This window comes from Neopelma chrysocephalum, unplaced genomic scaffold (assembly GCF_003984885.1).
Source record: "Neopelma chrysocephalum unplaced genomic scaffold, ASM398488v2 Primary Assembly neopelma1_24, whole genome shotgun sequence".
Classification (NCBI taxonomy): domain Eukaryota; kingdom Metazoa; phylum Chordata; class Aves; order Passeriformes; family Pipridae; genus Neopelma; species Neopelma chrysocephalum.
In genome coordinates this window covers 43,693,870-43,765,958 of record NW_020897693.1, presented here as the reverse complement: position 1 = coordinate 43,765,958, position 72,089 = coordinate 43,693,870, and the positions used below count along the sequence as shown (strand labels likewise).

The 72,089-nt window shown below is 37.6% G+C and overlaps 1 long non-coding RNA gene across 1 annotated transcript; it reads right to left on the bottom strand.

Moving 5' to 3' along the window:
- Positions 1-36,154: 36,154 nt before the first annotated feature.
- On the bottom strand, positions 36,155-41,400 carry LOC113963306. The gene is made up of 3 exons (XR_003532732.1): positions 41,285-41,400; positions 37,099-37,169; positions 36,155-36,626 (listed from the first exon to the last, which is right to left on the bottom strand). It is a non-coding gene; the product is annotated as an uncharacterized LOC113963306 (long non-coding RNA).
- Positions 41,401-72,089: the final 30,689 nt, after the last annotated feature.

The following is a 72,089-nucleotide window of genomic DNA, read 5'->3' as shown; positions in this document are numbered from 1 at the left end:
GATCCATACAAGTGTCTGCTTTCGCACAGATCCAGCTGCATACCTGTAAATACATGGATATCCGGAACTTGAACTTCTAGCCCTCACAGGTAAGTGACAAGAGAGGCCCAAGGCTACTATATGAAATTTCAGGCCAGTATCCTCAAACAACAACAACAGAATCAAAAGACACATCCCATTATCTCTGTAATATTTGGGCTACTTGTACTTTTTTTTTTAGCAAAGAAATAGCTAATAAAATCAGTGTTTTATGTACCTCTTCTTTTTGTGTTTACACTTCTGGTGTGCAGCACTGAATGCATTTGGAAAGGCACAATGCTCAGAAACACCTGGTCCTTTTGCAGAACTTACCCTCCATGGACACCATTTTGTCTTTCCAGTGAATTAACTTTTCAAAAACAAGTTCTCCTTCAGTTTCTCCTTTGTTTCTCTGTCTTCAATTCTATCTCTTAAAAATTGTCAAACTTTATAGTGAATTGATATCTTTTTGCCCCATGCCTTTTTGCAGGTGAAAAACATATCCAATTAACTGGTCCTCTCTTCAAACAGAACTTCTTTCCCTGCCTACTGAAACAGAAAATAATGAACCCCTCCAGAATAATATTTTTATACAGTAAATGCCAGCTTCACTCCCTGCCAATTTCTTTTTACAGGAAAAAGTAACCATCTTTCTTTCCATTCCTACAGAAGCATCAGCTCATCCTGAGGAACCTCATCCATGGGTTCTGGTATGAAAGGGAGCACTGCAGGAAGCACCCAAGCAAGTCTGACAGAGTGGAGGAAGAAGCTAATTTTTCAATTACAGAATTTGCTCTGTACAAAGATCAAGTGTAAAAGAAAAATATTAATATCTGTTATTATGCAGTGCATTTTCTAATTTACCACTTTAGTTTGCATGAGTTGCTGAGGAGTTTCACAAAGAGCACTGAGAAAGTTTATAAATATGTAAGTAAATATTTAATTCCCTTGAGAAACACTTTTTGTCACTAACTACTTCAAAGGGACTTTATTATTGATGAAATCAACTGTCCTGAATGTTTTAATTTAATAGGCACATACGAAAAAAAGTCCTATTTTCAGTTTATATGTAAAAGAAATTATCAGTCTTTTAAAATTTCACAGATTTCTTTCATCGAGGGAGAAATCAGGCAGAAGTAAACATTGGTTAAAAAAATATAATCTTTAAATAATTTGATTTGATCTTTGGTGCTATACCAAGAATTTTTTTTTTTGCTTGTTTGTTAGCAGTAAAACTGCACTGTGAAGCAGATCACTGATTGCAGAATTAGCTGATGATACTGCAACAAATAAAAACTGTAGAAGAAAATAATTTGCAAAGAAATGTGGCTTTAAAAATTCAGGATCCCTTCTTAACTAAATACCTTCTAGAGAACATATCATCCAGAGTTGTCTTTAGACAGTAAAAATTAAATGAGAGCAGTGGTGAAGGAGCAGTGTAATCAGAAAAGACTACTTACCATGATAGTTTAGGGTATTTTTTTCTATATGGCACATTGGAATGCTGTGTAGAGAGATCTGAGACAGTTGGTCACTAGCAGCAATACTGTCATGTTGCACTAGGTTACCCTACGGAGACTAAGCTACCCAATTTTTTGACAGGACTTAACCAGCCCACGTAAAGCACCATGCTGTCCCAGATCACACATGCCTAGCCCCCGTGTGGGCGTCACCTTCAAATACTGACTGTCCAGATTCACGATTGCTTCTACAAGTTATTACAGATTCCTAAAACCGAAACATACTTTATATGCACAATTTTTAGCTCTATCTCACCTAAATAGAGTATTTGACCCTTAATTTACTGGCTGTCCACACTTTGTGGCCTCCTCTCTGGGCAGATCAAATAGGCACATAATAGCAATGACCAGAAGGCTTGCTGTGCAGTGAGGAGAACCTGCAAAGAGTCAGCACAAAAGATAACAGGAATATTATATACAGCAGAGAACAGCATGTTGCCAGACTGGGTCTTAGAACATCTACCCACTTTGCAGATCATAATTTGTTGATTAGAAGTCCTTCAACAAATAATATATAGTTTAAATATCTTTAAGACTATCTGCAGAATACCCCAAGTCTATAAGAAAACTATGCAGAGAAACATTCTAGCACATCTTGTGCTTTCTTGGCCAAAGAATGGGGAAAGTCCTGTCAGCAGCCTGGGCTATGCAATGTGGAAAAGCTAAGTAGACACGCTGAGAGTATAGTAGTAGTTTAGGTTAAAATACATATTACTGCCTTGGATTACACATTTGTCTGTGTTTATTTTATGTTTCCATTTGCCAACGTATCTATAGCGAATTCTTGGTGACTTTGGCACATTGCAAGGGAGCAGTTCTTCCTCCCATTAAGCTACAGAAATGCTACAGTTCTTTGACAATGAAATTACAGAGCCTTTTACTCAAGTAAACCAGGCACTACAGGATTCATATAGATTTAATGCTTCTCAGAGAAGCTGTACTGCATAGGCTTTCTTGCTCTAGGATTTTAAAGGCCTTGAAAAAGCCTCACTTGGATAATATGCTAAATAGTCTTCCTTTCTGTTTGTCCCTGAAACTTCCAGTTTTCCACTTGACTCACTAAGTTCAGAGTAAGACACAAGGTTATAACCTTGTTTGTTACCTTTTCTCCTGATTTGTTGATGGCTGGGGGGCTCCTTTTTCTTCTTGATCTGTTGTTCAGCATGGTTGTAGAGGAAGGATACTTTAGCAACCTGCCCCTTTCCCCATAGTAGGGAATTTACCTGCAAATGTAGATCCTGACCTTGCCAGATATTCCAGCTTCCACAAACAGCATAGTCTACTGACGGTGCTCCTGCCATGAGAGGTGAGGGCTTTTGGCTTCTGAGTCTATGAAGCCTGAACATCAGCTCTGGAGGCCTTGGGTGCCCTGAGCTCCACCCACTTTGTCTTTTTTTTTTTTTCTTCTGTAACTCTGAAGTCTTGTAAATAACAACACTAAGGCTGATTTTTACCTAAATCTCCTTTGTGCCTTTTTTAGGATTCCTTTTTTTAAAAGTCCCTCCACCCACATCTCTTGTAATCAATAGAATGGGATCAATATTTAAGGGTCAAGACCTTTTCTTTTTCCTGTGGCTAAGCTTTTTCCAGCCTTGCATTTTAAATAAAACCTGTATTCCCAGTCATCTGTAAAAAAGATAGGAGGAAAAAAGCCAGCTGATTAGTGTCTCTCTTTTAGGTCTTAGGGTAATGGCTGCTTTTACCTTTCTAGTTTAATTCAGCACATTTACAAAGCATTAAATCTGTCAGTGTGGCATTAACTTCTATCATGTGCATATTAATAGGAATAGTAATCAAAACATCGAGTGAGTTTGGGTGTTAAAACTGGTAATATTTTCTTTAAGTGCTAGTACACATTTGGCTTGGAAGGTGCTCAATATTGCAAAGGATTTTTAAACTAAGATTTATCTCCTATCTATATAGAAGTGTTTTGCGGTAAACCTGCTCATTTGTACCCCAAAGGGCATGACTTTGTCACCATCCTGATGTTTCCATGGAACACATTTGTAAAACACAATTCCTAACTTTTCTTGCCTCCATTAAGAAGAATGTTGATTAAGTGGAATCAGCATGTAAGAAAATATTTAGCAGCTGTTCTCCTATTGCAAAATCATAAATATATGGGAAAAAAATCACACATATATTTTATGCCAATTAGCAAATACTGCTTTTAATTAAAGCAAGTTGAACTTTAAGGTATAGTTTTAATATTACTGAAATTCATATAAAATGTAGGGATAGTGGAAGGAGAGAGAGAAAATATCTTCATCAGTATATTAGAAAGGTTTTGCTAGTCAGCAAGCTGAATGGGTTCAGAGGGATTTCTGTTTTGTATGATTTTTAAAATTTTCCCTCTATACATTTTACATCATTGCAGTGCTCTCATTAAAAAAAAAAAAAAAAAAAAAAAGAAAAAAGAGAGAAAGAAAGAAAGAAAGAAAAGAAACAAGCTGCTTTCACTTTAAACAGCACAAAGGATGGGAAAAACTACTGCGTTACTACAAATTATTTGCAGCTTCAGTGTTGCCAACATATAACAGTTGTAAATCAAGGATACATGTTGAAATATTCTAAATCAGCTTTTTACAAATCAGTGCTCTTACTAACAGATTTCAAAGAATAAAAGAATATAGGAATTTCTATTTATGGCTGAGGGTAAATAGGAATTAAATGTATCTATTTCACTTATGTTGCAAAGTACTATTATTTAATTGTTGAAAATATTATCAATTTATCTGTATTCACTTTTTATTACGAAAGAGGTGCAAAGCCATGCAGGTTTAAATGATGTAGATAATAATAACTGGGAAAAGAAATACTCCCTGGTGAGCATGAAAGGAATGCATGCTACCATCTCAGAAGCTCAGTACTGTATCTTTAGGAAAAGAAGTATACATGCAAGAACATTGTCCTAGAACACACTAAAAGAGTTGACTGGCTTTGTCAACTGCAAACTAAAAGCCTTTCCTCTACCCTATGCTCGTATCTAATAATTTTTGCCTTGCACACACCACCTACACACCTAACACTTCACTGACAACGCTTTGCCTTTCCCCACTACCCTGCAAACACAATGGAAAGTTAATTGAATGTTTTATGCTTTAGCAATATCAAAGAAATGAAAAGAATGTAGGTTTCAACTGTATTTCAATAATAAGTGCATTAATTTTTACCTTTTAACTGACACTTGTACTAATTTCCTTAAATGCTCTTTTTTACTCTTTTTTGATCTGTCTGGCATTGTCGGGTCTGATGATGAGGGCTTACTTCAAATGCAAAAAGATTAGCTCTCTTTCCTTTAATAGCACAATTATAGCTTGTGTGATGTCTAAATCATGAAAGATATCAAGGACAGACTTCTAAAGTCGCATCAATTTATTACAAAAATGGTAGTAATCATTTTAATATCAAAATTACTTTCATTTCCTAGTGGCATTTAGGAATTGTTGGGCACGCATACATATACACACAAAGATTAGTAGCCATCTACTTCTAATTTGACTTAGATAATTGTTATAAATAACACAAGGAATTTAAAAAACTCTGTGTTACATATTCAACTCTACCCAAGATGTTTCTTAGGCACTAAAAGAATATTGCCACATCAAAGCAAGAACCAAGAGATCCAGTTCGACATTTTAAGATATGCCAGAATCTACATCTCATTTTTGGATTTAGTTCAACATGGGACTTAGCACTAAACACTAAAGAATAAATGTGCCTTCCTTAAAGATATGTAATTCGTTTAATCCCATCAATGCTTAGTCTACTTTTTAAATCCTGGATTTAGTATACTTTACCAAGAGAGGGCAAGATTAAGATACCCTTTCTCATACTGGATCGCACCTACCTCCTCAAGTATTACCATTAGTTATATTAGAACTGCAAGAAAAGTCCCTATTCAAGATGTGGGTCTCCAAATGATGAAGTAGAATACAAACCTAAAGGGAGAAAGAAGATTTAGCTTACACTCCAAACTGCCTTTGATTCACACACAATAGTGGAATGGTCATTGCTGGCCAAAATAAAGAGGGATATCAAGTCAGGGACAAGGTAGCAGCAATCTTCTTCAAGAATATTGCCTAAAAATACTACACTTCTGCATTAGAGATAAAGATTTATAAACAATATTAATGCCTTGAAACATCTACATAACATGTTGTGTGCAGCAGGTGAAAGTGGAAGACTGTTGCAGCAATCTTTTTCAAATATTTTAGGATGGCTCTTCAATAGTAGTTGCTGAGGAGAATTTGAGTTAAATCCAGGAGTGAAAATACAAATTGCTCTGGGAAGAGCAAGAACTAGCTTTGATAAATTTTAAGTTCATAACAGATAAAGTGGAACAGTTTGACCCATTGTCAGTCTATTTTAAGATGAACATTTGTTAAATTCTAATGAAAAAAATGTAGCACTTAAACTTTGGCAGAAGGACAATTAGTTTTTTTCCCTGAATTGAATAAAATCACATGGCACTGATTTTTACTTTAACTACAAGCAATAAGTATGAGCTGCAACAGACTCTAACAGCTACTGGCCATATCTACGTGGACATGTCATACAAGCAAAGTTCACTTCAATTTCAAGCACACAAAATTTATGTCTACACGACACAGCTTATCATACATTAAGCCTGTACATGCAAGAGCCGATTTTCAAGTGTTAAGAGCAACTTGCACCTTTGTGACGTGCGGGGATATAATCAGTGCAGCCAATCAACGCTGTCTGCACCAAAAAGAAAGAAAAAGGCTGAGCAGTTATTATACACCATCAGCTAACTCCTAAACAATTCAGGCAGTTGAGCCTGAGAACTTTTAGCTCAATTTACATTAAAACGTATCCTTCCTGCCACTTATGTGCTACATGCATTAGGATTATTTGTTTGTTTTGCATTTTCAGAGATTGCTAGTGATGCACAGTGTTTGGGGAGATACTGTGCCTCCAGCAGGCACCTGAGAAAGTTTGTAGGGCAAACAAGCTCCCAGTTTCCTTAGTCACAGTCAGTAGATTTACACGTTAATGTAATGAAAATGAACAATAAGCTGTCATTCATCAGAAGATGCTATATGAGTCTGTCCATGGAGAGAAGATTTTGGAAGTGGATAATCTTTGCATTCTTCAGCTCTGCTTTGAATATGTCGATTAGAGAAAAAATAAAAAAGACAGGCATACTAAAATGTAACAGCAGAGGTCTGGAAAACCTCTGGAAGCAAAGTTGATAATGTCATTTATAAGATTGAGCAAAGTGAGGAGGGGGTTGTCTGCACAAGATTCACTTCTGTGACTGACTTTTCCACAAACCCAAGATAATTAGGGAATGCACCAGCTCAGGACTCTTAGGACTGACACTGCACATTGTGGAATGCATAATGTGAATTCTTATCTTGAATGCTTGCTAACTATCTAATAAATACAAGACATAAGCTCCCAGATTCAAGTTTTAAGCCAGCTGGACACAGAAAACATAATATGCCACTTTGTCAGGCTTGAAAGGGGGCACACTGTCGAGGTGGAGCTAGCTCCAGTGTTGCTGGCTAAAAGTATATTTTTCCTCCCCAGTAAGATTCTCAAAATCATCCAGTGATAACCATCATATATATTCCTATTCCAGCACATCAGGGCAAGGTTAAGCAATGCATGGTTAGAAGAACATTAATAGAAATGGTCTCTTTTTAATAACTGAGATGTTTATAAACTTGAGAATAACAAGATGAATATTTTATGCTGTTGTTTATTTGAATTTCATTTTATCTTTTAAATACATTAAATTGCATGTTACTTACCACTTAAAAATTATGAATAGGAGGAAACTGTTGCCTCTACAGGCTTAGCAAAAAATAATGAAAATTTACAAAGTATTTTCCCTTCATTTTAAGAATTCATTACTATAGATGGAAAAAAAATATTTTATTCAGTAATAAGATCAAACTTTTTAATTGTCTTAATTAAGAAACTTAGGAGAAAATTAAGATAAATTTTTTGCAGAATTTCCAGAAGACAAATTTTAAGGGAGAGGCCAGGGCATGAACGAGTCCCACGATGCTAACTTTTTACAGGAACATAATCACTCTTGCTAGAATCTATTGCACTGTTTTATGGTAATTGTGTTGAAATATATGGGCAGAAGTCTCTTTTACCCTTAGTATGTCCATGCTTTTTCCTATATACTTCTGCCATTAGGATCCAGCCAGCTTTTCCCTCTCTTTCTGAGCTTATTGAATTTCTATCTGTCTACATCATCTGCAATTTCCTGCTGAATTAATTTCTTGTAGCCTACTTCTTGAACCTATTCTATCAGATTTTCAGTTTTGACTCCACTGAAACTTAACTGAAACCTCTCTTAAAGTTTGTTCTATTCTTCTTCTAGTCAAATTCTGGGGTCTGAATCTTCTTACATTTCCCTGTGACGTCTCAACAGCTTTTCACAAAACCTTCCTTTCTCTATGAAATCTTGTGCTCGTAAGTTTTTTTCACTCCAGATTGTCCTTCTGGTTTTCTATCTCTCTTGAAACAATGGTTTCAATGTCTGCCTTAGTGCACACTCCTCACCTCTGTCTTTATCCACTACCGTCTGGGGTGAGCTCCCACCCCTATTTAATACAGAAGCTAACATACAGCCTTTTGTAGGCAATATCTTTTCCACAATGTAATCTATGTGAATAAACAAATATTTACAGTGTATTAAGTATGAAGATAAGAAGAAATCAAAGCTATGGTAGATAAGAAGTTACAGCTACTTTAAAAAAAAAAAAAAGTGACAACTATTTGAATGACCAAGTGGAAAAAGGTGAACATAAGGCTAAATTATCCCCCTTCTAAGATCCAGGGAGGGAAATAATGCAAGTCTAATTGTGTTTGGTTGAACTTGGCCATTTGGATGGCTAACCCTTTTCTAACATGGCCTTTTTTTGTATTAATAACTGTTCCAAATGATATCTTTTCCTATTACAGTGACATTCTGTCAGCAGTTTGGGTCTGGTGAAAAAAGTGAGGCACTGAAGCAAAACAGTCTTGGCAAAATGGAGAATGCGATATTTGGCATCATCCATTGTTAATGTCTTATAAACATCTTCAAAGAGAGTTTTTAAATTTTTTTAAAGTCAATGTTTTCTTTCAGGCCCTGTTTGGCAAAGTGACAGAAGAGTCATCTACTCTAAAATGGTATTGCTTTTCCAAATAGAAGTGTGAGAATATTTGGTGTATGTTGTCTGACTTCCTAGATATTCCTGTGTGGACGGTTGACATTGGATGGATGCCAGTTGCCCACTGAGCTGCTCTATCGTCCCTTCCTTGGTGGGGGGAAAGGGGAGAAAATAAGAATGAAAAAAAACACCTTGTGGGTCAAGATGAAGGCAGTTTAATAAAGCAAGAGGAGAGGTTGTGCATGCAGAAGCAAAGAAAACAAAAAAATTTTATTCTTTACTTCCTGACAGCAAGGTATGTCCAAAAACCTCCTGGGAAGTAGGACTTCAGTATCTGTAGTGCTTGCTCCAGAAGACAAATGTCATAAATAACAAAGGCCCCCCTCTTCTCCTTCTTCTTAGCTTTTATTACTAAGCAGACGTCATATGGTATGGAGCACCCCTTTAGTCAGTTTGGTTCAGCTGTCCTGGCTGTGTCACCTCCCAAGATCTTTCCCGCTCCCAGACTATTAGTGGGACTATTAGAGGGATGGGGGTGGAATGTTGGAGAGGCAGCATTGATGCTGTTGGAGCACTCATCAGCAGTAGCCAAAACACTGGTGTGTTATCACTTTTCTAGCTACCAGTGAAAAGCACAGCACTGTGAGGCTGCTACAGGGAGAAAAGTATTTAGCAATTTTAAGAAGAGAAGGTGATATACAAAGCTAAGTAAAAAAAAAATTTAAAATCTCATAGGCCAAAATTGGAGTCTGCCTTTTATCATTGCTTCACTTACACATTGTGATGACTTTACCTCTCCGTTTTGGCCTACTTACAGCTTTTCTTTTTATCTGAATTACCATAATGTAGTATATACACAGACATACTTACACATATATAGGTATATTTGCTCCCTACTCTTTATAATTTTCTTGGGCTTCAGGGTGGATTCATGCCAATTTGAAACAAACCATGACAACAGGAAAGAGAGAGAACTCAAAGGTTCAGTAGACGAACTTCATAATGAGATTCTTCATCATATCGTCATAACAACAAATATAAGCACAATCCTCAATTTTTTTTTTTTTTTTTTTTTTTTTTGCTTAGCACATCACAAACATTTTTATCGCTTGCCACATGCCTGGAAGCCACAATATGTAAGTCTTAGCAGTTCCATTTAATAGCCAAGAAACTAAGATACATTGAAGACTAAGACTTTATAAACAAAGGTACCAAGTTTGAGGCACCTGGGAACTGGCAGATGAAGGTTTGAGTACTACAATATTATAATAAATGGAACTGCAGGTTTTTGGCTTCTGCAGACCTAGCAAACAAGCTCTCCTCAAATTTACCAAGCCAGACCAGTGATCTTTTTTAGAAAATGGCTTCCTAAATGACATACTGGACATCAGAGTTGCATCTTGCTGATCTCTAAACCTTGTTTCCGTTCCGTGTATAGGTTTTTTAGGGAGAACTGGATCCTGAGGGTAAGTGTAGACCAGATGGAAAAGATGGTCCCTGCTTCTCTTCTCTGAACAGCACAGGTATGGAAGATGCTGCTATGGCAGACAAGCCTAGGATGGCCCCCAAACCACACAGACTGTGTCCAGTGTAGGATTTACTCCAACCTGGGCATTGGCAAATGCTAATCCCTGGCACCCCAGCAGTGCAAGCTGTGGATCTGTCGTCTAGCTTCCTGCAGAACTACTGCTTCATCTGTCGTGCAGCACCTGGGACCAAGGCTCGGGCTGATCTAAGGGGAAGAGTGCCACCTACTGAACCACCAGCACGAGCTCTCGGCTCCTGCAGCTCAAGAGAATACTGTTCCATGGAGAGAGCCTGGATAAGGGCTAAACCAAATTGTTTGCCACAAATCTGAGCTAGAAAACAAACATACACAATCACGCTGGAATGAACTGAAAAGATAGGGCTGGATCACAGAGCAGATGTTGCTAAGTGTTACCAGGCAGTGCTGGTACACGCCTGTGACTGTCACGCATATGCCAGTGCACAAGAAAATGTGTATATTAAAGATACTGATTTTGATATTCACTCCACTAGAGAAAGGCTAGAGTGAGCTTTTCCCTCAACCATTTACCAGTAGGGTTGCTGAAGCCCACCAGAGAAGAGGACACAATGGTGAACCATGTGAAAGAAAAATGCAGAGCTTAAGCACCTCCTATTTAAAAATACTTTTCTTTCCAGTGTTTTTATGTATGCTTTTGTTTTAATCTTGGGATCCATCAGTCTGTCTACACGATTTCATAACCATTATGCAGCTGCTTAGCTTGCACTGCTGAAATACTTCCACAGTTCACTCAATATGTCCTGTTTTATTTACAACCACAATCAAAATCACCTGAAACTGACATTTTTCATGTAGAATCCATTATGTGGCAGAGTGCCATATTTACATCAACATCTAAAAATATGTACAAGACTTGGTTGGAAATCCAGATAGCTTACTTTTCAGACCTGCTCATTTTCTGAAGTAATATGGAATTTAGAGCTTTAGTAATATTTCAATCTCAAACATTTTCAAAAGACACAATTAAAAAAAAAAATCCAAAACAAAATAAAAAAAAACACCAAAACAGAATTGAAATGGTTAAACATTTTATTATTCACATCGCATTCATAGTAAATTGTGTAATAGTTTTCATGTCTTAATTACTTAAATTTTATATTGAGCTATAGTGATATTATCTCTCTTTTTGTCTCCACACAATTGTATTTTATAATAGCTTTTATTAGGGCCTACATGAATGGAATTTAAAATGAACACATCATTTCTGTTACTTCTGCAGTTGAGAAAAGAGAGCATTTTTCTGATATTTAGAGTGAAAAGTGCTTTCCTTTGTGTTTTATGACATATAGCAAATTGTATTAGTTAGGGACATATTTCGAGCAGCTAAGTAACTAAGAGGAGTACAGAGCAATTCTGTCACTTTTAGTGACTCCACCTCAGTTTGAAAGTGAGTGTGGTGCACAGCATGAAATGGGGGAATATTCCCCCTTGAAAAGCTTGATCTTGTTCTCTTTGAAATAAAAGGCAAAACTTCCACTGGCTTCCAGAAGAGAAATATCAGCGTAGTAGATATATAAACTAATGGTGTGTTTGTACAATCTGCCTATCTACCTCTGAAAGCAGGTCAGCTCCCCTAGCTCACAAGCTCTACCTTCTCTGCCAGCAGTGCATACCTTGATACCATCATGAGTACCTCCACGGTCTCAGTTTGCTCCTTGCCTTTGAGGTGCCTCCTTGAAACCTGGCTGTTAAGCCATTTCCTTCACCTTTATGAAATCCTTCCTAAAGTCTCCCTTCTGCCAGTACACCTACACTCAATCTGTGTGTGGGATGTGCAAATAAATTTAAATAAATATTTGTTTTCAATTGTTAGCAAAAATAACAAGGTATGCACACCCGGGGCTTAGACACACAAACAAGATACCACAAGGTAACAAGTTTATGCTGAGCTGCAAAAACTGCCTAGATGCACACTATTCCCCCCACAGGAGTTTCAAGGTGAGTCAAGTCAGCCTCATACACCTGCACAGCAGGCTAAGCCCACTCCAATTACCATGCATGTGTTGGAGGCTAAGAGGACACACATGGGCAGCTACCACACATCAGTTGGTACTTGGTAAGTCTTTTGGTACAACTTGTTCATCCAAACTTATTATTACTACTCTGCCATTTCTCACATGTAGTTTTGGAATTTTAATATAGTAATTTAAAATGTGTGTATAAAAACGTGCTATGAAATCAAGAAAGTGGAAAGGGTGAGGGAATCTATTAGTTCTATTAAAAAAAAGGTAGACAGACTAGTGCTTATTCTTTCATTATAAGTCAATTAATTATATTTTAAAAAACTGTTTACAAAAGTTATAGTGACACCTGAGCATCATGACAAGCATTGTTTATAGTTCTTAGGCCAGTAGGAGACATCAGCAACAAAAGAGAGTAGGCAAAGAGTACCATTCCAAAACACTGCTGAAAAAATTTAGACAACATCTGAATTTCACTCAGCTCTCTGCAAATGTAAGCTTGTGAGTCTTGGTCTCTCTATTCAACAGGTGGGCTAGATTCTGCCTGCAATTATCATATCAGTCTTTTATCATTCTTTTCCCCCCCAATGCCAAAAGCTGTGAAATGTCACCACAGCTCTTTGTATGACTGGCAGAATTTGCCTAGCACTTCCATTCTGTCTTTCTCTTGCTAAACAAAGTGCCTTCAATGCTGATCTCCAAGAATAGTTGCTCATTCTGAACATTTTTTATTCTGAAAATGGGTTCCTTTTTTTCACTCTCTTTTTTTTTTTATTAACATGTCCACACTGTTACTAAACATAAAGGGTTTCTCAAGGAACCAATTTTACCACGTTTGTTTGGGTGTTATGTGGATGTTCAGAATAGAAATCAAGAGTACAAAAATAGATTTGCTTGATTTATGAGACATTCCTGTTTTCAATTCACCATCAGTATGTGCAGACACGATGCAGTCAAGAAATGAAGCATCTGGTTCTCCCACGTTTCATTTATGAACTTTAGCACCAGATGTAAATCATTCATAAAATCCCAAAGTGTTGGAAGAGTCTCTTCCTTCATTTTAACAAACATATATTCCAAGTACTGTACCTAACACTTCACATCATTTGTTACAAATGATGGGATCTGAATTTTAATGACTTGCAGTAACAAATTTCACGAAAGAAAGAAAGAGGAAGAAGAAAAACAGGTGAGTGTGGTATTCCTTGCTTCTGACCGTGAATTCACTTTGAAACAAAAAAATGTCACTTTACGTTATTATAAACAAACTCTACATGTTATTACTTGCATACAGAATGTTTTGAAGAGAACAAATCTATTACCTTATAACTATTCTTCTCCCAAATCCTTTCCATTAGTGTCACATTCATGTCAGCAAATGCTGATTCAACTTCAAATCTGAATTGCTTTCCTTTTCTCATCCGCCAATCGCCCTTCGTCTCCTCCTTCAATCCCACTTTCAGTCCCATTTGTACAGAGAGCCCCTCTTGCCTTTCTCTCAACATATGTAATCCCTTCCTCCTCCCTTCCCACTCCTTTGTTTCACTATGTGCAGTGAATTTCATAGGATAACTCACACTTTGGGAATTAAGCACCTGCCAAAATAATTACAGGATCAAGGCCTATTCTTTATGTCAAGGAAACCTGTCTTCTTTGCGTTCAAGAATCCTTTCAATGATATGCATTAGACAATGCTTTCAACAACAAATCAGTCTTTTCTGGCCCTTTTTTAATACTACATTTCTTACATATTAATTTAGCTGCAGAATTATCAGACTTGTTTCATGCACTGAGGTTTCCTTACAACAGGGAGCTGAGGAAGTGTAAAGAAAGTGCACCAGCAGATACAGCAAGAAGGCTCCTCTGTGAAGGACCTCTTGCTGGACAAACCTCTACATCAGGGAACAGAGAAGGTAAGAGGATTCACAGGATCACAGATCCTCCTCAGTTCTGCATTCCTCCCTGCATCCTCTCCACTCAGCTGCTTTGCTGCCATTCAGGGCAGCTCTCTTTGCTGTCCTCTGTCTCTTTGTGCAGTTGATACACTGCTAAACTTCTACATGAGAGAGGGCAATTAGCCTTAGTGTACAGATATCAGCAGTAGAAAAATATGGTAACATCCATGTAGTTCCAGCCTTAACAAACCCCTCTAAAAATTTTGTTATATATAAGGAATTTTCCTTTTAATTCAACAATATCTTGCATTTGTTTAATTCTTTATTGATAGCTAGAGCACACTAGTCACTACAGTGGTTGAGCACCTAGAGTCCTAGATAACACAACTTTTACCTCCAAGACTGGACTTGAGATAAGTGGCCAGGCTGTGGGTAGTCTAAATGAGTTGATAAAGCTGTGGAACAGTCTCCAGATATCCCCCTCCCTGATGTGCAACATGTTCTACAGGACATGCTGGGAATGTAGCGAGCTGGGCTGGGAACACAGCAGGGGCAGATCCATGAGCTGTAAATCTCATTCAGAGATCACAGCTGCAACTTTAGCCCACAGTTTATAGTACAAGCTGTAGATCAGTTGGTTGGGTGCCTTAAGCCCTTGAGCGGAAAAGGATTCTTTCCAGTGTCTTTCAACCTTGTTCTCCAGCACAAACACCACTTGTTCATCATTCCCTACCCAAGGACAGTTGGAGCTCCAGCTGAGTTAGTTCCCCTTGAAACTAAAAAAAAAAAAAAAAAAAAGGCAACTTTTGAAACAGAGCAGATGTTCAACAGTGTGGGCAGCAACGTTGCATTGCATCATTTAAAGCAGCACATGAATGATCCTGTATCGAATCAAAACTTCAGGGGAGATTTAGGTAAGCACAATATGAATGCTGAAACTGAAATCTGGCCTGAACTTGGGGAGTTAACATCTCCGTTCCTGAGAAATGTGATACAGGAACTTAACTGATGGCATGCGCTAAGCAACTCAGCCTCCTACGTCACCCTGAACACAGCTGGCACCCCACTGGGATGTCGGTTATGGGAGGCAGAGTGTCTACAAACCACCAGCATCACCCCTCTGTGGCCAGGGGATCCCCTGACTGGTGTTAAAGGTGATCTGCCCCAAGGCTTCACCTTACAAATTCTGCCTCAGTTGTCAACAAAACCAGTGTCTGACCTAGCAGGGTGAGGGACTGCATGTGACTGTAAATGCTGATGGATTGCTATTAGAGGTGATCACAAAAGAAGGAAAACTATTCCATGGGTGGAAAATACAGCATTTTTTTTAAAAACTTGTCTTTTTTTTTTTCAGGAGCAGCTTTTAAATGATTTTAAAACAATTTAAGATTGTCTACTATAAAAGAAATGTTGGTAAATACAACCTTTCAACATTTGTTCAACCAAAATTTTTAAAAGTTAGAAAATTTTAGATTATAATAGAAAAACATCAAGACTGTTTTTTCCTTTAAAAAAAGAAAAGCAGATAATTTTCTATAAACACACTTCCTATTTTGTCTTTTAATTCCTACTGCCTTTTCTTATAGCTCAAAATTCATCTAATTCATTACTATATATATAATAGATTGATCAGCCTTCAATCCATATTGCCATGTATAAATATAAAAAGGTGATCAGTTGCACTCTAACAGCTTTCCCTGTGAAAGACAATAATTCCAAAACTCATATCTCCTTTTCCTTTGCAAGAATCCTAAAGTTGTAATTATACATACATTTATAAGGATGCCATCTCTTTCAGGTTCCTTTTAACTTGGTATTTTTTTGGTAACACTCATCCACATTATGCAAGCCCTACTAACGTGGAAAGGGTGTCTCTTTCCATAAGTAATTCTCACTGACTTCAATAGACCAGTTATGATGCAAGAGTCTTAATGTCAATGAGAGCATCTGACAACAGCTTCTATATTCTGAAAGTCACTACTGGCATTGTATTTATAGTGGCAATCTAGTCAAAGGCAAAAAAAAGTATTAGCTACAAAGCTAATTTAAAAGCTAAAAAATCCCTAATTTATCTGAAAATTATATAAATTACTAGTTATGACTGCTATTTAAGACATACTGTCAATTTTATTTTATTCCCCACCTTCCTATCATGTCAGAGGCCTTTCAGAACTCTACACTCACTACTTACAGTCTCATCTTAGTCCCACAGTGCTTGGGTGGTCTCTCTCAAACCAACTAAGGCAGGAATACCGCCTCCTTGATCCATAATGCACTCATCCATTTCACTTGTCTGCTCAGACATCCCAGGCCAATGATTTATTCGCAGAGGTGAAGCTAGAAAACCTCCCCCTTTCCAAACACATGTACACATACTTTTATAAACTGGTTGAAATATTCAGTGACTTCCCAGTGGGGAATGGGGTTTCCCCCTCCCTCTTCTGTGTGTTTTATACAGTTTCCGTTATGATTTGATAAATGTGTTATGACACACTATTTACCTCGGTCAGCAGCTCTGGGGAGCTTTGTGCAGCTTTGCTCCCCACCTCTGCCACCTACTAGATATTTCACAAATAAATCACATTCCCCGATTAAGACAATACAGTTTGGTACTGAAAAGGGAGAAGAGAGGTAAGATTAAATTTGCTGGAGGAGGTTTTGGTTTTGTTTCTCCTTTCACTTCCGAGCTCTGTGGAGCTGGTTCTCAGCCTGTAACAGTTGTGCTGCCTCAATCAACTCCTTTTTTCTTTCAGGGGCAGGAAGACATTCTCTGTTCACTGTGCTAACTCTCTGTGCTTGAGGTTCCCAGAAAAATATTCAGAGGTCAGTTTTCGGTACAGGCAGAAGCTAGTCTAAGGATGTCTCTTGTACTGTACATATTCACAGGTTTTGGAGTAATCTTTTCCAAGGGCAGGAAGTGTGCCGGGATGTACCATGTGAAAGGAGGTCTGAAGTCCTGTCCTGATGAAAATAAAATAAATATGTTTAAGGCCGATAATCCCAGACAGTTGTGTGTGGACTTGCTCAATAGCATATTACGGTCAGAAATTTGTGGGGAGGAGGACAAGTTACCCTCCAAAGCAGTTATCAAACGACATTACTGCAGCAACTGCACATACTCTCAAAACAACGGTTGTCAGGGAAAACCTGGTGTCATTGTAACTTCTTTTTAGAAGAATTTGATACCAAAACACCAGGACAGCACGAGTAGGGACTGCAGACACAAAGGGTGGTTTGGGCAGTATTTTTAAATCAGTGATGTAGATGTGTGTGCACACAAGTGTGTGTCTGAATGGAGCAATATCAAACCTGATTAAGCCTGCTTGCTTGAAAATTACTGAAAAGCAGATCTTTCCTGGAGTCACAGGCTGATCTTCCAAAACCAAACAGAACCAAAAGCTCAAACAAAATTAGGTCCAGGATAAAAAGCAGTCAGCTGTATCAATTGAAAGAGTTTCAGAGAACATCACTGTTCCACTGCCTTGCTAATTCCAACAATGCAGAGCACTACCTGTAGAAAGGACAAGAACAGAACCTAATCACAATATTATTACTCCACATTCAAAAAGTATGAATTAATAGTCTTTTGTTTGCCATAAATTAAAAATAAAAATAACAAGACTGATGGAAAATCACAGGAGTTTTGTATTTTTTTCTTCTGTGTTTTACAGCTGGCAATAATTTTTAAAAATAAGTGAACTATGATAGAAACATATTAATTAGTATAAGATAAAGGGTTCTAGTGTTTCTTCTCCTGTGACTTCAGGGTGCCTGACAGCTCTCTGTTAAATCAGTGGAAAAGAAACTTTGAACTATGCTCAAAGTGAAGTATGTCAGGGATACCAGCACTGTCTTCTCACCATCTTCACTCAGATAGCCGGAGTCCTTGCAATCCTGCTTTGAGCTCACTAACAAAAGCAATATGGGGAGGTCCTTCCTTCAGGGACTATGTGGCTCAGTGCTCATTACTTTTTCCCCTTCTCCTATGCTTGTAGAGAAATTTTAAGGCTTTTGTACTAAATATTCCCTCTTACATTAATCAGAGGAGGTGAGAGCTATGCTTTCTCATCAAGGCTTCCAGGCTAGGCTTCACCCTTCAGGTAAGATAAGCCAGTCCACAAAAAAGTAGAACACTCACAGACCTTCTGTCCTAGTAGCTCTAAATATCAGACCTCTGTGTAGGTCTGCAGGGCTGCTACTGGTTCCTATTCTGTACATCCTGGAATAGAAATCAGTCAAAGAGCAGTGCCTGCAAACTGAATCTGCAGATGTAACAAAGCCTTTCCCATCTCCTACATATCTCTGGCATACAACATCTATGCCTCATGTCCTCTGTGATGGTAGAGTGAAAGATAAATGTGCTCATATTTATAAGCAGTAAGCAATAACCTCAATAATATGAAATGTGGGTATTTCCGTATGAACACAGAAGTCCAATAGTAAAACCCCAGTAAATGTATCCCCCACAAAATTTGTACATTAAGGAAAAAATTTGTCAAAACTTTTTCCCAGGTAATATTTAGAAATCTGAGCTGTGTAATGAATGGGATGAAGATTACAGATTACAGTAATACGTGGCATTATGCAAATGGTATGTCGATGTAAGTGGACATGGTATGCTCTACAGGCGATAATTTCTCTCTTTCTCAGTAACAATATGAAAAGAAAAGCAGACCATAAAAAAAATCCTAAAAAATAAATAAGAGAAAAGAATTAGTTACTGGAGAAAAAATGAGGAATATCAGTTTGACTTAGAAACTGGCTCAAATTCCAGTAGCGAGTTTTTGGCTACCGGACAACTCATATTTCTATAATTATTGAGTCCAGACTGTTATGGTGTTTACATGCTCCTGTGTCTTTGTTTCTCCTTAACTCTATTGAAGAGATGTATAAATTTATAGTAATGGGAAGAAAATCAAATCTACCTCAATATGCTAATGGAATTGTTAGATTTTTATCTTGCTGTTCATGAGTTTGTTAAAAAATAAAAATAATTAAAAAGAAGCAAGACAAGCATATGTGTTGCTTTACTACTAATAAGGGTAGTATATGAAAATCACCAGCCTAAAAAACAATACAGATATTATGGACAATTGTCAAATTTTAAAGTTGAATCAATGGGGGGTGGGAGGGGAAGGGAAACAATTGTGTGCTTTGGTAGTTTTTGTTGTCATTCTTCCCCTTTACAAATTTTAAAGCATTCATGAAAAAGTTTCTCAAAGCAGTCAGATTATTTCATCAGAAGACAAATGAAACCCCAATGTCTTACAAATGTTTATCCTATATCCTTCATTTTCCCTGTCAGAGTAGCACCACAGCAAGGAAAAGATAATTCTTGCTATAGTTAGCCTGGCATCATGAGAAGGCTGTTTGACTAGCCAGCTAATTTTGGCTTGCTGAGGGATAATTAGCATAAACTATTTTTATTAGCCACTTACTCATTTTCATTAAACGTACAGGAATTTAAATAGGGACTTCCACTTTTCAATCAAGTTTGTCAAAACTGGGCCTTGTTTTCAATTGACTTTGGGCACAGCAAACAAACAGTGTAGTTGCATCAACAACCTTCACTCCTAAGGAAACTGAAGCAGAAGCTGAAGAGTCTGTAGCAAGGAGCATAACCTGAACACTCACAATTAGGTTACAAATTAAACTACAACAATTTGTTGAACCTAGAGAGAACTGAAAGCTTTTCACTAAGAAAAGTGAATCCTGGTTTGCCATTGCTTTATATTGCAATTCCTTATTTCCACATCTCTGTCGATGTGTATCATCACCAGGTCTAGTGTAACACCACATAAAGTCTCTGCTGCCACCTCATTCTTCCACTTCCTCTCTCAAATCCATAAGGATAACCCAGCTGTATAACACCCCCAGATCCTTCTGTGACTGCAGGGCAAGGGGCAGGATGTGTTGTGCTGAGCTGAGAATGCCATGAGCGCTGCCAGGCCAGCCAGTGGAGGTGGGACATTGGCCAGCACAGCAGGGCACATGGAGCTGGTGGTGTCTGCACCAGCATTACAGCCCTTTCCTCGGGAGGGTGCAAAAGGCATGTCCCTGCTTGGTAAAAGCATCAACTTTTAGTCATACTTCTGAGACTTCTACTACTTTGACAAATTTTATTGAGTGGCCAATGGCTTACAAAGTTAGTGAGGGACAGAAACTGACAAACAGGTAGACACCATGGTAGCACATCCTTAAAAACCAGACTAAAAAGATGAGGAGGCTCATGTTCACCTAATTGTAAATGATTTCCTGTCACTGGGCTCTGTTTCTGTGACCCCAGTCATTTAATATGTTTGCTTTTCCCTGTGTTGTCTAATAGTGGCTTGGCAGCCACCCTCCCTGTGACAATGACTCAGTGTGCTGCTTTTCCTGTCTTATTCTATGAAAAACATCATTTGATGTGACTAACACAGCTCATTTTGATGAGTCGCAGAGTCGGGAAATGTAAAGAAGATGTGGTTTTCTGAAGAACACAGTTCAAACAAATATTAGAAAAACATAGTTTAAAAAATCATTCTTCATCTTAAAATTTTGTATATGGTATAGTTCATGTCCACCTACCTACATGGTACACAGTCCCTTTTCTCTTGCTTGAAATCACTAGTGTTAACATTCCTTGTAAGATGCTTGATCAATCTGGGATATGGATGGGGAGGAAATTCTCTCTGTCCATGGTACACATTTAACACCCATTTTCTGCAATTTTAGAGAATTCTCAAAGAAGCTGAGCCTCACTTTCTAATTTCTAACATGCATTCTGTAACTGCTGCATTTATTTCAGTGCGTGCTTTAAGAAACTTGTATCCTAATTTGATGGGTCTAATAAAAAAAGTTGGAGTTTTTTGCCTGTGCTTACCAAAAAAAAAAAGTCAGGCACACCAAGACTGAATCTACTTTTTCCCTTTTCCAGCCTAGAGCTATAACCACAAAAATATCCTTCCCCTACATGTGGTTATAGATATTTTTTCTATCTACATCAGAAGGGAAAACTATATGGATGTTCACAATTCTTCTTCTAGGATTCTTTATAAATGGGAAAGAAAATGGTCAGGAAAAGGGAGTTGCAACAACCTTCCTCCTTTCTCTTCCAACCCCTCCAACATGAGGAGGGTGGGGAGTGGAGAAGAACCAGGACAGTAATGCTCTCCTACTCAGCTTTTTAACATTGTTTTACTGGAGTGAAAAAAATTCCCTCTGCTACAGCCACTGCTTCATCAAGGATGTGGAGAGGTTACAGACACTTTTATTACTGCTGTATTCTTTAGAATATAGGAAAGTTTTCTCATCATCTCCCTTGACAAAAGCAGCAGCTGGAAGAGCAGGAATGCAATAAAAGCTTTTCCTCTGCCTCCCCTCCTGTCTCCCCAGAAGCTTGGATTGGCACGCACAACAAGAGGTGTGTAATATTTCTCCTCCTTCCTCCTCTCAGGAGCTAATGGCAAAATAGAGAAAGTTTGCCAGGCAACACCTCAAAAAAATCATTGCTCACCACAGAAAGGGAATAGGAGCTCTGTCTAACAAAGCAGAGATCATTTGGACTGGACATTAGCAAGAGCCAAACTGACCTGGTTGGTAATGCTTTGCAAAATACTATAGCTACAAACAGCCAGACCACCAGCAAGCAACGGAGGAATGTAGAGCATGGTCACTACAGCCTTTTTCTTTCTAAAGGTAGAGAAATACTTGAACCACGTAGCTGTCACCTCCTCTCAAATTATGACCAAGTGCATGCATTATAGAAAATTCTTCTGAATAAAAATAATGTTCTTATTTGAAAATAAAGCATGATTTTTCTAAGGAAATGACAGAGAACAAAGTGCACAAGGCCAAACTTTTTAATAAATGAGATTTATTATGGGGAAAAAAGTCCAATAATTGCATTTTCAGGGGAAAGGTCATTATTACTTAGAAAGAGGTTAATAGAACAATATTAATAGCTTTTTACAGGGCAAAAGAGATAGATGCAGTATTAATATGAATGAAAACAAGAATGAGGATGCTCCCTGTTACCCAAGTTTAGACTAAAAATTCAGAAGGTCAAATTCATCTTTCATATTCCCCAAAATAAAGAATTAGACAGTATAAAATGTTATCAAGCCTTTTCATTGAATGAGTTTAACAGAAAGCAGCAGAAAAAAGTGATCAAAAGTTTTAGCCTGAAGCCAACAATTAGAAGCATGGCTCAAGTTCTGTGTCTCTGGGAGACTCTAAGGGAAGATTGTTGAAGATAAAAGTCAACATGACTCCATCACTGAACTTTTACTAAAGCAATTGCAGCAATTCTGTCTATTTGGCCAATATTTTAGATTAGAGTAATTTTCTAAAGTAATGGAAAATTGCCAGAGATAAAAAATAATTTGCAATATACATTAATAATAATGCTGCATTACACATCCGTAATGCTTTTCATGCAAAAGTCTTAAAGAACTTTATAAACACTTAATTAAGCTTCCCAACACCCTAGGAAGTATATTATTTGTCTCAACCACTCCTCAACTGGAATATCTAAGGCACAGACAATTTAAAGCAAAATATTTGCCTCAAGTTATGTAATGACTAGAACTGGTTACAAAAAAACATGTAGGAACAGAGAAGGCATGTGCAACAAATACTGCCAAAATCAAACAATCTTTCAGTCAAAACAAAAAGTGTTCTGCATACTTTCCCAATTTTGAGCACCCAGAAACCTTTTAAATACATCTGAGAACCTTTTTCCTCATGAACATCTTTACACACATTCTCAAAAATATATTGTCTACCAAAAATAAATAGGCAAACTAATAAATAAATATTTTTATTTTATTTATTATTTAAATTTGTCTATTTAAAATATGTGGTGCAAAAATATTGCACGTCCTCATTGACAAAACTAGCTAAATGATAAAAAGGATAAACCCCAAAAACCTTGGCTGTTAATCACCAGCCTTGACCACTCATACTGATTTTCTCTTTTAGATGGTGTTGAGTGAGAAAGAAAAGAGAAATCCAAAGGTGATTATAAGGACGGTTATTATCATCTGTCATACACATGTGTAAACTATTAGCATGCTTTAACTACAGGGCTAAGCAGGATCTGTCTAACTAGTAATTCTGGCCTGAATATGCTCAGCAGTACCACACCAGGACTCACAATTATGTAAGTTTGCTATTAAAATGCAAGTTGGAATCTACTGTTAAATCTCCATAGTGACGAATACATTGAAAAGCTGTCCTACTTTGGAAGATTAAATTGACTTTATTTTTGGTTATTGTATCTAAACACTGTAACTTGCTTATTGTACTCTCAGTAATTCAGTTTTACTTTACCAAGCACCTCAGACAGGAGAATTTGCTTGAAGTCATAGTCACGCTGTGAAACATATATATTTAGGACATCTTTTCAGAGTACTGTAATTACAAGTGTTTGAAGTCAAAACTCCTAATTGTGCATGATGAGAAAAAACTGAGGAATCTTTTTGTTGAATGTTTTGGCTGTAAAGAGCCACCAATCCCACCAATTTGAGGGGAAGTTTCAAAGCAGATGTCTGTATATTATTTGGGGGTGCAATTTTGTCATGGAATTAAATAAAGAAAATTATTGAAGGGCTAATTCAAGGGCTATTAAATCCTGATGTGAAACTTATTTTACTAGTAGTACTGCATTGTACAGTCATTTGAGGAAGTGACTGCTTAATATGAGGTAATGAGGGAGATTAATGTAAGAGATTAACTCTTCAGCCCTTACTGTTGTACTACGTTCTTTATATACTGATCAGGTAAAGAGATGGATAGTAGCATCCTAAAGACTTCCTTTTCTGTGATCTATTTCTCTCAATGAAAAGATGATGTCTAAACTTCCTCACACTGAATTCATTGCTTTGGTCTACAGGAAAGGGCTTTTGGAAGAAAACCCTAATATAAGTCAAGGTAAATTAAATTGAGATTGTGCAAAAAGCATAATGTGAACAGAAGAAAATATCATGTGATAATATATAAGGGCCTAATTTTCCCATTACTAAGGCAAGACTGGATGAAAGCTAACAAATCACAGCAGCACAGCACCACATGGAAATCTACATCTTGCCTAGATGGAAGTCACATCAGATGACTTTGCAAAACAAAACGCAAGATCCCTTAGTATTAATGAGGTACCCACTCATCACGGCTTTTACAAGGCACAACAAAACACTGCAAAGTAAGAACATTCATGAGTTTTGGCTATCACAGTGCATGCAGTCTGCAGAGAATCACACGGGTAGTTCAGCTTCCTTAGCTGCTGCCAACAAAAGCAGCCAAGTGAGAAGGACACACAGATCTGGGTTCCCTCCCCAGTTCTGCCACCTCGTCAGGAAATCACTTCCTAGCTCTAATTCCACTGGTTTCTGCCTGGAAAATGGCTTTCTGCAGGGAATATGAAAGAGAAGTGAGAGCTTTAAAAAGAGACTTCAGAAACACCCTAGTGCAATTCAGAGATTGACGATTAAAGTATTTTGTTTTCTGGGGCTTTTTTTTCCTTCCTTGCCATCTTCACAGGTAGATAAATCAGTCAGTTTTTTCAAATAGAGATATTCCTTAAACATTTTACTCTTCCTGCCCCTAAAACTGACTTTTGCACAGTCAGTATTGAAATCTACTTATGTTTCAAACTCTGTGGTATTATGTGATTTTGTTGGACAGAGAGATGGATACAAAGGAACAATAGGTGTTGCAAATATTGTAAAAATAAGCTACTTCAAGTATTTTAATCTTGAAAAGTACTTACCCAATTTAATCACAATCTCCATAAAGTACTCGAGTTGTCAGTAAGTCTTAACCCTAAAAATGTGAATGCACAGGGATTTTTATGAGTTTATTGGTGGGGGGTTTAACATTTTAATTTTTTTAATTTATTATCAAGTTGTTGGAGAGGGGACAAAGTCTTATAATGAGGCTGTAGCTGAATGCTTAATTAGGAACAGTTAATCACCTCTTCAAATAAGCTGAAGAGTTACATAACTAAGCGTTACAATTCCTACAGATAAAGACTGTTTAACTTGGCTTCCTATGGAAATAAGCTTTATGTAACTGTTTTGTCTGTCTCTCCATCTTTCTTTTCTCTCCCATTTACTTTCCCTTCAACAAAAGGCTGAACCATTAGCCAATTTGAACTTCAGGGCTAAAAATCTCCAAAATTATATTCCTACTGGTTTTATGAAGACAGCTGATGAGATAAGAGACAAAAACCTAAATCACAGCCCTAGTTTTCTCTAAAGGAAACAGAGAAAGTTATAGACGAAGTGAAAACTTGATGTGAGATTACTATTTGTAATGCCTGAGCTGCTGAACAGGTTGGCTGCTTTAGATTTCATGGGCTCAATTTCCTTGTACAGAGAAATAAATGGGCAATTTCCTGGCCTAACAGAGGCCTGCTTTGATCTTTGTCTTCTCATGGGTCAGTGGAGGTAACTCTGCCTTTACTCCAGGCTGAAAACACAGGCCTTTAGGAAGGATATGGCCACAACATAATAAAGATGAATGGTTTATGTGACTTTCCATTTATTTGGTTACTGATACACCCTATATTGTTTAGTCTTTTCTTTTAGCTGAATGCAGTGATAGTGGCTGGTGTATGATGAACTACCCAGAGATGTTTATGATTGTCTATTTCAATGTCCACTGAGGCAAAGTCAGGTCAGTATTGAGAGCAATTTTGAAAATCAGATGCCAGAATGATTATTATTTGTTTATTCCTAGACTAACATCTTGACCAGGACAATCTTCCTCATATCATAAAACCAAACTACTCTGATGCTAAGAAATCTTGTGGTTCAATCCTAGTCCTGTTTTCTGTCTTTGACTTGAGAATCTGAAGGAGAAAAAAATCATTGTATCTGTGAAATATTCTTCTTCATCCTGTGTTTCTCACAGGTTTGTATGAGACCAGCTTTTAACTAAATAGAAGCTCAAAAAAAATTTCTGAATTTTCAGAAATATTTGGAAAATGCTAGATTTTGAGAAACTTTGAAGACAAACCAAATTCTGTGGATCATTCTTATCTTCACTGGTCTAAGGCAAAAGCCTAGATTCTGATGTTTTGGAAGACCTCACATGAAGATGTGAATATTGTAGCCAATGTTCATAAACAAAGAGAACCTGGAAGAAGCTACATGTTAATCTAGTCAGAATTTTAATCCAGTTTCAGCATTGTACTGTTTTATTTCAGTAACTTTCTGTATCATTATGCTCTTGAGGATGAATTTTCTCTCATCTTTTTAACCTGGTTAGTCTGACCAGCAAGGGATAAAAGTGATTTAAAGTGTGAAACAATCGTGGCATCTTCCCATAGGCAAACTACCATGGACCTGCTGCCAAAGTGAGCAAGAGATGCAAAATATTTGTTGTCCATAGGAGTACTTTTCTCAATTCTGTTCCATTAACTCCATATGCTGTTTTACTCTACTGGTCTATAGCTGTAGTTTTTGTATTCCTCCTTTCTGAGTCACAGTGTTCCAACAGGTGCATTTTAATATTATTCCATATGGGATTAAGCAGAGGACAGTTTCATGGTATTCAAAAACTGAGCATAGAGACTTTCACAACTATTTCTTTTGAGAGAGAACCCCGGGAAAAGGTGGAATAGCTTGTGAGGTGGCTGAAGCTACATATTTGCTGTAGGCACTAAAAGTGTTATTTTGGTATGAGGGGAAAAAACCCACCATTTTTCTACCAAAGGTAAACTCATTAGAAGAGTTACAGAAATACAGATATGTCTATCTCAGCATTATGGTAAGATTTCACCAATCATAATCAGGTATGCAGTCAGAGCATAGCATCCAAGAATCAGTACAGAAGATAAATATAGTATAAACAACATAAATGAACAGTCACTGAAATATACTCAAACAATAAAATATTTAGAATAATTATGAAGATTAATATAATGCCTCATACATCTACATGTCATAAAGAGTAGTCATGTTTCTTGCATGAGTACAAAAATTAATAGTTTCATCAAGCTTTTACCCCGATAAAGATTTTTTCTTATGGCTATAGAAATGTACTGAAGTATTTAAATCACCTGTCAAATGTAAACCTACTTGAACACTAACACTTTAAAAACACAATGTGAAATCAGACATCATTTATACTAGCTAGGATTTTTCATGTTGTCTTATAACATATAAATGTGGAGGCCAGATGCAGAAACAGTAGATTTTCAATTTTAACCTTTTTTTCTCACTAATTTCCAGAATGTAATTCTGCCCCCAGCTGGTTAAGACATAGCTGACATAGGAGATTGAAAGAGAGAATACTGAACCTATGAACTCTGCTTCTTCTCAGATGATGACTACAATTTGCATGCAAAGTATCAGCAGCTTTAGTGTTCAGCACAGGTGCTAATAGATTCTAAGTTCTTTATGTAAGTATATGCTGCGCCCTCTTCATTATAGCACTAATAGTGCAAAGGTGAAACTGTTTTCAGGAAACAGAGTTCATTGATTACTCCTACAGAACATTACAATTAATGACACCAGTATGTAGTAATTGCTACACCTGTATCAGATCAACTGAAAAGTAGAAATTTAATACACGCTCTCGTCACCAATAGATTCAAGAAAGTTGCATCCATCTACTGCCTGGAATGGATTTTTACATGCTTCCTATTGCTCTTTTTCATCAAATTCTTAGCCTGTCTTTTTACAAACACAACACATGTACAGAAAAATTTACATGACTTTCACTACTTTTTCACGTATAACTGTAGCCCATCCTTATCTCCCAGGAAAGAAGAAAAACAAAGGAAAAAGGAAAGTATAGCAATAGAAGAGCAGGGAGATAAGTTGTTATTATTATTACCTTTTGAAACAAAGCTTTCATTCACCCTTCAACCTCCCTCCACTATCTTCTATCATATTTCAGGACATGTCTTCTGATACAGCTGAAGAATAGATTACAAATACCTTCAAATTCATCTAACTTACTTTCCATTCCATATATCATCTTTTCATATGCAGCTGTTTCTGTCACATCAGCAATCCACTCCCTCAGTAACAGTCCTGATGCATCCTTTCGGTTTCTCAGTATTAGTTTTCAGTACCATGAGACTAAAGGGGGCAACGCCAAGAAGCTTAGCCCCTGTATTTAAACTCTGTATATTCAAATAAATAAAACTGGCAAGAAAATATGGTATAAGTGGAATCATTCAATGGAAATAGTTTTCATAGAAAAAAAAAACAAAAAGAAAAAACTTAAAAGCAAAAGACTGATTTTTTTTTTTTTTAATGCCCAGATTTTAACACCTATGCAAATGTTAGCATAAGTACAAAGTATGAACAAAATAAAATGGTCCCACTGAATGAGGAATGATAGAGACTGGTAACTGCTGCTGTCCCGAGTTTTCTGCTTCCTCCGTATCCTGGTGTCCCAAGTAAGCTCAGAGGAGAGGGCAGCCACAAGAACCCATGGTCCACCTGAGCCCTGCAGAACCTGATTAAGCGGAACCGTACGTGGTTTGAAATTTTGCAGAACACTACAGGAGTATGAATGGTAAATGAACTTAGTGACTTTACACAGCAGAGAGGTGGAATTATAGGATGGAATAGAGCTGTTAAGGGAACACATGATCGAAGCAATGGGATGTTAATACTCAGTCCATTAGCCTTGACAGAAAATCCCTAGTGTAGGTTTGAAAGAGGCAGAAGGAGGAGGAGCATTGTTGGGAGGTGAGCAGGGGACAGATCCATGAGACACAAATGGTTGTTAATGAACAATGATGCAAACTCATGAAATTATTCCTTGACCAAGCACTGACCAGATGTTGAAAATGCCAGAAGAGAAAAGTGAACATATGCCTGGAGTAGGAAAGAGCATACCCATACATCATGAAATTACCGGATATCATGAGTTTATTGGTAAATATTTACTAACTCAGAGGATACAACCATCCCATACCCACCATATGAAACTTTTGAAAATCTCATGCAGTCAATTTTAAAGGTCTAATTTCTTTTACTGTTTACCTAACACCTCTGCTACTGATTTTCAGTTTGCTCCAGATAAATCCTGTTGCAGGTGAGCTTCTCCCTCACATTCCATAGCAGTTGGATTTTCTTTGTTTTCCTCCACCTTTTGCTTGTCACATAGCAGCACTTATGAAAAGTGTTCAATCAAATGAGCACTGGAAAAACCATCTTTTCTCCATTGTCTTTTTTAAAAGGCCTCTGCATTGTGCCTTTCATTAGAGATGATCAGGAGATGAAGCTAGGGGAGGGGCTGAGCACACCCTAAAGACATTCAGAACAAAATTCATTTGACAAATCACCAGGCTTTGTACTACTGTGTCTGCAGAGGGGGGAAAAAAAACCACACAACCAAAATGTAGAAGCAGATAACTTACAATCTGACAGCAAGGATTCAAAACCACATACACAAAATAAAAAGTATTTTCCATTAGGTGTTAGCTACTGTGTTAGTGGTTATTTTCTACAGGGCCAACTTCTCTACCGATTCATCAGAATACAACTGCCCTGACCTACACTAACAGAAAATTTGGGCCATAATGTGACCTTAAATTATGTGCCTAAATACTTGCAAAGTACATATACTGCACAGGACACTAAAAGGAATGAGAGTATCCTGGGTACTCTGACACATTTCCAGTGTGAGGATTTTTATATGCCTTTGAACTTTTTAATGCAAAACCTGCCTTCCATATTATAACACAGAAGCTTTGGTTCCACAGCTGTCTTTTTCAAGATTTCCTTGACACACCACCACACCCCCACACACCACCCCCAAGTTCTTTTAAAATCCTGGAATAATTTGTGGTCAAAACTTAATCCAAATTAAGTCCATCTGGGGAGAGTGGAAAAACCTGAACTCCATCTTGTTGTCTTGAACATCCTATGGTTGCATAATAACAAAATGCCTTTGTTCTCACAACTAAAGTATGCATCAAGAATCAAAGAAGCAAGAAAAAAAGGGAATGTTCCAAGCTATTACTGTAACAATCCAATTACAATGCCTATCAAACTTAACTTCACAGGTTATAGCTCCTAATTGCCTGACAAAAATTGACACTTCAGTCGCAACAGCATAATATAATCAGAGTCCAAATTAAATTTGATCGTGGGCAGAAAACGATGCTATCATTCGGCGGCATGGAAACAGGAGATCAACTAGCATGATATCAAGGATCAGAAATGAAAATTATTCATTAATGGCAATGGTTTTCTGATAATGGAAATGACACAGTTCAGACGGCTTCGTAAAAACACTATTAATTAAAAAGATGATAGACCTAACAAGGCATAGAAACCAGTGGAACCTTTCTCTCTGCTTGTTAAGGTGAAGGATGTCAATGTTTAAGAACAGAAGTTTATGCACTTTTGTGAAAAGTATTCCGCTGATTCTGTAGCAAGTTTACTGGTTCTTGCTTAGTGAAGCATCTTTCTCCAGGGTGCTGTGTTATAGGGACATAAAAAGTGTCTAAGGCCATAATATGGCATTGTAATAGGCATGAATACTACCAGCTATAAAACAGAAGGGTCCAATTCATAAAAAAATGCACATGGAATTTTTGCATACTCCCAAGAAAAAAGTGCGGAGAAAACTATTTTATTCCCCTGTGCAAGCAACTCTCTCCCCACTTTACTTTGGGGAAATACAGAGGTGCTTTATACTGGAAAGAGATCAAGCCAGAAATCCACCCTCAAAAGTTTCCTTGAGCAAGAAAAGGCAAGGCCAGTGCCTCAGACTGCTGATTTAGACAATACCTCTGTGTTCCTTGCACTGAGCTCCAGATATTACCACAATAAAAACCTCCAATACTAATACAATGCCACAGTATCGTGTTTGAAATAACTGTCTCAAAGGGTTGATCATGATACCATTGAAATCAGTGGGTTCTTCTGCCACGGCTGGAACAAATCAAACTGCAGTTGCCCTGTTTGAGGAAGAAAAGGTCTATTGGCTTGCTAACAATCTCCATGATCTACTCCCATGTGCTGTGTTCGGGCTCTACACCCTACAGGATGGGTCACTGCCCAACACACATGACTAAAACTGCTCTTGAGGACCGTCAGCTCTTTCTTCTTCAGTATCTGAGAGAAGCAAAGAGGCATCCCCTGCTGCAATTCCTTGCTCCACAGGCATCTGCTTTGGAAATGCACAAGCACAGGCCTCTGAAACTTCTTGCTGTGGGAAGCCAAAGATTCAAAAGCCTGAAAAATAAAGGACTTTCAGAAAGAACAGAAGGGAAGAACAGGCAAAGATAGATGTTTCCTTGGAAAAGGGTGACTCAAAGCAGGTCCTCCTGACCCTAGAATGCAACTACAGTACATTTTAGTGAATCAGACACTCAGTAACAAATCTCATGTTCCTTAGATTGTCTAACTGAGGGTCACTCAAATCCACAACGCATCATCTCAAGCTGTCTCCAAACTATTTTCACCTGATAACTAACACTCTTGAAGATCACCTCACTTACAAATTAAAAAAAAAATAAAATAAGATAAAATACTTAATACTAGCATGTTTGGAGCATCTCCAAAAACTGAAAAACATGCAAATAATGGATATACTTTTAGCTTTCCTTTAACTATTTGATAGTCCTTCTACAGAATGCACAAATTTTGCCTAAATTGTCAACTTTGTTTTTAAAAATAAAACCTTTTGAAAAACCTTTTGAAAAGTCCTACTTTTTTTTTTAACAATTTAAGGTGATGATATTGCCTAACTGTATATCAGCACTACACCGTACCTGTAAGAGCTCTAGGGTAAGTCCTCCAGTTTCAGTGTATTTAATTGAAATAATCTTTAGCTCTTTAAACACAATCATTTAAGACAGATGCAAGAAATGTTGTAATTCAAGATGTAGACAGCCCAGGTGGAGACAGTTATATATATGAATGGAGGAAACAGACATCCTGTAAGATCAGCTAGTATGTCATTAAACAATACTGCAGCTACCGCATGATTATCTCTTGGGTTTTAATAACTTTACTTCATGAAAGGTGTTTATAGACACATCCAGAAATTTTAAAACACAGTCTATCAATATTTTTTTTCATTGTGTTCAGAACTAGGAAGAATGAAAAATAAAGAAAGAAACTAGACCAGAGTTTGTGTTGTTTGGGGTTGTGTTAATAAATAATTTAATTATATTGCTTATTATGTATTCTGGGCAATGATGTAAACTCCTTTCTGATAAGAGTGGCACTGTTCAGCAGTGAAAGTGGGCCCCACAGCAGGGAATTTAACACAGAGGCAGCCAAAACTCTAATCCATTGTGGCCATTAATCCTGCAGGGTAAGGTTATAGATTGAGTCATCTAATGGATAAATTCTCTCTCTAAATTCCAGTGAATTAAATCCCATACATGCTCTTTAAGCATTCCAGGGTCAGATTCACACCCACTAACTCACGGCCTTGATGGGAATTTTCTGATTAATATGGTTACAGGAAATGTTAGTTGATGTACTTTGACTGTGTTGTGGGCATGCTCTGTTCAAAGGTGGTATTTCAGGTAAAAAAAGAGAATGAAAATATCTAGACTAACAAACAGGTCAGCAGTCAGGATGTTTTGCAAATTAATAAAAGAGATCCATGTCCTTGTCTTTGCAAAGTCTCATTCAGGACACACTGGTGATTCCGGATTTTCAAGTCACCTTTTACTTCACCACCTGTCTGTTCATCACATTTCAAGTGGTCTTGAGTTCATGTTGCAAACAGCCCAACATCTCACATGAAACAAATACCATTTCCACCTTATCTATGCTAGCAGCGTAAAATCAAAACAATTACCATTCTTTAGTTCAACCCTCGCCAGAGGAGAATCACTGCAAAAAGAAATTCACCCCTCTGCATCCTACAGCCATTGACCTTGAGGACTTAACAGAAGAAAACACCTTGCTCAGGTGGGACCTCTGTGGCTCGCAGTCTTCCTACAGGCTCATTGCAGGTTGTAACTCAAGATAGGTACAACCTGAAATTCTTTGGTTTTCCGGCAGCGCTCACTGAACCAGGAAATACACAGCATTAAGAAGAAAATAAATAATGAAATTAAGCTTAACAGGGTTGCTGGCCCATTTTCAGCTCCCCCATTCTAAAACTTGCAAGTATCACCGTTGGGCACATTGCCAAGTCTATTTCCCTGGTGAATTCAGGCTTATGCACCACTCGAGAGGAGTCTGTTAATGACTACAAAGATCCACAGCTGTTTACAGTTTAGACTCAGTGGTGGACCAGGCAATAAGCTTGATCCAACAATGAAGTTGTTGGACTCTCACAGCAAGAGGAGACATTGTGTCAACTATTTGCTTGCTCATAGTGTGAGTGACTACCAGGACAACTTAGCAGGGCTATACAGAACAGGGAAAGGAGTAGGTATGGATTGGAGAGAAGCTGTGCAGGGCCCTGAAAATGAAACAAGAAATGTATAAAGGAACCAGGCTTAAATAGCTTGCAAATGCATAAATGAAGTAACAAGTTCTTTTCCGCACATCCCAAAAGGGACACAATCTATTCAGAAAAATATTTCAAAATCAGATCTATATTCACTCATAGAAGTCTCCTGTGAAATTATGTGCTGTAATTTTTTTTCTTTTCCTTTTTTTAGTTGCTTGCCATGGAGGTTTTTCTTGTGGAAACTTTGGGGGTTTTTGTGAATGAATAAATGAGAGAAACAACTTTTCACAGCAGGATCTGGTCTTCAGGAAGATGATACTAAAAGACAGACAGATTACCCAAAACCTGTAAAAGGCCAGTGGAAAGTATAAGAGAGATTTATATTAAGCTTCACATTTTCAGACATGGAAAGGAATGTAATATTTAAAAAAAAAAATGTAAGAAGGTGTTTGAAGTAAAAAGAAAAAGGGGGAAGCAGATAGAAAAAGCAAAAATGATCCTTAACAATTGTTCAACAACATATAAAAATAATATGGGTTGAAAGCATCTCTTCTAGCCGTGCTCTGGATACAAGTCCAAACTGTCTGCTGACTAGGAATGGATGTAATAATCTACTTTAAAAACAAACAAAAAAAAACATTTATCAAGGAAGAATTCCTAGATGTCAGGATGAACAGCTCTAAAAAGAAGGTTTCAAATATTAAAAATTGATGAAATTAGAAAATTTGCCAAAGAGGCACCTTTGTTGATGCTAGATTTTAAAGCATGGCCTGGCAATGTGCACTGGTCCAAGTTCAACTCCCTTAGAAGCAGTGCATTTCTCATTAAGGCACCATTTTCAGTCCTTTCAGTTAAGAGAGTTCCCAGAACTTCCACAGCTGGTGCCAAGGGGTTGTTACAAACTTATAGAAGGCATTAAGGTCATGTCTGTGTGGGTGAGCAGCTGATCAAGTAATTAATTGATTGACTAGATAGTTAAGTACAAAAATACAAAGGGGAAGGATGAAAATATTTCTGGTAAGGTGAAACTCTCCATATTTACTGAATAGATTATCCATAACAGGAAATGCTTACTTGATTGCTTGATTGCAAAGTCAGGCAGGTTCTTGGCCTCACTGACTTCACTGGAGTGATGACAATTTACCAACGGAAGATCTGTGCCCCCTAGATAGTTTCTTAATGCAATAGCAAGCTCTTAAATTTATAAAAAGCAAGACATAGGAAATACAAACATGAAATACCTTTTATTCACTCACTTTTCTTACATACAGGATTTTCCAATAAACACAGCTCCAGAAAGCAGGAAGAGAAAGCAGTAGAAATGTGTAAACTCATGATGTTCCGTTTCAAACTGAACTCTCATTTTTGACTCATATGTGAAGTACACTTACAATATAAAAAGGGCAGCAGAATAGCTACTGAAAACCAACCTCCTTCAAGGGCACAGCTGTGCTGCAGTTTTCCTTGACTTGCTACCTGCCTGAGACCTTAAGCACTCATGACTTGCAGGACAATTTTAGACTGCCCACCCTCAGCTTTGAAAATATCCTTTTCATGTAAGGAGGTTAAAAGTGGATGCCCAGTCTCTAGTGTGTGCCTGTGAACTGCCCTCTGAAAATGTACCACTCTACCATGTACCACTGATGCTAAAAAGAACCATCACCAGAAAAGATAGAGGGATTTCTGTGATCATACAGATTTTCCAATTTCAAGATCACATCAGTGAGTGAAGGAATGTCTGTGTGGCACCTCTTTACATATTTTCTGGAGTGACTGCAGTCTAAATATTGGCAGCCAATAAGAATGAGAATACCATACTGTGCCATATAACACTATTTGCCATGATTGTCCAAGGTAATTGTTATTCAACAGTTGCAGGTCAGAAAACAAGAGGCAAAAATCTGTACCATAAATGTATCATAATGGGGATCCCAGGCCTCATAGACCAAAATATTGCATGACTACACAGTTTCTGTCTGTTCGTGCACCCTCATTTTATATTCAATTTCTTCAATGGTCCAGAAAATTCTTTCAGTATCAAGTAAGTCAGATCAAAGTAAATGTATAATATGCATGAACAAGTCCACTTTGTATAATATTAACAATGTAATTTCTGTCAGAAAAATGAAATTAAGAATGTAAAAAAAATTAAAAAGAGATTAAAAGCAACAATGCAGCAAGCAAAGCAAAAGACGTCTGTATTTGGGGGGAGGTTATTTTAACTCACAAGGCTTTTTGTCATCCCACTCAGCCCTCTCTATAACCTATTGCTACAATAGTATCTTGGATTGTAGATACTATTCTCTATTGATACTTAAGAGATGAAGCCTTTAGGTGAGCCCCATTGCAAAGTATTTTTATTTCTCATCCATTTAAGATATCAATTTATACTCCCCGAAAAAATGGAAACTGCTTTTCTTGTAGACTCTTATCTTAGACTTGGTTAAAGTAAAGCCTGAATCATACACTTTACACTTATACCCTTTCATCCTATTCATTTTTACCTTACATACTATAGTAGAAGCAACTACTGCAGCGAGTGCATGCCACTGTGTCAGGTGAGATATCATATGATCTAACAAAACCTACTAACAAAATAAATGTGCCATGATTCATCAATTTGGTAGAGAAATATTGATTTTCTATTTTATTTTATTGAAAAGTAAATAAATACTTCCCCATGACTAAGATCTCATTCTACAATGTATAGAAGTTTGCTGCTATCTGCAGGTAAAATAATCTATTACTGAGTAAAAACCTGAAAAGGGAGCCCAGCTTCTGGTTTTAATTGCAGCTTCACACGATTCCATGTAAAAATTCCAGATCTAGGCAGGATGAATGCAAATATAGATCCCTCACATGGGGCTAAGAGGAATGTTTTCTCTCTAATATGACAAGCTACATGCACGCTGCTCTTAGGATGTTTTGCTGACAAGATCTGCTGGTAGCCATGGGCAGTGTCAAGGTTTAATGTAGCCATCCACAGAGACTCTGGCACCCTCAAGCTATTGCAGAAGCAAAGAATTCTTAGGATGTAAGAGTATTCTTCTGATTCTCGGTAGCCTTCAGATGTCCTCTGAGCTGTGACAGGCTGCCAAGGGGATGGGACACAGAGCTGGTTCCACAGATTGTAAAGTTTTCAGAGAGGCTGTAGTCTATATCAAGAAAGGCAGTTCAAAAGGGTTATAGACAAATTGTGATTTGTCCCTCTGTTCAACATGACAGGCCTAGAGGGTCAGATGTTATACAGACTGTCCCTCACAATCCTCCCCTGCACTCATTCCACTACATGGCATGGTACTGTTTTCTTTGTTTACTTTCTTTTTTTAATTATTATTTTATTTTTAGTCCTCAATTTGTTCTACAAGCATGGAATGAACTGAAACACATTCAACACTCTGAAGAGCAGTTGTTATTGAATTTTCCTCACTTTAAAAGTCAGAAGCAGACAAAAAATTCTGCATGTGCTTTACACAGCTCACTATGTGAGAATACTACCCCCAAAGTATAAAATATGTTGCAAATAATTTCTAGATTATAGTTATCCTGCTACAGCACTTTAGTTGTTACCAAAAGTGTCCTAAGAATATTAGATTAAATTCCTTGGGAATACTATAGGTGACTCACTTTGTCTGTCTTGAGCCTGAAATGTATTGCTTGAGAGTTGTTCCAAATACTGCAAGATAGCTTTGACTACTCTGTGGATAGAAAGATGGACAATGATAGAAGTCGTTAAACAACACTTAATCAGGCAAGATCATATTGGAGGAGTCATTACAGGAAATATTGACTACAGGAAATGACATGCCCCACATTATCTCATCAAGGCTTAGATAGTCATCTTGCAGTTTTGCACTGCAGTGCTGTAGTACAGCTCTCTAGCTTGCTATCAAATGCACATCACCAAGGCTCTGATCAAACATTAAACAGTCACTGGTGTTAAACTTTTCCTACCCACTATTTTTTTTAATGTGGCCTCAATTTATGAAAAGCTGATATAACTTCTGGGTTGTTTTCAAAGAAGAGTTTCAATATGAGCTGATTTCAGCTTGTGGGTAAGAGATGAGTGCCAGAATCACTTAGCACAAAGAGAATACATAACACGTGAGAAAGAAAATTACAAAATATCCATCACCAAAGTTTCTCCTTTTAACCTTTAAGTGTAGTCAAAACCTAATGACTTACTAATTATCAGGAGTTTAATGATGCCTCTAAGCAGAGGTTGCACTACAGGGCACAGTGTCCATGAACCTCTAGGATCTGGGGTTACCTCGTGACTTCAGCCTGCAGTGAATTCTCCTCTTCTCCAACTCTGCTTCTAAGAAAGCTTTCAACCCACCACCCCCCTCCCCATTGTTGCTACCAACAGTGAAGGAAACAATTTTGAACTCTGGCGTAGGCTGGGGCCCAGATGGCTGCCAGCTTTTTAAGCGCTGAGTTGACTAACCTTGCTCAAAGCAAGTCTATAGAACACAGTGCTTCAAATATCAGTGTCTGCTGGGATTGCATCTATATATGTGGAGTCCCACCGTTCCCATCACTAGCATAGTTGAATGAGTGAATCAGGAGCAAGAAGGATAAAATTGAGGAAAATTCGTGAGACCTCTCCCTCTCTGATGTTGAATCAGCCCATTAAACAGCAGGGAGCAGCTGAGCATAGATTTTCCTTGAGCTTGCTGACCACTAAAAGCAAATTAATATAACCCAGGCTAAGATTGAGGTTGGGAAAGACCAAGAGGTTGACTTCCATGTGGAGATGAAAAAGATTGTCCTGAATTCAGCCCAGGTCAAAGAAGTAGCTAAGGAATGAGCAAAGTTATTTCTCATCAGTGCTATTTTGTGAGAACAGAAATCATGGGCAATGACTAAAATTCAATTACTTGATTGTGATATTTATAATTGTTCTTATGGATTGACAACAATAAAAGCATCAGCCATACTATCCTGGAATGGAGTCACCCACTTTCTGAGAATAAAATTTATGGCGACAGTTTGATGCTGTTTCCCTGGAGCCTGTCAGTCTGACCTCAGCCACAAATAAAGCCTTTTCAAATGTAAGGAAATAGCACTGGGATATGTAATATCTGATGTAAAGAGAAAAAGCACTATCCTCATTGCTAGCCACAGGAAAGCCTGTTTTCTTTGGTTCTTGGCCCATATGAGAGTTAGTGCATGAAATATAAATTGCTGCTCAACATATAAGCTTGGGAGAACCAATTAATACTGCCTTCTCAACATGGGCTTGGAGGTTATTTCATTAAATCCTTTGTATGAAAGCAGTTGCTGCACACTGGTTTTCTTGGTATTTCTGAAAGACTGTCCTTAGTGGGTAGTTTAAGTTCTGCAATGCACTCATCTCTCCTTTTGATTACTGCAACCTCCCTTCTCCCTTTCCCTCCCTGATATCTGTGTCACTGAGCACTGCTGCCAAATAAATGGCCTACACTCTCTCTCACTGCAGCTCACTATTCTGATCAGCTCATCTGGTCAGTGCCCAGCGATCCATCATCTTACTTCAAATTTTTGTTCTGTTCCTCCAGCCTCATCTCTTCCATCTTTGGCAAAATAATGTATTTTTTTTCTACCAACTTTCTGAACAACATCTAACTGCTGTTCCAGCAAGAAGAGGTAAATTTTGTAAGTTAAAAAGTGGAATAAAACAGGAGCCATTCAAAAGGCCACAGGACTGAAACTACTTCCTCCATATTTCTGCAAGGCTTTCTAAAGTCATGCTGCTTCAACCAGCTCCTCAAGACAACAAGGAAAACAAGAGTCTTATACTCTGCCAACACCAGAAAATCTTGAACCCAGAGTAAAGGGCACCTTGTTTTTAACTTCCTCTAAAAGCTTATCACTTCTGCAAAGTCCACAGAAGTCACCCTCATTCTGATTTCTCTTACATTTACTATTTAGTTAGATTTGTACTGAGGAAAATAAATTATGTTCTTGTCAGGATGTGATCCTGGCTCTCAGCTCCTTATTGTCCTGCTGACTTACCTATTACCTGGGACATTCCTCCAGGTCTCCAGCAGTGCTATAGGGATAATAACTGTGTTTACCAATCCCACAGGAACTGTGTGAGGAGGAATTCATTCCTCACTGTGTGGTATTAAGACTCTGAAAAGGCAGTAGGGAAAAAGGTTTCAGGGTCTGTGGTAGTATTGCAGAGAAAATAAATCCCTTCCTTACCATGTGTTGCTGCAGACAAAGTCTAACTATGGTAGGCACCCTCAGAAAAAAGAAGTTGGGATGCATCTCACAATTCTAGAATTGAGGTGGTTCTATAGTCAGAGGAAGGACTTAGATATTTTCCATGTACAATTCATTTGGTCTGTTTTACGTATCCATATCACACTTTATTCCTCTCCATTCACAACTCAGGGAATCTGTTGGCTTGCAAGTCTGGGAGATAGTGAAGAGACTTAATGATTGGCATTTGGTCCTTTGGAATAAGTGGGATGAGAAAGTACAAAGACTATATTTCACCTATTAAATGTATTTTGAAAATATATAAAGAATTTCAAGGGAACAAATATTTTAAATCATTCACTTCACTTTTTAAGAGGGATTTTTAAGATCCTCCTCCTACAAAATAAATTGGGTCTTCCTTTTATCTATCGATGCATCAGGAATACTAACTCTATTCAATAGTTGCTTACCAGCATACAAATGTGTCTTACAACAATTATGCAAGACAAACAAACTTTCTTTTATAATTCTTCAGTGGGCTCTAGGATAGTATGGACAGCAACTACCTTGTTCTTTGATAATGAAATTAAGCAACAAAGGGTCTTTCAAGGTTTTATCTTAACTAAAATTTCAATATTTATATATAGAGTACTTCATGGAAATCATTAATAATGTGCTAGGTATTATTGTGTAGTGAAGGTGATACCTTTGAGACACATCAGATTTGTCCTGTGCAAGATGATGAATTTCTCTGCAATACTTAGATGGATATTGGAAAATATGATCCCTTTTCTTTATTTGAGAGCCCTCAAATCAAGCCCAGACACATAAAAAAAAGGCATCTCTGGGAAAAATTTTCCTCCAATTTACAGCCCAGTAAATCCTTGGTGCATCTGGCATACACAGGACACTAGGTTCTAAACTTCATCAGTATGTGTTACTGAGCATCTCCTGGTGAGATGGATCTACATTTCTTGAAAGCACCTTCAAACTGTCCACCAGACAATTTTGAGCCTGAAGTTGGAATGATTGGACTTTGGCTGTTCAAGCTGAGCTACACAGGGGTTTGTAGGTCTCAGAATTTAGTATTTGTTTTTGACTGCTTGTCTCTTGAACTAAGAGTATCTTAATTCTTTTGAATGAAGGGAGTTTTAGGAAGCTGTTTTTCCAGCATTGCTTGAGCCTTCTTTTCAAGAAGAAGAAATCACCATCAAATTAGGGATCTCCATACAGTCTTTTCGATGGTACTTGTGCACATCCACTCTACAGAGTTGTAAGTGAACATGAAAGTCTCAAGACAAGCAAATTCTAACTCTTTTTCTTGATTTTTCTTTATTTACCTCACCAGTCTATTTTCTCTTAAACCACATGAGAACAAATGGAACCACTGAAGATGTGAGCTTGGTGAGATATAGATATTGTGCCTTAAACAAAGATAATACTAATGAATTCACATTCAACCTTTTCAGCCCAGTGATAGAAAAAGATTTTCAGTCACTTTAGCTTGAGCTACATTTGCACTCAGGGTCACCTAAAGAAAAGGACAACACATTCATCTTTATCCTCCTTGAGTTGTGGAACCACTCAGATAATCTATAGTCAGTTGCAAAGTGAAATTAAATACCTTAAAATGCCATCTATCTGATCCCCAATTAAAACATAATCTTTTTAAAGCTGTCAATAGCTGCTGACCAGAATCAATAAGGGGAAGATTATGACTGGCACTTCTCCAGTGATCTTCAGGCAGACAGAAAATACACTGCTGTTGTCAGGTCAGGAGGAAAAGGGGAAAACTGGACCCAAAGCAGAACTACATCATAGATGAATGGAATTTGAGATCCTATGCAATGATCCAGCTGGGCAGTTTTGGGGTTTACTGGGGGAGGGGAGAGGGACGTATTTTTATTTTTTTTAACTAGGAAGGGAAGGAATATGATACATGAGAAGGTTTTAAAGAAATAATACTGGAGTCTTGAAATTATGAATCTTTAGAAAAGTATTTGTAAAAGAAGTTTTACTTTGATCCTTCTATATATGTACACTGAAGTTCCTGAATCAGATTCAGTCAGTGTCTTAAGAATTTGAGGCATACTGCTTTTCATTTGCATTTGAGGAATATAAGCTTACATTTATCTAAGTAGATCCTGGATATTTCTCATCATTGCTACAGGAGTTAAAGTTTTAACTATCTAAATCTAGTGTTTGACATTAGTGACGTGAATGATCCCGACTACAGCATGTAAGCTTAGGGTAAGAGGCCTAAACTACTTCTTTTCCTCCTGACCTACATTAGGGTTGCTTTTATTTCTAGGCCAGAATGAAAAGTTCAGCATAAAAAACTGTTTCCTGGTGTGCAAAGGGCTTAGTAGCCTTTCTACCCACAAGCTGTTGCTTTCCTCTAGCCTTCCACAGTACAGATTGTGGCACAAATGCTTCAACCTGCCTGTGAAGTTAGAGCAGTCAGAGCAATACACTTATTGTAGTGACAAAAAAATCACCCAAGCACTACCTCTAAAGAAAATTCTTTCAACGCAATCCATAACTGGTGTTAAGTTGTCCAACAGTCCTTATAACTGCATGCTGAAGAGTGGCTCATACATGTGAATTTTCCTTCTCCCACTGCAAAAGCCATGAAGTAAGCTCTAGATCCAAAAAGACAGGCTACTGCAGTGATCCAAACTCACCTTGACCTTAGGAATGGTGATCTCAAATACTTCCCCTGACAGAGTGCCTGTGAAACACTAAATCATTTCATCTCTATGCATCACTTCCCATTTGCAGAAAAGTGGGTGACAAATCTTCCTTGCCTCTGTTGCTCTGTGGAGAAGCACAAGAATCATTCAAAATGTGGACTTGATAAGCACCTAAAATCAGCAGAAGGAAATCTGGGGTCTGACGCTGTTTAAGTGAGAAAACACATAAGGGATTGTAGCACCGACGTATTATGCTGAAACAGCATTTTTAGGTGCTGATTGCATTTAAGTGGGTTGATGAACGACATATCTGACTTTTCTCACTTTTATCCACCATTTAAATATAAGTTTTAAAATAGCTTGTCTTCTTATAAAACTTTGTATTTTTGCAAATAATTTGGGTAAGAAGATCCCTTTGCAAACACCCCATTCTAAAGCTTTCTCCAAAAGCCTTGCAAAGTGCAATATGTAGCTGTATTTTCCTGACCGAAGGAAAACAAACACAGAAGCAGTCGTGGCATCTCAAAACACAACTGCAAACATGCCAGCATAAAGTTTCTGAAATCAGTCTGGCCCTGCTCTTTTTATAGGAGTGGTTTGGATCCCTTCAGATTTGCACATTCACCTATAGATTTCTTTGATATTGATTACTTTTGTAACCTGTTGAATGGGATTATGACAACGCTGTTTTGTTCATAGCATTTTTCTGTCTCATTAGAATAGATCTTTCTCATTTTTATTGACTGAGGAGAAACAATGACAAGAAGCAAAACAATAATATTCCAAAATGGTTCAAAATTTGTCTTATGACTTATAGAAAAGTGACATTCATACAAGAAGGGCAGAAAAGATCCAAACCAGGCCCAATTCCATGGTAAATAGAGGGGTCTAGTGAAGAGAAAAATCAGGCCTAGAAAAAGCAAGGAAGCTGCTTCCAGATTATTTTCAAAGTCTAAATTTAGCCAGCCAGGTTTGAAAATGTTAGCATTTGCAAAATGGAAATTCTTGTCCTGTGTTTGAAAATGGGGCATCACTATATGTTTCAAATACTATTTTAATGGTTCCTCAATACATTATTAATTGCAACAAACAACCACAAAGAAATCAAAGAAATTAAAGTAAAAAATAAGCTGTAAACAGCTGCAACCTCTTGTTCTCCTTAATCATTTAATTCCATACACCTATGTTGAAATTTCACACTATGCCTTAGCAGGGCATTGTCACAGCGAAACACTAGAATGCTGATATTGTGCTAGGTCAAGAGTTAAGTAAGTTCATTCCACCCCTGCTATTTTGTGTTTTAAAGCAGTCCTTACTCTAGGCAGACTCTCTCTGTTATTATTACTTCTTGAATGATAAGAGCTGGGATTGACCTTCAAAAGAGATTTAAATGGCCTTATCCGAAAAACAGTCTGTGAACATCTATAAACTAATGTGCTGCCTTTACACCTCCTTTCTCACAGAGGAGGTGTAAAGGCAGCACATCAAAGTCAGCAAGGAACTTACAATAATGGATTTCAAAGTCAAAAATCTAATGCAAATCTAAGTATTTGCTTATAGACTCTTTGAAGTCTTGACAGATTAAGTTTAGAAGTATTTTCATAGATGGTATCTACATAATCTAATAGAGATGATTTCAGGAACTGAGTAGATGTTTCCAGTAGATGTTTCGATTATGGAACACCATTTTTCAATAACATTAATGAAGACTACATTTTTGTTTAATTTCTTTTAAGTTTATAGCACAATACTGAGTGGTTATAAATGATATTCTGCATCTGTAGAAAGGTTTTTTATCTCAAGAGAAGAAACTGACAGATGAACAGGATAAAGGAGTCCCATCTCTGCTGCGCTTATATAATATAATTGACTTTGTTAAAGGACATTTAGGTGTTGTTTGATTTACATCCTATGTCAGCTTAATGCATCAACCACATAAGGTTCCACTTGTTTAAATATTTCATTTTAAAAGGTGCAGTAAGCTCATAACTTCACCAACATCCACTCTTCCCTGACTAAAATGGATTCTCCAGTTTAATCTATTACACTAGAAGTAAATGAAGACTTCACCCTTTCCCTTGACAGAGGAACTGAGACTTTCATATTACTTATTGCCATCAAAGTTGAAGAGGGTGCTAGTAAAAGCATGACAGTAATTATATGGCGTTTTTCCTTTTTAAAAAAAAATGTGTAAAAAAACCTTGAAACATAAAAATGTAAAAAAGCGGGGGGAAAGCCAGTATTGCTTTATTGCTTATTGAAACCAGTCTTTACTGTTATTTTTGATATCAGAATTTTTCTTTTAAGTCAAAAAAATAAGAGGAAAGTGTTTAGGGGTTTTTCAGGTTTTGTTTGACTTATGCTTATTTTCTGACATATTATCAGAGCAATATTTTTCAAATTAGATACACTTACAGCTGTTGGAATTACATAAAGTGTGCTGGTAGACCTACTCTGCACCAGAAAAGTTTTCCTGGTTGTAGCATGCCAGAAAAAAAGCTGTGTGGATATTTAACTGTGTGTGCACAGTTGAATATCCACATAGAAGGGCATTTTTGCTTGTATATCTTTACGTTGTTGGAGCTTTTGCTAGCAATATTAAAAATAAATAAATAAATAAATAACAATCTCAATCAGCTTAACTTTCCAAGAAATCACCTGGCATAAGCTGAACTTGTTTATGCATTTTCTTACTAAGATTTTAGAAGGCTTCTTCCCCCTCACAAACAAATGAGAATATCTACTATAAATTATAAATCGTCCCTAAGTAATACTAGGCATTTTAAAACAAACTTTGCAACCTTAACTCTCAAATATTTTTAGAAAGAGATAATATGCAACCTCACCTTTTGGAATATGGGTAAATTGAGAGTCTGAGCCTGTGTGTGATGCATGAAGTAACGTAGATAGTCCACAGAAAAGAACAAGGTAACCTAGAGATCCCACCTTCTCTCTTGGTAGAATTTTCTTTAATCCACAGATGGGTAAAACTACACAAACCACAGGTCTCTGCAAATTCTGCTCAGTCTCTTGAATGTAAGCTCTCAGACAACAGAGTGATGGTGCCTTTCTTTGAGCTTTACATGGATTTTTTCTTACATATTCAGGAAAAATGGGACAGGGAAACAGGACTGTAGTCTTTTGCAAGTCTCACAATTATGTGATAAAGTTACTTAAAACCTTTAAGTCACTTTCAAACTTGAAGGTTTGAAAGTTGAAAGTGCCAAATATTATCTGATGTGGGCTTGAACAGAAACATCTGTTATAAACTATATATACCCAGGGATCTTGACTGTTTCCTATAAAAAATATACAGAGCAAGATTTTAAAACTGAAGTGATGTTAAAATCTGATGTGTTTTTCAGACAATCTTAGGGATTAAACTACCTAAACAAACAGACAAGCTACTTTGCCTTCCAAAATTGCAAAATTATCTTGATTAAACTCCAGTCACAAGGAGAGAATATACTTTGTTCATTATGCTGCCTGGTCCTTTGAGTCCAAACCAGAATACATATGAATATACTTTCCCTCTTTCTTCCCCAGTAGGTGTTTACAAGACAGTAGCAGATTGAAACAGAGATCTAGGATTTTTACCTTTCACAGCCTGGATGACTGGAATAAACTACTTCATATCTCCCTTCTCTAGTTTTCTGTCTTTAAAATGGAAATGATGACACCAGGTTCTGCAGCTCTGCGTTGCACAGATGTTTGTCCATGTAAGCTGGTATTATTTTATTTTCTTTCTTGGTACCATGGTTCTTTTTTCCATTGGCACTGATCTCCAGCTATTTGATGATTCCTGTGTCAGGTTACATGCATACCAGCCTGCATAGAGTGCATTAGCGAGGCTGTGCTTTCTTCCGGATAGCTCACAGGTATGCAAAGGTTCACAGCAACCCCCATGTCTCCCTGGGGATCAAGTGAAACTTCAGGGTTAGACCACTGCCCTAAGCAGAGTCACATTCACCCTTACTGTGGGGATGAGGGATTTAAAACGCCACACCATGTTTGGTACTGTTGCCCTAGAGTGCTTGTTTTTCTTTAATGAATTCATCCTTTTGAGCTATTTTGGGGGGGAAAGAACCTTTCTTCTTCATGCTTGTGTTTGTTTTACTTTTGAGGTGTGATCAAAGTAAGTCCTGGCCGTGTAATCATTTAATGCGTTTTGGCTGCAGTTTCAGCCGTCTTTGAAATTTATCCCTTTTCTCTTGCCTGTGACAGCCAAACTTTACCTCCAGGTAGTAAAGGAGGCTTACAAACTCTTTCATATCTCACATCTGCTTTCAGCCCATTAATCACCCAGATTGTAGACAGTTTCTTCCCTCTCCTATAGAGTGTGACTTTGTCTAGACTAGGAATTAAAGAGTGAATTTTAACATGGTCCACCTAACATGTTTAAATGTGGACCAGGCTGTGTATCCTTTAACTCCTGTTCAACCAGGCAAATTAAACACTTACTAAGAAATTATGCTTCAACATGACAAGTTTAACACATACCAAAATATGCCAAAATATGATCTTCCTTGTTTAAATTACAGGTAAAGTCTTGGCCCTTACGAATTCAACATAAGTTTGCTATTGATTTCAAATTACCCAGAATTTCCCAAGTAACTTTAGGAATACATTAAACAGAATTACTTGGGTGAGAGCAACTACTTACTACAGCTCTGATGTAGGAGCTAAGAATTGTGCTGTGATTACGTATCTTTAGGGACTCAACTGCTTTTGCCATTGTGGCCCAGCTGCACAAGGATAGCAAACCAGAGCTTCTATCTGCAGAAGTTCAAAAGTAAAAAAAAAACCAGCCTGTCAAGTATCATTTTACAAATAGTAGTCAATTTACCTTTTAAGATTCATTGCAGAAGGTCTATCAGTTCTACTGTCTTTACACTCCTGGCTGTTTATTTCCACCTTTCTCCAGATTTCCATTCAGCTGGGAATGAAGTTTCCTTCTCCATCATGAGTAGTCCTGCTATCAGCGGTTTCTCCCCAGACTCCAGCATCCATTTTCATGTCCCAACCTGGCACTCACTCAACTGAACCAGTGATTTGTATTGCTGTGTTCTCACTTGGGGCACTGAAACCCTGAAACCTCTGGCAGAGGAAAGCTGATTTGGGGGAAGGATTTTCATGGGTTTTAAATCAATTAGTTCTTGGGCACACAAAGCAGAGTTAACACTGTTTGTTTATTCACGAGACTCTGAAGAAATTTGACAGAGAGATAGAAAAACTTAGCAGTGAATGAAAGACCAAACAAAGAGGAAGAAAACTGTGATGGAGGAGAAAGACATGGTGACCTTTTCAGCAGGAGCACACAAAGCCCCTGAATCAGATCCACATGTAGACACAGATAGTGAGATAGTACAGTGAAGTACTCCTGTTCCTAGAGTCTGAACTTTTAAAAGTGAGTTACAGATGATGGAGAACTGCCTCCTGCCAGCCTTTATCTCATAATAGAGAAAAGGTCAGCATTGCCTCTGTTCTCTGATTTTGAAAGAAAGCATTTTGGTTGAAAGTATCCAATTGATTAATAAGCTTTGTATAAATGATTAATAAGCCATCAAAGTCTTTAATATAATTTTAACTTGGGTTTTGTTTACTCTCTATTTGCCATCTAAAAAATGTTTATGCAACATTATGAGGCAATGCATATTTATCAAAGACTGCAGGTTAATGGAGAATGATCGGAAAAGCAGAGAGAAAACATGATTTGCCTATTAAGTTGAATTAGGAGAATTTGGAGGCAAAATGCATGGTAATTGTTACTCAATGTCTGCCAAAACTTAAATCATCATCTTATATCAATGCAATGCCTCCACTCCCAAACTACATTGCAAGCTATGAGAGAATCATTTCACATTACCTTCAAAACTCATCTACCTCTTGAGGGGTACAGCAGCCACACACAATATTTTTGGCTATTAAAATGAATGCAAACACAGAATAAAACAGACTGAACAATGTAAGGCAGAATACTGCTAGCCAGCTGGAATGCTGTGTACTAGTATTTTTTTTTAAATTACACTATTTATAATGGCCCACAAATGGACAAGCTACAAACACAGGGGACATAATGAGAGTCAGTACAAGAAAGCTATATTGCAGGTCACAATGAACTCCCCTGTCTTGCACTTCACATTTTCTACCTTGTCTCAGAGGAGTTGTGGCATAGCTGGGTACAGATACACCAGCAGCAACCTTATAGGTTATAGGATTCCTTGCTAAGTGGGGCTGCACTCTCACTTCTTAGTTGTTTTTTTTTGATTTTGCACATATAGTTAATTTCACAGAACATAGTATCTGCTCTCCAGATAACAGGTCTGCACTGAAGAAAGTAATAATAAAACTATGTTAATGTGACCTTGAAGTTACGAAGCTTTACTCTGAGGCATATCAGACTCCCAAGCAGTGTCCATCATTTTATAAATTTACCTTGATAATAAGTTAATGAAATTATAGTCTTTCCATATAAGACTTATCCACAATACCAACACGGACAACATGCATACCTTTTTGATTACCTCTCACTATTAAGATGTATCTCGAAAGGAACTTTTCTACAGTTTATATATACCTGTCAAATCATTGTGGTCTACCAGCCCCAGAAATCCACAGATCAATCTCTGAGATTGGGCTAAAACTCCATAGTTTCTTGACCCTGAACTTTGGCACAAGCCTGCCCTCTCCTGCTCTGTTCCTTCTCACCCACCCAGAACACATGCATCAAATTAACAAGGAATGGAACTTTTCATTAGTTTCGTTCACTTCTGTGGCTTAGCAAATTTTATATATGTTGCTGGACTGGGAGGATCAAGTTTTAACATATTTTGCAGTCTCAGTCTATATGAAAGCATAATTGTTCTATTCATTTATATGGAAGTAAGACTGCAAGTAGTATAAGCACTTGGGAGATTTCAAGGGAGTATTTGTTTATACTTACCTCAGTACAGGACAAATGGGTCCCTAAAGTTTACTTTTAAAGCATATAATCTTCATACATGTTTCACCATCATGATTGGTGGTCAAGATGGAAACTTTCAACTCCTGTGCTCCCATATGAAGGGCATAATCCAATTTGAGATTAAAGGAAACCAGGTACTGTTCATGAAAAGAAAGTCTGACAAGCTGAGTGCACAGTTTACCTTTACATTAATACAAGTGGGAAGCAAGAATTTTGTGTGTGTTAGATTATGTTCAGGAACTTACAGGGTAATGGCAGCAAAGAGAATGGACTTTATTGTTGTCGAAAGACCTGATGAGAGTCATCACTTCAGCTATAGTCCTTTGTTTACAGCCTGGAAATGAAGACTGTAGAGGGAGATGGGAGATTTCAATGTCAACCTGAATTACTTTGGATTTACTATGGAGTAAAAGAACTCAGAATCTCACAGAATCATGAAATATGCCAAGTTGGAAGGGACCCACAAGGATCCACGATACCAACTCCTGGCCTGCACAGGACCATCCTCAAGAGTCACACCATGTGCCTGAGAGTATCATCCAAACACATCTTAAACTCTGTCAGGCTTGGTGCTGTGACCACTTCCCTGGGGAGCCTGTTCCAGTGCCCAACCATGCTCTGCGTGGTTTTTTCCCAATATTGGATATTTTCCCAATATCCAATCTAAACCTCCCCTGACACAACTTCAGGCCATTTCCTCGAGTGCTATCACTGGTCACCACAGAGAAGAGATCAGTACCTGCCCCTCCTCTTCCCCTCATGAGGGAGTTGTAACTGCACTGAGGTCTCACTTCAGTCTCCTCTTCTCCAAGCTGAACAGACCAAGTGAGCTCAGCCACTCCTCACACAGCTTCCCCTCAAAGCCCTTCACCATCTCCGTTGCCCTCCTTTGGATGCTCTCCAAAAGCTTAATATCTTTCTTATATTGCAGTGCCCAAAACTGCACACAATATTCAAGGTGAGGCTGCACCAACGCAGAGCAGAGCGGGATAATCCCCTCCCTTGACTGGCTGGCTGTGCTTTGCCTGATGCCCCCCACATCTTGCCCCACTGAACCTTTTTGTGAAACAAGTTCGAGGAAAACAACAGAAGAGGATAATACAATATATTCAAACTGAATCAAAGTCTTTCTCTTGTTGGACAAAGATTAATGTATCATCAATTCATTTTTTCGTAAGAAAAAATGTGGCACGTTGGGCTAAAATCGTACCATTTTATTCTCTGCTCATTTCTGCTGAGAGGGTGCTCGGAAATCTTTGTTCCAGCAATACAACAGCCAAAAGCTCAAGCACTTTAAGAAACCACACAATTGAAACACACTAACAACAAAAATACAGTTTTTTCATTGGGTTTGACTTACCTTAAGTTTTAAATCAAACTAAAGCAATCAAATTTTTAAAGTCTGATCAGCTGAGAAATAAGGATATTAAATATGATTAAATGTGATTGCATTTGAGTGTAAGGACTGTTCTTCCATTACTGCTTTGATTAAAAAAAAGCAATCTGAGCTGTGAGGTAGAAAAGTTAAATGCAGCAAGAAAAAAAAAAAAAGAAAAGGGCTTGAAGTTTCTTTCCTTTCTTTTTCAATACATAGTGTTTCTTGTATGGGAAAATAGTATGATTTTAAGTATGTGCTTTTGCAAAGCTGAGAGCCATTGGCAATGTTTCTGTAACATAATATTCCTTCGTGCTTTTTAATTATAGGAAATATGAAGATGAAAAAAAGGAAGAATAAAAAGTTCTTCTTATGGGATGTCTGAGAACAAGAATAGGAGACATATTTTCAAATGAAAAGTGGACTGGAAACCTTAGTTCCTAAGCTGGAATTTAATTGGTGCAATATTGGAGTTTAAGGAGTAATAAAGTTTTTGTCCTCAGGTTATGAGAAGAAAATTACCCATAAAAATTTTTTGGATTATAATATCTTAGCTGCTTCACCAATCTATCTTTTTCTGGTATTATCATCGTTACTACTCTGATAATTTTCTGTGTTTCATACCTTCACCTCCAAGCATTTTGGATGGTGCTGAGAACCCCAGTGAACTTTTCAAATATGAGGCAGAGATCAGCCACTGATCAAAATTAACTTGAACTGCAGAGTCCTTCGGAGCTGTTTTCAGAAAGGCAAAATGTGTCACTCCTTAGAGATGAGATAAATGGTAAAACCAGCACAGATCACTCACTCTCACCTCTTAATTGAAAAGTTGGCTGCTGATCAAGAGCTGGCAGTGACCAGCTCAAGCCATCAGGATGCCGATATATGTTTCGACCTTATTTCTCCACCTCAGAACAGATCAATCACAAATTAACATTATATTAGTGAAAGCAAGGACTTTTACTGAAGGGTGAAATCTATAAAAAAAGGCATCCAGTGAAATAGTGAAAAACAAGCTACAGAGAAAACTAACCTAGACTGCCAGTAAAACAGTGTGCTTGCTCAGTACGAGTAAGATAATCTGGAATCTTAATTGTGTCTAAAGCACAATAACACAAATAATTTTCAAAACATGATAACTGGCATATGTAAGATTCATTTTTTATTTTTTTTTTAATACAGCAGAAGTTGCAATCAGTTTTCTGGTTGAAATATCTATCCTAGTTTGACACTAAGTATTATGTACACAAGAATACTTTAGATTGTCAATGCTCCAAACCATTGAATGTAAGAAAAAATTCTCAAAAGGACTCTGATTTTATGACAAAATGGCACATTAGGATGAGTCCAAAGTAGAGAAACTTCTGTTTTTAAGCCTGTTTGAATAGGTAAAAACTCTGGGAACCACATAACTGAAACATTAGCCTCTGCATCTTTCATGCCTTGCTCTTCTCTCATTTTAAAAATGTTAATTGCAAACACTGAACACGGTATTGTAACAATACTATGTAACTCCTCATCATGGACCTCAAGTGGGTGTGCGTGACTGAATACTCACTGTCTGTGTATTGATCCTTCCCAGCTTGCATGGAGTGCGTGCCCATACCTTTACACCAGGGATCCAAGCCTTAAAAGGGGGGAGACACAAAGAAAATATATTGGTCCAAGGACTAAATTTCAGGCTTGATGCAAGTACCTCAGAAGTGTTTATATATTTAAGAGTTGGGTTTACATAACTGAAAAGCTTTAGGTCCAGACTTCCAAGCTAAACATTTGTGGAGCAGGTAAATCACTCCTAGAACAGGTGTAGTCTCTCCAAATTGGACAGTTGTCTTTTAGTTTAGTAGGAAATACAAGGAAGCTGAAGATAACCCCTCTGTACTCATTTACACAGATGTGTACATACTTCCAGTTCCTGCCTTAAATTGAAAAGATATTTAGGTAGGGAAGACAGACAAAAAGAAACAAAACTGTATTTTACAGGCTGGCATAATGAGGGCACTGTCTGATAGGCTCTGGTGATTTATGACAAGTACCAAAGAGGTTATCGTTCCCACCTGCCTACCATCCTTGCCATGCAAAGTGTCTGCTCTTTAGCTATTGCCTCTGTTTTATGCAGACTCACACAGGCTGGGAACTATGGTACTTTTGGAGTAGGCACACTGCCCGTTCAGCTTTCTCCACTATGGCATTTGGGACTTCAGTCCCCTCAACAGGTACCACCGGAGCTCATGAGTCACAGCATCAAGATATAAAAAGAAGTTGCTGAAGAAACACCTACTGAGCTCATCAGTGCTGAAGTGCAGCAGGACAATATCTGGCAGAACTAAAAATATAAGATTACTTTTCTAATTCCAAGTCCAGGATCCCATTAAAAATGCAGATTTTCTATTCCAAGATTAAGAATGATGTATGATGACACACCTCCAGAGATTCAGCTATGAAGGTAGCATGAAGTTTACACAGGTTTCATTCTCAGAATTAAGCCGAAACCTTTCCAAAATGAAGTGGGGAAAAAAAAACGGCCCTCATTAAAAAAAAAACAAACCCCAAACAAAAAAAAACCACCATAAAAAAAGGCACTCCAGGACACTGAAACAGATGGAGCATGCCAGCATTTGCTTCAGCAAAAAAAAAAAATAGTTTATAATGGAGGTGCTGAAACAAGTTTAATTATAGAAGCATGAATGACATCCCTATAATAAAACAAACCAACAAGTCAAACGAACGTCCTTGCCCTTTATTAAAGGCCTGGGTGCATTTGTTCTCTGATATAATGCTATGGAAGCTTACCTTCCTATTACTAGTTCTTCTTACACTATCCTGTGTTTTAGAGAAAATTAAAAGCTCAGAGGCACAATGCTCTTGTAAAACTGAAAAGCATTTATTTCTCATATTTAAGCCTTGGTTTGCCAGGATAGCCTCACAAGATAAACAGTCTTGTTTTCATAAGGGCCTTGGTACAGCAGAAATTATATTCATTCTAAATTTCTGTACCATCATACTAACATTTCACATGAAGCAGAAAGTGCTTCCTCACATATCAGTATGAAAATGTGAAAGACACCCTGGCTTAATGCTACTTTAAGAGATCAGAACTCATCTTTCAGCATGTGTATCACTCTCTCAGTAGTATAACAGAATAAAATCATATTATTGTTCTGTGCCCAGGGAAATAAAAAAGGCATATCTTTTTCAGCATATGGAGTAAATTTTGAGTGAATCTTATGATTTAACAAGAGCATGATGCAAAATCTGCTGAAATCAATGGAATCCAGAGGATTTTGGAGGACTTTCAAACATGCCCTTTGGTAGGAAGACATTTGTGAATCATTCACTCTTAGCTTGAGTTTGTTATCAAACACTAAAACACTCTACCTACGAATCTTACACATTTTATAAACCTCTACTTGGTTGCGATGGACTTTACGTTGTTCCAAATCTCTCCATAATTTACTCAATAAATTTGATAGATGTGAGCCAGGTCAGAAAAATATGTATACTAGTGTTTATAACTCAAATCAAATTTTCTTTTATTGTATTATCTGTTTTACCACTTCTTTAACATAACAAAAACGTTTCTGTTTCAAGTGAATCAATTAAGAAATATCTTTTCCAAATAACATGCCAAACTTTCAAACATCACCTCCATCAAGAAGCACAGTCACTAAATATTCATTTGTGGAGTAATTGGAAAGTGCCATTTAGGATCAGAGCTTCTTTGATTCTCTAAGAGCACAGAGTCCTGCCTTTAGATGCTCACAGCTTCAGAAAATGGTAAGTCACAACTAAGCAAAGCAAGGCAGACATTTTGGACTTAAAATGAGACTTAGGAGTTGGCTAGTGACAAACAGAAAGACAAGTTGCTCCAGAGAAGCCCAAGCAGCTCCTAGGACAGCCCTGACTCCATGCAGTGGCAGCATCCCTACGCCAATAACTTTTCTGAAGGGACAGATGTGGTCCCCATCTCATTTCTGGTAACATCCTGCCTAACACTTTTTGCCCTTTTGTTCACCTTAAACATCCCTGCAACAAAACTAATATGACCCTTAGCAGAACTATTTCTCCCTGAAGAAGGCTGTAACACAAATGGACCAAAGCCAGAAAGTTTAAAATTAAACTGACATTTTGTCCTTTAATTCTAGTTGTCAAAGAGAAGAAGAAAAAAAAAATCAGTTTCATAAAACAAGTTCTCCAGCCTTAGGTTTTAATGAAGTTTTAGTGTCCTGCTTTTTTATGAGTTATATCCCAAGTCTATCATTATCCAGTGAGTTGATTTTTTTTTTTTGCATTTAATTTCTTCACTTTTTAAGGTAAAAAGAAGAGAGAAAAGTTCTCCAATGCATATTAATTATCTAAGAGACCAGAATGACTGCTTTGGTTAAATACATATTTATAAATCTTTTTAAATGTACATTATTTACTAGTAGATTAGAACTGTTCTAAAGGCAGCCATTTCTGTCTGAGAAGGTAAATATACCTTTACAATTTTTAATTAAGTGACACTATTTGAGTGATAGGGAAAAACAACTCTTCTGATAAGAGTCCATAGTGTCTGACTTTTCTGTTCAGAGAATTCACCCACAGACAGCAGGAGTCCATCACTTTAGGCAAAATTTACAAAAACAAAACAAAACAAAACAAAAAAAAAACCAGAGTTCCTACTTTGCAAAGATTTAGGGGAGAATCTGCCACAACAGATCTGTACCTTCAGCGTTACAACTTTGACTCAGCATTGCAACTCCTACCGGTTTCAGTTCTTACACCAGCTTGAGATTTATAATCTATATCCTTTATACTCCTCAGATTTTGCTTGAGTAGGACCTGACTAGGACAAAAAAAAAAATCTAGCTCTGGCCAGTTATGTTATTAGTGGAGAACGCTTGCAATCCACAACTCAAATTGATAATTTGGTCCATGTCATTTCCTCTTCTAGTACCCCAGTTTCCTGGGGTTCAAACTTTGCATTCAAAACTTGCAGATTTGCTGGTAACATTCAAAAGTATAGGCATTGCTTCTCACTGATTGTTTTATTTAATTCACATTCGTTCCATGAGAACATATAAAACCAGAGGGCAAAACAGTGGCATTGAGCATTAAAATAATAATAATAATAATCCTTCTAGTCTAGAGAAACAACTCTTGAATGTTCTTCAGAAAGTTTGTTAGTGAGTCAAATTCTACATAAACCTCTTCTGGATTTATTTCCACATTCAAACTGCAAACTACTAGGGGCTTTTGCACAACTTCAGATTTTGTTGCGAAGAGCTTACACAAGCTCTAATCTGCACATAAAACTCAGACTGATGTCAATGGCTGGTTTGTGCAGGGATCAAGGGCAAAATATGCAGCCAAGATCCACTCTGCAGATAACCCAAAAGCAGAGTTTTGACCTTACAGTTCAGCAGAGAAATTTAGATGTCAGGTAAGATACTGGTGGGCTAAAAATATTCATGTTCAAATCTCAAACAAATATTTAAAACATAGAATAAAACAAAAATTATTACATGGAGTTCATATCCATACTATTATACATTTTTTTTTTTATTTTACTACGAAAACCTGTTTAAGAGTTAATGTGGGGAATTTAAAACAGACTCTCAACCTGCTTTCACTCTTTATGCTAGTGATTTCAGCCTGAAAATAATTGTGAGCACAGATTTCGTGTCTACAGTTTTGGGAACAAGTGGGATAGCTTTGTCCATGACTGCCACGAAGTAACAGCTGCATATTCAGAACTACAGGCTCTGAAAGGCATTTTGAAGCATAGCTTCACTTTATGGTGTCCACTTCAAGAAAGGGTGGTTCTCATCTTTAAGGCCAGAACACTAGAGAGAAGATGAAGTTATTTTAGATTAATACGCTTTGCTCAGTCTCATTTTCTTTTACTAGAAAATTTGTATGCACTTCTAAATTTGCGCTGTTGAAAATACTCTATTCTGCCTGACAGAACATGCAGCCCTTTTCCCAGGGATCCAAGGCATGGTAAAGAAATACAGTGTTTTCTCTGCCCTCAGAAAATAGAGACCAACTGATAAGTTAATTTTAAACTGTCAGCCCCAACCAAAATCCAAGATTCAATCACACCTTTACTTTGGTGAAGACAGGAATGAGGATCCAGGCTTAGTGATTGCTCACAGATAGTCTCTACAATAAACTGCAAGTTACAATGGAGAGAGGATCAAGGTGGGCATGGATTTGGAAAAACTGCCATCTGAAAATGAAATTCACTGCAGGTTCTCTCCCAAACTAACTGAGCCGTGATGATGATGTACAAAGCAGAACTGCTTCAGGGTTTTATTCCCAAAACACTTTGGGAGATAACTTTGTTAACATTTTTATTTTAGGGAAAATATAGTTGGGAATAAGACAACAGTCCAAACAGATCATAAAATAATCCATGGCCTGTACTTTCAAAGAAAGAACAAAAAACCTGCTACGAATTTTCATTAATTATGAATTAGAGCTTTCTGTGAAGGAACTTCATTACAACCTGGTCACTGCAGTGTTAGATTAGACTATAGAGTATGATGGCTTAAGTCCAACCCATTACAACCTTTCTATTGTTATTAGAAATATTCTTCCTGAATCAAATTTACATTTACAAAAAGCCAAAAGGCTTTTTAGTGTGAGGGAAGGAATTCTGCTTAAAAAAACCCAAACAAACAAAACAATTAAAAAAACCTATGTGAAATTTAATATTATTAACAACTTTAGTTTCCATTTAATATTTTGCACTATAATGGTTTCTTGACCAAAATAATTACATGTGGCAATGTGAACCAAAGGCCTAATATATATTATACAATCTTATATGCAAAAACCTTACTGGCATCTTCACTGTGATGTGCATCAAAACATTTGCATCAAACATGTATCCATCAAACACTGGCTGTCCCAGTGTGCCGAAAGGCAAGCCAGCAGGGAAGACGACCAGTCTGGCTGAACAGGGAGATTTTGAAGGAAATTAGGGTAAAGAAGAGAGCCTACCGATTACGGAAAAAAGGGCTGGCTACTCAGGAAGAGTTTAGGAATATAGTTAGGTCATGTAGAAAGAAAATTAGAGAGACAAAGGCACAACTTGAACTTAATCTCGCCACTTTGCGAAGGATGACAAAAAAGTCCTTCTACAGATGCATCAATAGCAAAAGGAGGGGCAAGGAAAACCTCCATTCTTTATTGGACATGGATGGGAAGATAGTTATCAAAAATGAGGAAAAGTCTGAGGTATTTAACACCTTCTTTACCTGTGTTTTCAACAGTAAGACAGGTTGTCCTGAGGACAGCTGGCTTCTGGAGCTTGTAGAAAGAGATAAGAATCTGAATAGCCCCCCTGTAATCCAGGAGAAAACAGTTAGCGACCTGCTGAGCCACTTGGATCCCCACAAGTCTATGGGACCAGATGGGATCCACCCAAGGGTGATGAGGGAGATGGTGGAAGAGCTTACCAAGCCACTCTCCATCATCTACCAACAGTCCTGGCTCACTGGGGAGGTCCCAGATGATTGGAAGTTGGCAAATGTCACGCCAATCCACAAAAAGGGACAGAAGGAGGATCCGGGAAACTACGGGCCCGCCAGCCTGACCTCAGTGCCTGACAAGGTTAGAGAGGAGATCATTCTAAGTGCAATCACACAGCACCTACAGGATGGACAAGGGATCAGACCCGGTCAGCACAGGTTTAGGAAGGGCAGGTCCTGTCTGACCAACCTGATCTCCTTTTATGATCAGGTGACCCACCTGGTGGGTGAGGGGAAGGCTGTGGATGTGTCTACCTGGACTTCAGCAAAGCCTTGGACACCATCTCCCATAGCATACTCCTGAAAAAGCTGCAGCCCATGGCTTGGACAGGGGCACTCTGTGCTGGGTTAGGAACTGGCTGGAGGGCCGGGCCCAGAGAGTGGTGGTGAACGGGGCTGCATCCAGTTGGCGGCCGCTCACTAGTGGTGTCCCCCAGGGTTCAGTGTTGGGCCCAGTCCTGTTTAATATCTTTATTGATGATTTAGATGAAGGGATTGAGTCCACTATCAGCAAATTTGCAGATGACACTAAGTTGGGGGGGAGTGTCGATCAGCTGGAAGGCAGGAGGGCTCTGCAGAGGGACCGGGACAGGCTGGAGAGTTGGACTCATTCCTACAGGTCCATGTTTTCCTTGTGTTGAGAACCCCAGACTTGGACACAGTACTCCAGGTGGGGTAAGATGGATGTAGATAACAAAATCAAGCTGATCTGTTAGATTCATCAAGGGGGTATTTCTTTCTTTAAATCACACCAAGCAATCTTGACCTGATCACTTTGCTTTCTTACTTTGCAGAGAATAAGCACAGTAAACCACTTTCCCTAAGCACTTTGTCGGGTCAGAAAATCATTCATTTCACAGCAAAGTTAGTCTGCTCTTTCTTCCCTCCCTCAACACATACACATGCACAGAACATGTCTCTACTTGAGTGCACATTTTACAAGCTTAGCAAAAAGCCCTACACAAACTGTCCAAAGCATGCAATTTCTAAGGGGTCATAATTCAGTCAACTGAAAAGTGACTTTTTCACCTCAGAAGTGCACCTCACCTATTCCAGTTGTAACTGTATATAGCTTTCCACTAGAACCCTTGTCTAGAAGGCTATTCATAAAGAAAATAGTCACAAGGATTTTGTGTGAATGAACAGAAAGCTATTTCTCTCCCCACTTTCCTCAAAGAAAACCAAATTTCACCTCTGCCCCTCCCCCACTCCTTTCTTTTAAACCATCTCAGTGCAGAAAAAATTTGGCCCAAGTGGTGCCATTTTCAGAAATCTCTGTATGACTGAAAAGAAACAGGGACTAAGCACAAGAGTTCAGCATTGGTATTTTGTTAGCTGTGACTTGACCTGACTTGACAGATTTATATTTTAATGTGGATTTCCTCCCACCAGGGAGATTGTTATGCCCCATAAATCCAATATTCACAGAACTCCAGTATTAGGTACTACTATGAATGAAAAATACTAGTGACAAACAGTTCACCTAGGGTATCAGAAAGAAAAACTGAAGTCTTTGGTATTGGAAAGAATCCAGCCATCCTCTCCACACAAGCAAACAACTGTCTCTCCCAGCCACAAACTCCCAGCAGCATCTGAGGCTAAAAAGCACGTTTAAAATTGACAGGGTTAAGAAATCTGGAAGCCACAGGTAGGGGTTGTTATCCACGCTTCTCTGGTTAGCAGGCTATTACACCTCTGCAATAGCTTAAGACTGCCAGAATTGAATGCACTTGGGTTCTCCACTTCCTTGAAGATTTGAGCTTCAGTCTCTTTCTCAAGAGCGAGGTATAAAGAGATTACTAGCAACATCATCTCATACCTTCTCCTGTCCAACCTTGTAAATGTAAGGCTGCCCTTGGTTTAAAAGCACTGATGTTAAAATACCAACACTTCTTCTCTCCTTGTGTCTTTCCCACTCTTCGTTTTTCTTTGCAGATTTCAAGGTGATGACAAAAGAGAGAACAGTCTTAGCATTTGTTAATACCCACTTGACCCACAAAAGAAATTCACCAGCATTCGCAGCTTCTAATTTAAAAACCATTAGACCGTTCCGCTTGGCGGACCAGATCTAAATATTCTTAAAGGGGTGGTTTAATTTAATCATTACCTTAACAAGCCCCCTTTTAAAATGATGATCCGCCAAATTCAGGGGATTTGTTTTGGAATCTGATCCAATAACTGGCTTTGTACAAAGAGAAGCATAGCCGCATCTGATTTGGTTCAGAACGGGGTGATAATCATGAAAATTACTTTGCATATTTAATCACTGTGAAAACATGAGTACAAACTACTTTCTAGAGATTACCTTAAAAAAAAAAAAAAGCTTCAGGCTTTGCAGTAAGCATGCCAAGTACTTTGATTTACGGAGAATTATTTGGATTTTATAGAAAGCTCAGTGTTTCAAAGACTTCAAGCTAGTCAGCCACCGGCAAAGAAAAATTACTAAATAGTGAAAGCAAAAGTTTTGAATTTGAAAAAAAATTATGTTAACACCAATTCTGGGGTTTATGTTTGTGGGGTTTTTTAAGTCTGTGTCACTTAACAACCTAAATTTGAAGCAAATACCTTACTCAAAATCTCCCTGATCTTGTCAAGAAGCCAGAGACACATTCTCTCCAGGTTTGACCCGGCATGTTGCCTCACGCCAAAGGTGAGTTAGAAGTCAACAAGTCAGGGCTGTGATCAGGACTTTCACAAAGTTTGAAATAGGAGAGTTTGCATCAGGACTGCTCGCTGGTACCCATACACAGGGCTTATGGTGGGGAAAAATAGTCCAACGAGGCACAGAAGTGTCAGCATCTTGTAGCTTCAGATTTTTATCTAGATATCATAGCTGAGGTTCAGCTACACATAGAGCATTTAGAGATAAATACGTAGAAAAATTAATTTTTCTCACCTAGATTAGACAAAGTACACTGACTAGTAGTTAGCAAAAAGGAAACATACATATACATGACTTGCAAATATTTCCCCAAGCTGAAGCAACTGGATGCCAGATAAGTATTCCATGGTATGTAAAACTAAATTTGCTGCTGAGATAAACAAGTATAGCTCCACTAAATCTATCCAAGTTGCCTCTGCTTAACACTTAAAGTGAATTAGGCCCTACCTTGACTGTCAGTTGCTTTTAAATCCTTGCACTGTGATACAGCAATATTTGTAAATAACCCATCATCTGAGAGCTACAGTGTAGGCAGAATATCTGAGAGATAATAGTCACAGGCATCTCAGATTATGAAGCCTACTCTAACAAATACTTGTAGGAATCATCTCAGACATGTTTGCCTATCTAACTACCATGCATGTACGAAACTCATGAAAAAGAGTGCCTAACGTTTACTGTATAAACTGGTGTAATATGTACATATACAGATGAAATATATATGTATAATACAGACTGCTCTGCTATAGACATACATTTTTATGTTATACATACACAAATATATTCATGTAAATATATATATACCTGTATTTTTGCATACTTTTCATATATAGTGCATATTCCTCAAAGCATTATATGTACAGCTTCAGCAGACTAAAGGTTAATGAACAGGCTTTTTCTCACATATGCACAGAACAGATAATTTTCTTTACTGTTCACGATAAGTTGAAGGAGCATTTGAGTGACAGACCAATTTGTCAATCAACTACAAAGTGTTGAGGAAGCTTCCTCTGCATAATTTCACACACAGAGATCAAATGTGACCTCTGATTGTACAGTAGGTATGGACACTCAAGGTTATGAAGTCCAAAGGAGTCATGCAAATCAGTTACCTTTTCTGAGTGCCTTGTCTTCCTAAGGTTATCTGTGCACTAAAATAATCACAGGATTTTAAGAGACAGATGAAAAATCCATCTTTATTATTTTAAATGTGTGCATGCATGTGTGAGGAGGATGTATGTATGAATTTATTGTGGAGCTTGAATGTATGTGTTTTTACTTTATAGCCCAAATTGTTTTTTAAGGTCTCAACACAGAGCCCCTGGTTCTGACATTTCACGCAGTTTTTCTTGAAAGCTATATTTTAATAGCAGCTCTGTTCATTTAATGTTAGCCACTTCAGATGATTTCTTTGCTAAAACCTGAATTATGAAAATCACTTGTCAATTACCCCAGATAGCTGTGTAAAAGAATTATTGCACATTCACAGTGAAAAGAAAACTTTATTTTCACCACTTTCCAGTAAAAGCTAATTCAGAATAACTCCATTTAACAGTTATTTTATGCTGAAATACTGAATACCTCAGGGAGTCTTTTAGGGATTTTAAAGTCTCTTTATTTATAAATGATTCATGCTGCATTTTCAGAAAAACCTACAATTAGTGTGGGAAGCACAGAGACTCCTTTGGGAAAGGTAAAAAAAAAAAAAAACCACAACAAAATATACATGCATTATATACAGCCTTTTTATCTATTGTTGTTTTGCAGTGGACTATAAAAAGAAAAGAACTGGAAAAAATGGCTAGGAGATATTTTATCTAACCTTTTAAATATATACCTCAGTTGACAGTATTTTGTGAAGTAGTTACTCTTATGATTTGTACAGCCCACAAAATTCTTTTAATGCAGGTTTCATTTTGGCTTGCACTTTCCAACACCAGTTATAAATGAGCAAGTTAGCTAAGAAGAGAAGCATTCAGTGGTAACACAGAAGAACAAATCTTTCCTTCTGCTTGTGAGAGTGATGGTCACTAATGCTTCCATATCCTTTGCTGCCTGTAGTGGTGCTATAACTTCAAGGTCTTTTAAAAATTCACACCAACAGGCATCAAAGATCTCACAGCCTCACTCAGCTTTACAGTGAATCTTTCTGCTCACTCACGCCAGATGACAGATATATATTGCACTTGCTACCAGCACTGCAGGAGCTTATGCAACCACTCTCCTTGTCACACGGGTGGGAGGAATGAGCAGGCAAAGGCAGTGAATGGCTCAAGATTCCCTGCACAACTCCCACCGCCCTAAGGCTCCCATGGCTTCACCCTTGAAGTGGCTTCGCTTGCTGGAGCCCTGCAGTGGCTTGCAGCCCTGCTCTGTGTGCTGGTGAAGAGACACAAGATGGCATCATGTCAAGGGTCATGCTCTTGCACGTCTATATGCCTTAATAAAATTACACTCAGGAGTATGTCAGGAAGTGGCGGAGTGACACTAAGGTTGAAGGCTGAATACTTTACCATTTATATTGCCCCATACTACTTCTCAAAGAAAAGCCAAAAAAACAGCCTTTAATCTTTGTTTAATCAGACCTTCTCGGTGTTGATGAAATGTTCATAATTTCCAATCAGTGTAAATTCTGTGAGATAGTTGCACTCCCACAAACTGCAAGGAATGAATAACCAAAACCAAACAGATACTATTGGCTTCAAAGAGACAAGATCTACTCAAGTATATTTTCCCCTACCTCCATGTTGACTTTGCACTGATGCTGTTACTAATGACTAAATATCAAATGTAAACAAAATTTCTCAGGGGTCAGAAAGGTCACCCGCAGTTGTTTTATAATTACACCAACAATTACTGTGTGGAACTTGCAGGAAACTGAAAACTTAATAATCCAGACCTGCTCACTGACTGGTACTGTAGAGTACCAGAGAACCTCCCATGAGACATAAGAAGAGATGGCCATCAGATACTCTGTCTGATTGGCCAGATATACAAATGACATGGGGGAGAGGTAGTGACTTGTTATTATTTAACTAAAAATGGGAAATCTCAGACTGATTGACTTAAACCTAGAGATATATGGAATCTGAATCACACTCTTACTGTCTTGAATCTGTTTGCTGGTTTCTCGAACTGCCATAGTAAAGATTGTTCTAAAATACAAAGAAACTCATAATTTGTAGTTAGATGATATTTTAATTTTCTTTTTAGTAAAGCTCAGTGAATAATACAAAGGAAGTAGCAGACTGCACACATATTAGGACATGCTTTGGCACCATCCCAGTTTTTTGGAAATCAACAGGTGGAATGCAAAAACAAATTATTTGAATTAATGGGAATACCAGCAAGAAGAACATTGCTAGATAGAAGATAAAGCAGAATACCATTACTGAGATATTTACTGTGTGTCAGGCTACTTACTAGAAATTAAAATGGAACTCCTAAGTACTACTGAATTTTTAACATGCTGGTCTATATTTTTTTTATTTCTTTACATAATATTGCAAGACAGTGCTATAAAAATCAAAATATGGAGCTTATACAGTATCATTTTCAATGTAGTGTCAACTGAGAAGTTACCCACAATCTCTTGCACGCTGGGTTTTCTATCCAATCCACCAAACAAACAGAAAAAACACAGGCCTCTTCTTTCCCCTATTAAAACAAAAAAAATAGCTAAGTACATCTAGTACTTCAAGTATCCTGCAAGCAAGAGCTCTGATTATACCTTCACAATTAAGAGTAAATTATCTGCAAGACTCTCCAGAGCTGGATGAACTGGTGAGTTGTGTCAGCATGGAAAGAAGGAAAGGGAAAAGGGGAAAATAAGGAAAGGGAAAAGCAAGGAATATACTTTGTTTTAAAACAATATCCAAAATTATCATCTTGCAGATAAGTTTTCCCTGCTCTAAGATGTCAAATGAGAGTTAGTAATTTCCTCAATGCCGTGAACCTAAGAAGAAAGAGCACAATTTTAGTAGGACAGAACGTGTGTTCGCTGTTCCATTTATACTGCCTCTGACCTTATCCTAAGCAAACAGAAGAGGTGCATCAAGGTTTGTTTGATTTTCAAGCCATGGAACTTCTAGAGATTTTCACCTCATTCTGAAAAAGAAGGAGGAGAGATCCTGTAAGCTGTGACAGGTAAATCAGAAGAGTGAGATAAGGCTGAATGTCCGGATCAACCGCACTATTTAACATCCTGGTAAAGGATGAGGAATCAAAGATTTTAGACTTGTTTTTCAGAACGAAATATAGTGTTCATAAATAGGAGCAATGCCCTTCATATTGCTGAAGCAAAGTAAAAATTATCTGTATGTATTTCAGCCATAATTTCCACACCATATGAGGTCCTGTTGTCCCTTGGATGAGCGATCTCATTGACCAAATCTCTTGTATTTGTATGGATCCCACAAACTACATTCCTTTTATACAATGCTAGTGCACTGTTGGCATGTCAGGAGAAACTCAGAATAATGCTATGAAATAGTAGGATCAGAATAATACTACATGAAGGGATGTAGAAGTAATTCTGAATTAAAACTAAACTTTTTATATTCCCTCTAGGAAAAATGCCATGATGATTTCCACAACTACAAAAAGTTTGATGTAATTGTTTCAGTCTTTTTTTTTTATTTTTTTCAAGTTGAAATACGAGATGTTTTCTGTGTCGTGAATGTAACATGAGATGGCAATGTAAAAAATTTTAAAAATATTTTATGTAACAAAATCCTCAGAAATATGTAATCATCAGAGGATTAGTTTTGTTGTTTGTTTCTCCTCCATAAATAAGGAGAAGTGATGATTATGCCACAAAAATTGGCATTGTACTTGAGCATGTGGAATCCCTGAAGCTACTTTTAATCTTAAATATTATTATTTTTATTATTATTATTATTTTCATAATGGTACCTAAGAAGGAAAATATTTATTTTTGAAGTGTTTCCCTGCTCTATTTTTTTGCCAGCCATTAGGAATAAAGCTTCAGAACAAAATTGCACACCTAAAACTGACAGCAGTTATCCCTCTTTTAAGATGTTAACTGGTATCAAAACACAACAGTGTACATTTCAGCTTTTAAACTGATAGCATTCACTGTAAACCACTCACAATAATTTCATTGGCTAAGATGTGCTTTAAGTTAAATGCCAAGTAAAATTCAAGAAGCAACCTGGAACTAGATGGTGGACACTCTGAACAAAATGGGAAAGGCTTAGGGTGCAGATGGGCAGTGCCAGTTAAAAGCACAGGTCAGTCGTTTCCCTGTCAAACATTTATTTAAAACAAACAAACAAATTAACCCCCCAAAAATTCCGTTTCCTTGCTGCAAAAGAGGCCTTTCAAGGAATCTTGGTTCAGTGGCCTACAAGTTCACTCTAAAGCTTCTGTGCATTTCAGGCCATGGGATTAATGACAAATCCAGCAAAGCATACGACTAACTTTTTAAGCCTGTATGTAATCTCAGTTAAGTCAATTAGTCTGCCTGCATGCTCATAGGTAAGCAGATCCTGAAATACTTTGCTGGTCTGGTATGATTATCCCCACTGATGTGTAGACATAGTAACTGCTAACCCATACATTGAGGAAACCTAAGTTCTGCCTCCAGCTCAGAAACCCATTTTTCTGAGGTGTCTACTATACATATCATCAATTCTACTGTAAACCACTTACAGTGGCTTCAAGAAATATTAAATAAGGAATAAATAAGTGATGTTCCTTTCTCCTTTTGTACAATACATAATAGAGATGTTAGTTGTACAGCTGGATTCTATAACAGTTGAATAACATTCACATTCAGTGTCTGTCTTTAAATAGCAAAACAAAAAATAATTTCACTTGTTAATTCATTCTGTGCAGAGATATTTTTGGGGTCACCCATGTTACATTAACACAGTTCCTATACATAATACAACCATATAAACATTTAACTCAGAAGCAGCTCAGTCTCGGTGCATCACTGGTGAAGCTGTGAGATCCTTACATCCAGCTTGTGAGTTTTTCATGCCTAGAGATAGTAAAATTAGTCATGAATGCCACAACCAATCCATTTCAAAATCCCCAGGAACATTTCTGTGGGCAGATTATGGTCTGTTAAAAGTAGGTTCTCAAAGGTCTTCTATGTAGTTCCTCTGTCCTCTGCAGCTGATAAGTAAATTACCAGAGGTCCCAGGAAGGCTGTCCACACTTGGATCTGCCTTCACCTAAAACAGCCAGAGCTTCTTTTGTTGACCTGAAGGATGAACCTGATCTGAGATGGAAATACCCTTTCTCTGCAGTATATTGCATGTTATGGAAGACATTGCCTGAAAACTGTGCAAGATCTCCAGAGCAAATCATGTAAATCTGTCATGTAGATACTTATTTATGGGGTTTTTAGAGTTTGGATAACTGCCATACAGATAGCTCCCTATCAACTGAATATATATTTAAGGACTTTAAAAATATGAAACCTTGACCTTAGCTGTTGTCATATACCTAATCAGAGCTCTGGTGGCTGTGCAGGCATAGAATGGGGTTACTGCATTTTCCTGTTCCATGGGCCCATGTGTAACCAAGCCAATCCTTACAATGCAGCATTATAAACAAGGCAAGGCTCCTTCTTGAAATGTAACAACAATGTTTACTCATGAGAAAGGGCTACTGCATCTCCTGGAAAACACTAGCTTTGGACTGGTAGAGTTTGTCTGCTAGAGAAAATGAGCCCTTTTTTGGCACCAGTGCACCTCGAGCAGTATTTGTCTCCTGGACCTCTTGCACTGTGTAACTTTGAGTTAAAATTACCTCGCTGCAAGCCCAGCAAATGCACTTTTTGTTTTCACCTACATGTGCTAGTATTAACAGCAAAATAGGACCTTATTGCTACACTGCTCTCCTTACACCTTTTCCATTGTAAAAGGCAACTGGAGTCACAAGGATTTTCTCATCTCTGGAAGATTTTAAGTGGAATTTGGACTTCTTTGTGAGATTTTCTCCTCCCTATGGAATCCTGTTTGTGTTGTGTTAGACAGCAGACTACATGATTATATGTAAAACCATATGCTTTTTTCCAAGGGAAAGATTAAAGCAGTAGTACTATACAGTAGCATCAGGGTCCATCACAGAGCAAGATGATATATTCAGGTCTATTTCCTGATTTAAACTTGTTTTCAAACACAGACGCAATTCCTAGAGCTGATTTCATCCTGAGATATCTGTTTTTATGGACTGTGTGCTGGTATCTCGGAATTATCTGCTTTTTGCAGATATCCCAACCTGCTAATTAACAACATGAATTCACAACAGGAGTTCTCCAGCTGAAATCACAGCTAGAAATAGATAAGAGAACAGTATATATTTATAATTTTAAACTTCCTTTTTTTGATAAACTGCGTGCAGTGGTTCTGCTATGTCACATTCTATCTGTCATGGATTGTGACATAATAAAGCATGACATAATGTAACCATTAACATGGCATAACCAAATGCAAAATGATTCATTCTGACTAAGTTCTGACTAAGCATGTTATGATTTTCTTATTATTTTTCTTAAGTCATACATTCTACCTTACTGTTAACTAGTTAATTCTATTCAGGAACCAGGTGCAGGAGTGAAGTAAGCAGAGCTGTCCATGCACTGTCTGTAGCAACACAATATACAGATTTGCAGAAACATAAATGTTATGTTGAAGTGATGCTAAGGCTGCTTCTAAACTAGGCCCCAATTCTGTGTTTGGAACCATGCAGGCATGTTCTGCAGAACAGAAAACCAGATGCTAAAAGGTTTTAACATGATCATGGCATGAAGTGTGCTTGCATTTTTCTATGTACACATTTTTGATACCAGATAGAACTGTGCAGCAACTGCAAAAAAAAACTATGGAGGAAGATATTAGGAAGATAGCATGAAGTGCAGAAAGTTAAGGCTGTGAATCTTTATAAGTCTGTCATGGTCTAACATACTAAAGTGCTCATTATCAATAGAATGCATCAGCTCTGTACTCCGATGGTTGTAAAGGTCAGTTATCCTGTATAACAGTCCACAAAATGAGCGTTCTCCAATTAATTCTAAAAGCTGGTATTATAAATCTACCTACCACACTTTGTCATGACTAACAGGTGACATGAGTAAATGACAGACTGTAGAGACATCTCTTAGTCATATTAATACTCAGGCATGGCAGCAGGGGTTAAGGACAGAGTGTCAGGTTTAACTTCCCTTCATTACCATTCAGAAAACTATCATTTAAAATTAAGATAATTGTAACACAAGGATATGAGTCATGCCCTTGTGTTACAATTACCTTTAATATTAAATAATAGTTTTTGTAATGGTAATTTCCTTTGGGGATGTTTCATTCCACATTAGGCAGTTCTGACTGATGTCTGTCTTTGCAGATATCTCTATCAGCCACTAAAAGCTCCCCTACGAGTACATATCCATAATCTACAGGAATTCAAAACCATGAATATCATTCCATTGAAGTCATTGTCCTTTATACTAGATGTTTCTACCTATTAACAGTTTGATTATGTGATTGTGCCATAACTGTGAAATTTTTTTTTAAATCTACACAGAAGTGTACACCTCTTGCTGTGCTGTGATAGGAGTTCATACATATCCCTAGATGCCTGGTTACACTATAAAACATGGTATATATGTGAGGTGGGCAGTCTAGAGGATGTATAGGGTTTAACTTGCTGTTACTGTCGTGTTTTACTGTCTGAGGGTGTAATACATTCTAGGAGCTGGACAAAAGCAGTGAAAAGAGTTTGAATTAGACTTTTAATGCAGCACAGTGTCGTGTAAGCTCAGAAATCACAGGAGCTGCAGTAAACCTAGCTTGTGCTGGTACCATGAGCAGAGTTCCTCTATCAGTGATTACAACCATACAAAGCTGTGCATAGTATCAAAAGTCATTTTCAGAAAGGCATCATTTAAAAGAGAAAAGGAGAGCCACTAAAAGCTACAAGATTCTGCTGTTGATGGATTATGAGCAGAAAAGTACTGTCAGTAAGGTCTTAGTACCCTCTCTGAGGACGTGAGAACACTATGAAAATATTTTCATTTAAATAAATCCTTCTGCACTCAAGAATAGTCAGAGGAAGGCATAAGCATCTCCAGAAAGAGTTTGGTTGTCCAGCTCTAAAGAAGGTATGAAGGGCAATAATCCTGCTGATGCATAGGAACTCTTTGGCCAGTGACAGCCAACAATACAAATACTTCAGTAATATCCTAGAAGAACTTCTACCATACTGTACCTGGCAATTTTGCAACAAAGGGAAAGTGCCAGAACAAGGTTTGAGGCCAGCTGGTTACACAAAACCCCTCAAGTTGACAGTAAGTGGACAAACAGGTCCCTCTACTGCCATCCCTCTTTGTCCTCACAACACTATCAAATGAACTTTGCAGAAAGGGGTAATTTTGAACTCCCTGGTACCCACAGGCCAGATCAGAGAATTCTAAAGCAGGACCAAAATCTAATCTTAAGTGCTTATAAAAATTTTGAAGACATCTTAAGTTGTGGATTTCCTTTTCTGATTAGTATCTGGGACTGAATGTCAAGCTTTCTCTGCTTTCACCACCAGCAGATATATATAGCAGGTATAAATTCTAGAGAAATTGAGTCTCATAAAGGAAATTCTATTTAAAATGACCATAACTTTAGTGGAGAAGTAGTTTAAAGAGCTCTGCATTTTATCTTCAATATTTTTTGCCCTTGTCAGTGACAGCTCAGCCAATAGTCACTATTCTTTTCTGTCTTTCAAAAGCTTGAAGCATAGCTAAGGGCTAGGTGAAACCACATTCGCAGTGTGATTATCACTTAGAAACCTTCTACAACAAGCAAGCTTTATGCAGCCTCTATACTACATTTGAATAACACAGGTTATGAAATACTGGTGCTTCAGATCATTAGTCAGGCAATTACAATTTTTTTTTGTTTAGGTTTAATTAAAATTAGTCTCAGAAAGCATCCATTACAAGAAGATGTCCTCACTGAACAACTGATACACAACAGTCCTCGATTAGCAAATAAAGAACATCCATTCCTATGCCCAGCTTTAAAAAACCAACTCCCTAACAGCTCAACACTTTTTCATTTACAGATTTCAAGTCACAATTGAAAAGAGGGCAGTATCACTCTAATTTAACCAAAAGCATCTAGGCCAGGCGATATAAGGAATAGCAACTCTGTTCTGTGACTCATACCTAGCCATTATCCACCCTTGATATGTCACAGAGACACTCGACAGTATTTTGGTAGTAGCATATATTTGCCTGCTTAAGGGCAAACCTTTTGTGCAATTCTGCACAGCTTCGCTGAAGTCAACAGTTTTGTACACACTCAGACCCAGCCCTTATTTTTTTCAGATGCAAATAGTTGCATTTAGACAAATCTGTTTTCCTCAAGTGCCATCCTGTATGTATTTGTGGCAGAGAAACTGTACGACAGCAAACACATTCATCTTTAATCTGATGAATGCTTCACCACATGCCAGGGTGTGTGTTTCAAAGTATATTGTCTGAGAGGTCAGTTCTCAGAAACCATGGTGTGGGGGTTGACAAAGAGACAGATGTAGAAATGCCTCAATGTTCCAAATAAAAGCTGATTGGCCCAAGTACATGAAACTTACAAATCTAAAATTGAGACTAGCACAGACTTAATGAAGCAAATTTCCATATATCAGTGTTATAATTCTCACCAATTTCCAGAAAACAATGTAACATAGCAAAATTAGGGGGAAACAAAGGATTTGTCAGTTTATTAGGTACATGATCCAAATCCTATGAAATTCAGAGGCAGCCTTTGCATAAAGAATAATGGAGTTTGGAGTGGGCTCTGTACTAAGGAGTTATTTCTGGCTGTAGAAGCAAAAATGCCCCCAGCCACAGAGCCACAGACATGTATTTTGTATGCAAAAATACAATTCCTTGTTGAGAACTCTATACATTATGCTTATAGGTAAAAGTTAAATAAAGCATCTATCTGCTGCTGTTGTTTTTCTTATTAAGCAGAAAGGAATGAATTCAATATTCAATTCAAAAAAAAATTTGGAAAGAAGGAAAAGGGTGGGGGTAGGTGAATAAATATATGTAAAATCACAACATGATACTAATGTTCAATTACAAAAACTTTACAGAAGTCTATTTATTTATTTATTTATTCTAATTCTAAATCCCTACCACTACACAACAATGTCACATTTTAATGTAATATCATGTCCAATGCATATT